The sequence below is a fragment of the Triticum urartu genome, chromosome 6, assembly GCF_003073215.2.
Source record: "Triticum urartu cultivar G1812 chromosome 6, Tu2.1, whole genome shotgun sequence".
NCBI lineage: Eukaryota > Viridiplantae > Streptophyta > Magnoliopsida > Poales > Poaceae > Triticum > Triticum urartu.
In genome coordinates, this window is record NC_053027.1 from 8,200,970 (window position 1) to 8,273,058 (window position 72,089).

The following is a 72,089-nucleotide window of genomic DNA, read 5'->3' on the forward strand; positions in this document are numbered from 1 at the left end:
GCTCCGGTGTCGTATCCTTCTTGAATGCACCGCCTTGGAGCCCACGGTTCGTCATATGCGGCTTCATCTCTTCGCGGTGGCGTGTTCATGGTCGAGGAACCGGCTGCTCTTGTAGTGCTTGGGGTGGTGTTGCTGCGCTCAGCGCCTAGTATTTTGACTTCGGTGTGTGCGTGTGTTGTGGTGGCGTGCGTTTGTATCGGGTTGTTCTTAGTCGTTGCTTTATATATAAAGCGGGGTGAAAGCCTTTTTCGGTAATTTCGACTTGACGGTTCTTCACATTCTTCCCCTCGCATACCACACAAGTTTGAAAAGGGATAAAAAAATCTTTTTCGAGATCTAAAACGCCATAGCTCCCCTAACAAACCTCACGGGTAGGAAAAAATGGTAAAAAGAAACTTTGTTCAGATCTAAAACGCAGGAGCTCCCCTCACACACCTAAGAGCATCTCTAGTAGACTCCGTAAAAGGACCGAACCCGTATAATTCCGGAGAGTATATGGGTTCTACCCGTTTTTCTGGCCAGAATAGACATCGTATCACGGGCCTGTCCTGTAAAAAATTTACCGTGGTCCAGAAAAACTCCCTCTCCACCGCTATATATGCGGTTTCACCGCTCGGATACGGGTCAAACCCTCCTACTCCGCCCCAATTTCTCATCGCTGGCGAGCCTTAAAAAGCCGTGGATGGCTACGAGGATGACGCGAAGTGCCGCCGCCGCCGCAGGCATGCAAGCGGGGCGTGCGGAGGTGGCTCAACCACGGGAGCCGGCCGTCGGCGGCGTTTGAATGCCACGAGCTCGTGGTCCGCCGCCACGCCTCCCCCGGCTCCTTTGCCGCGGGGAGCTCGTCCGCAGGCGCCTCGAGCTCGCGGCTCACTCCAGTCAAGAGAGAGCCGGAGGAGCTCGGGCTGCTCGCCATCAAGCTCGAGGCCGCCGCACCGCCGCGTCAAGGAGTTATCGGCCCCGAGGACTACCTCCCCCCGGGGCAGGAGGAGCACCTAGAGCGCATCATCATGGAGCGCTCAGCGAGGGAGGAGGAGGAGGTGGCTGACACACTCCGCCGCTATGAGCTCGACTACGAGCGGATCTTCCTCGAGCAGGGCATCGCGGCGTCGCTGGCGCACGCATTCAAGGAGGCGGACCTGCGCATCATGAAGGCCGAGCAAGCCAAGGTCTTCATCGACTTCGACTCCGACAAGGACTGGGCTCCTCTGGCTCCTCCACCGCGTCGCCGCCGCCATGAGCCCGTTGATTTTTGTAGTGTAGGCTCGGGTACGCTACACGGCCCGCAGATTCCCACCCCCTAGTAGTACAATGTAGATGAACTATGTATGATCAGTGTAGTATGATGACGAACTATGTATGATCAATGTCGCTGCAAGTTTCTCCCGCGAATGCTTTTTTAAAATTTTATAGTTTCATATACGGGGTCTGATCTGTAGCGCACGAATTTGCCCCGCAAATCCGATTTGCAGCGAACTGTAAACAAGTTTTGCGGGTCGGCATTATACAGAGTCCGCTAGAGATGCTCTAACCAGTTGGAGACGGTCTTATTCGTAGCTCACCTTTCATATTTAAGTCGAGGGTTCTTCACATACATTGGTCTCCTCACTAAATGGAATGGGTAAAAAACAAACAAAAAAAGATTTCCGAGATCTAAACCACCCACATATCAAATAAAACAAATCAAGTCATATATGATCAGCTTTTAAGAGATTTATCTCAACACCTTGTATCGTTCAGCCGTATGACTTTATTTATAAAGTTTAGTGAAAGCCTATTTTGAGCGGATGTTCTTCGTAGACTCTGTTCGGCGGCGAATTTCAGAGTGGCAGCTTTCCTATCAAATCAATCTGTTCAATCACTCCCATGCCAATTCTCTTGATCAAGCCAAGCCTATGGTGGGATGAGATGAAGAGATTTTACCACCGATAAATGAAGCAGATGGATTTTGTTGTCAGTGGTCGCGAGAGCTAAATCTAACCAGCCCATTAGCTAGGATTCGCTCACTGTTAGGTTCGCTCAACGCAAGTCTGCTTTTCTTTTAAAAAAAATCTATTTTTTTCTGTTGTTTTTTTCCTTGATTCTTTTTTTCCACCGGTTTTCTTCTTTTATTTGTTTTCTTCTGGTTTTTCTTTTTTCTTCGTTATTAGTTTTGTTGTCTCTGTTTTTCAATAGTTTTCCCTTTCTTTTTTCCTTCATTTTTCCCTTGATTTTCTTTGTTTCTTCTTGGTTTCACTGCTTTTTCTTTTCATTCTTTTTTTTTCTTTGGGTTTCTTTGCCTCTTTCTTCCATTTTCAATGATTCACTTCAGGTTTATTTATTTCTTGTTCTTCTTAATTGGGTTTTTACTATCTTTTTGAAGTGTGTTTGTTTAATTGGTTTTCATCATTTTCTTCGGTTTTGGAACCTTTTTGTCTATCTTTTTTTTCTATGTGTTTTTTGTATCGTTTTTTTCTTGGTTGTCTATGTAAATTTTTATTGTACATGCGAAATATTATTATTGTACATCTTACACATTTTGAAAAAAATAATTAATAATTTTTTTAATAATTGTTCTTATGTCTACAGTTTTCATATACATAAAGAACATGTTTAACATTTTGTAATGCAAGATTAGAATTATTAAATACACTGCTTACCATCTCTTTCAAATACATGTTTGATGTCTACTTTTTTCATAAACATTGTGCATTTTTCACATAGGCCTGAAACTTTTATTTAATATACGTTTCACTTTTTCGAAATAGATTGTGTACATTTTTTATAACGTCTCATAAATTTTTATGAAATGTGTGAAAATATTAAGATGTCAAAAATATTTATTTTTCATCGTATCAACATTTTTAAAATACATGTTAAACATTTATTTATATATGTTTAGCCAGTACTCTGTTGACGGTATAGCAAAGAAATCTCTGAGTTCCAGAATCTTTGAGCATTGGGATAATAAAATCCAGACTTTATTTCCCACTATATTTTAAACGGTGTTATTTTCCCTTTCCTTTTTTAGAGCTTTTAGTTCTTTTCATATTCTGATTGTTAGTTTTTTATTAATTTTAGTTATCCTTTTTTATTACCCTTTTCTTCATTCTGGTGAACATGTTTTCTATTTCGTGATCATTTTCCTAAATGTTTAAAATTTAATAAAGTTGTGAACATGTTTATGAAATCATTAACATTTTTCAAATTCAGAAACATTTTTCACTAATTTTCAACATTTATTTAATTCTATTTTTTGGAATTCAAAAACATTTTTTACAAATTAACATTTTTTTCGAAATTGTGAAATTCTCCTTGCTTTTCTACAAATTACCCAGCAATTATTTTGACATGGTGAACAATGTTTTTAAAATCGTGAAAATTTCTTGAATCCACAAACATTTTTTGAATCGTTGAACAGTTTATGAATTTTTTTAATAATATTTTAAATTTAAAAACATTTTTTAAGTAAACGGAAAATTTATATCGATGAGATTTTTTTCATCACGAACATATGGTCAAATTTAGGGTCATTTCGTGAATATGCGAACATTTTCTTCATACTCCTGAACATTATTTGGTATCCACTAGATTTTTATTTAATCGTGAGCATATTTAAAAATTGGAAATATTTGTTGTTAAATGATGAACATTTTTTAAATCCATGAACATCTGAGGATTTCTTCAACATTTCTTTCAAAATGCACATAGGTTCTAAATTTGTAACTTCTTTTGAAGTACTCAGTTATTTATAGAAGAAGTATGCAGACATAAAAAGCGGAGCAAAAAAATGAAGCATAAAAAGGGGAAAATGATATGAAAAAACAGGGGCCTTCCCATCACACCCCGCACATGTGCAGGCCCAATTGGGCGCGGGGGAGCAGGGGTCGCGTGCTGCTCCTCTTTCAAGTATGTAGAGCATCAAATAGGGAGAGCAACCTACTCAATGGTACCCTTTCTGGGAGCCCCGCCAGGTTCACTTTTGTTGCCTGAGAGCAAGCCAAAGTGATGCGTACAGTCATCGCCACTTGTCGCGTGCTAGACGCTCCCTCTGGATTTCGTTTTTCATTTTCCGGTACGCGTTTTCAGGTTTTCGATGGGTTCTCGGGCTTTTGGTTTAATCTTGGTTTTTCCTCGGTTTTGGAGAAAAAAATTACGCTTTTTTTCAGGCACATATTTGCTTCCACAAGAAGCACAATTGTGCATCCTGAAAAGTGAAAAACAATCATGATTTTTTTTTGGGTGAATCTTTTTTTTGGGTCTCCTGGAGGCACATACTTGCTTACTAGAGAAGCATAGCGCTTCCCCTGGAGGCACATATATGTTTCCACGAGTCATGCTTCTCTAGAAAGGGGCAAAATTAAATTCAAGAAAAAATATGTGCGAATATTTTGTGTGCTTCCACGAGAAGCACAAATTTGCTTCTCGTCAAGACACATATTTGCTTCCGTGAGAATAATTGCGCTTCTTGAGAAAGGAAAAAATTACAAGTTTATCTTGCATGAAGTTTTGTGTGCTTTCACGAGAAACACGAATTTCCTATTCATGGAAGAACATATTTGCTTCCGTGTGCTTGTCAGGAAAGAAAATAATAACAATTTTTTCTTTCGTGATTTGAAGCTGTGCTTCTCGGAAAGGGAAAAAATTTGCGAACTTTTTTTGTGCGAAATGTTTTCTTCCACGGTAAGCACAAATTTACTCTCGTGCGAAGTACAACTTTGCATCACGGAAAAGGAAAAAAATCATGATTTTTTAACGAGAAGTACATATTTTCTCCTCCTAGAGGTACAAATTTATTTTCATGAGCTATGCTTCTGGTGAAAGGGAAAAATTCACGAAAAAATTGCATGAAGTTTTTTGTGCTTCCATGAGAAGCACAAATTTTGCTTCCGCCAGAAGCAGAACTGTGCTACCCGAGAAAGGGAAAATAATATGATTTTTGGCCTGATTTTTATGTGCTTTCAAGCACATATTTGTTAATCGTGGGGGCACATATTTGCTTCCGCGAGCACTGCAGTTGTGCTTCTCGAAAAAGAGGAAAAATAATACTATATATTTTTGCTTCATTGAGAAGCATTGATTTGCTTCTCGTGGAGGCAAAAATTTGGTTCTGCGTATTGTGCTTCTTGGGAAGAGAAAAAATTGATGATTATTTTTTTCCTCAAGAAGCACGGGTTTTTTTTCGTGAGCTGTGATTCTCAGAAAGGGAAATAAACCGTTAATTATTTTGTGCTTCTACATGAAGCACACCTGGAGGCACATAGTTGTGTCCTCGAGAAGTATAGTTGTGATTATCGGAAAGTGAAAAGAAAACCACGAATCATTTCTTTTTGCGTGAATATTGTGCTCTTTCACGAGAATCACAGATTTGCATCTTGTGGAGCCACAAATCTTTGCTTCTCGAAAAGGGGAAAACCATCGTTACGGCTCTGGGTGTTTTCCTGAAACAAAACTTCGTCGAAACCTCTTATTAAGGGATCTAATTGTCAAGATCTTGACGCGAGAAATCAATTGTGAAAATGGTTCGTGATTTGGACGTACAGTTCAAGTGATAAAACGTTTTGAGAAAATAAATCTACGACGCACCACTTGTTAGCCTTTAAGGATGTAGGAGTGATCTTTACAAACGATACCCATAAGCTAGTGAGTTTCGCCAAATAGAAGTTCTTATACACCAACCTCAATCCGCACGAATCGCGTGCCACCACTGGGATGTCGGCCGTGGTACAGTCCTAGCTCCCACATATGAACGGAAGCAACCAGAAGCATGTTTTTGCAGCAACACGTACGGAGCAAGAACTGATTGCCGGTGGTCACAGCCTCGCATCAAAGTGCAAAAGGGTTTAAGGAGCTAGACAGATTTAGGGCCACACTAAAGAAGATTGATGTGGACCACACCAAAATCGATTGATTCCCCTAAAAAGTAAAGTAAAGAAGATCGATGCCATACTCGAAAGAAAAGCAAAGGGAGGATACATATTTTTTCTTGAAATATACAGAAAACTGCATGTAATCAACTTAAAAAAAACTGCATGTGATCAATTAAACAAGAACAAAACAACAGGGTAATGTCTCGTTTCTAATAAAAATGGGGCTGGGGAAAACCCCTTTCTTCAGTTAAGACATAGGCACCACTAATGAGGGCCAACAGCCTACACCCTTTGGCATACACCCCAAAACAGAAGTTACACAAAGCTACAAAACGTATACAAGGGCAGCCAGAGAAACGTCAGTGGAGGCACCTAAACCAGAAACTAATCTCGTCCTTAATCTTGTTGATGAAAGCATCAACCGCAGTGAAAATCATTTCTTTGGAAAAAGCAAACAATTTTATGTTTACCCTCCATCGTGGCAACTGATGATGGGTTCTTGAGCTCGGGAGTGAAATCACACGGATCTACCATTCGTTAGCTGGATTTGGCAACGTCATCAGTCGTGTCCCTAAAGACATGTAAGTTCACATGCACGGTTGCCCTCCATGGACGCAAAGCATATATATTGGCACTCAAACCTTGTGATTTACACGACCATCACATGCATATTTATATATGGGTTCAGCACAGCAAGACTGCATATGTTCCATGTGTCGCTGTTTTTTATCCACCTTCCTGAAATGAGGGATCTGAGAAATTTTGAAGATGCTGCAAGGGAAAATCAGATGGAAACACTAAGGTAACATGACACAATTTCTTATATCCATTTTGTTTTCATGTACACTCTGGTCTATGTAGAGTTGATGATGTGCATCATTTCTACTTATTGCACATGAGTTATGTGATGTACTTGTGTGTTAATTGTGACTTCTTAGCCGAGCACAAACATATTAGGGCCCTCGACATTAAATATAGACAGTCCACCCGTGTTTCGCGAGAATAAATATTGTTCACAACGGGTCACTAAGTTACAGAAGTGTCTTACATATATAAACTCAAACCTTGTGTAATCACCCGATTTCAGTATATTTTCAATAGGTGTAGTTGGTTATTATTTTTTGAATTTATGGTTCCATGAGACCTAATTCATCTATTTGTTCTATACTTTTAGCACCCTTTATACTTGTAAGGTAATATCGAATTTTATTGTCAAATTGCCCCAGCCAACTCGAAAATTGTACGTCTTCTTCAGGATGCGTGTAATAATGCACTCCCTTGGTCCCAAAATAAGTGTCACTGATTTAGTACAAAATTAATACAACTTTGTAGTAGTACATACGGAGCAAAATGAGTGAATCTACTCTCTAAAATATGTCTTGCTATATGCATCCGTATGTAGTCCATATAGAAATCTCTAAAAAAAAGACTTATATTTAAAAACGGAGAGAGTACTAATTAAGCGACACTTATGGGGGGTGGAGGGAGTATTATATTACTGTAATGATGTTAATAGAAGCCTCCATTTCCCTGCTAAAAAAGAAGAAGCTTCCATTATCTTCGGTATAAGACGCTAGAAATGTCCATGTTAATCAAAGGAGAACGAGGACGAGAACGACAACGTATTTGGTGGGTGGGTGGGGGTACGTAGCAACTACACGATATTTGCGCGGCAAGTGACGATAGCGACTAATTATTCTTCCCTCTGCGTTTGCATGTGACGTGGTCAATTCTCCACAGCCTGGCGTCTGTGGGATATCTTTGGAATGAATGGGAAATCCACTGCCTGATACTCGCGAGCTTGGCCTTGCAAGTCCTCCTCTTCTTCACAGCAGGCTTGCGGAAGCGCAGCATGTCGGGGGTCCTCAGCACCGTCCTTTGGCTAGCCTACCTGTCGTCCGACTACGTGGCCATCTTCGTCCTCGGCCATCTCGCCGTCCACGCGAGCGGGTTGCAGCATGAGCTCCTCCTCTTCTGGGCGCCGTTCCTGCTCGTCCACCTGGGTGGGCAGGACACCATCACCGCCCTCTCCGTGCAGGACAACGAGCTGTGGACGCGCCACCTCCTGGGCTTCGTCTCCCAGGTGGCAGTGGCCGGCTACGTCGTTTCCAAGTCATCTTGGCCGGACAAGCAGCTGCTGGCTGCCACCGTGCTCGTCTTCCTCAATGGAAGCTTCAAGTACGCTGGCCGCACCTACTGCCTTTACTCAGCCAGGCCAGCAAATCTCAGGGTTGATAACCTGCGTATTTTGTCAAATACGCTACTAAAGCTGAAGTTAGCAGCCGAACAACTAGAAGGTCCATCGAACCCTGATAGCTATAGGGGAACGTCAAGAAATGATGCCCTAGAGTTGTTGGGTGCCAAATTTGATTTGATGCTTGGTAAGAGGAACGAGATGAGTTCATTTCTGACCGACGAAGATGCCACGGAAATCATGTCAGCGGATGCTCCCCTCAATGAGACAGAGAGTGTTTTAGTTGCGGATGATCTCCCAACCTTGCTAGGGAAGTTTGAGTCAACTCCGGGCCCCCGCGGGCCCTATGAGTATGTGGGCGGGAAGCTGACAAAATGTTATGAGAGGTTCTACACAAAAAGACCACTTTTAGATTTCTGCGAGGCAGGTGTCCTTATTATTTTTATGGACCATAGAGGCTTTATTTTTCCAAATTGGTATTATTGGATGAGCATTCTCTGGCTGATAGCTACCCTGTTCCAGTATCTTTCCACCCCGATTGCCTTGGTGCTATTCATCCTGTCTGAGAAGGGGCATCAAGTCCATAGTAGAACCGATGTCATTGTGTCCTACATACTGCTCGTAGGAGCCATAATCCTAGACGTGTCCTCTGCCTCCATATCCATTCTTTCCTCTGCGAGGTCCAATTTTTATCGAGGTAGGAATAGGATTAACAATGCCATCCTGCCTGTAGCCAACTACATTCAGCCAGCATGGAGCAGAAAACAGTGGGCCGAAAAGCTAGCGCAATACAGCATGGTAAAGCGGTATACCTTGGAAGATACTGTGTGGCAACGGATCCACAAGTGTTTGGCAGCTTGGGGTGTGGAACTATGGGATCCAAGTCTGACACACACACAGGTCACTGAAGATCTCAAGGGGTTTGTCCTTAACAATTTGATACTATTTGGAATCAGCAGACAATACAATTTTGCCAATTTCCGTGGCCAGTTAGCGCTTCAAAAGTGGAGGCACAACGGTCCAGGCACAGCAGGTCTGTATTATAGCATCAATGGTGTGAAGGATTTCCCCACGAGTGTCCTCATCTGGCACGTTGCAACAGACATTTGCTACTACTCTGGAAACAGCAGCACCACCAGCATCGATTCGGACAAATCCAAGAAGAAGCAAATGAGCAGAGAGCTGTCAAATTATATATTGTACCTTGTATTCAAGTGTGGCGTGATGCTTACTAGCAACTCCCAGCTTGTTTATACCAAAGTTCATGATGAAATGGAGAAAATTCTTGCAGATCAGCAGCCACAGATGGTTAATCTGGGGGAAAAGGAAGCTGCCATGAAGGTGTTTGAAGGCACAAAAGATGAACATCCAACCTCAACGGTGAATGAGAAGCAGAAACAGTCAGTCGACGCAGATAATGCTAGCTCCAGTCATCTAAAGAAACTCCTGAACAGCACTGCAGAAGCTATTTATTCTCCAGTCCTGCCTCATGCATCTAAGGTGGCCCAGGAGCTCATGGGTATTGATGAAGAAGCTAACCGCTGGGATCTCATCGCCGCAGTGTGGTCGGAGATGCTTTACTACACCGCGCCTCGCTGCGGAGGTGCTTTCCATTACCAGCATCTCAACACAGGTGGGGAGTTCATCACACATGTCCTCCTCCTCATGCGTTCTCTAGGCCCTTTTCTACCAGGACATGACAGTTCAACTCCTTGAGCCATCCCATTGTCTACAATTGGTGTGTCAGGTTATCGAATGATTGTTGATCTGGTCATCACTAGGTATCAATAACTGCTGCAAGAAAAAAGAAGTTTGTACTAATAAGTTCCGAAATTCCATTTGCTCTAGTAGAATGGAAATGACAAGGAACAATTGTCTGATGTGATTGTGTGATGTCAAAGTTATGATTATTTGTCTACTATGCACTACTGGAAATTTCGTATACGCCGGGTGTCAGGGTCTTTGCCGAGAGCCAAAACACGGGCACTCGGCAAAGTAAGAGACACCAGCGTGACACTCGGCAAAAGGAGAATCCCGGCAAACACATGATACTGTCGAGAGTAGCCCTAGGCAAAAAGGCAACACTCGGCAAAGGCACTATTTGCCGAGAGCCAAGCAGTGCTGCACGGCAACGTACTGCCACGTGGCACATCCGGCGCCAGTTAACGGCACGGCCACGGTTTGACTTCTTTACCGAGAGCAGCTCCTGGAAACGTAACGGTTGCCTATTTGGTTCCACCTTGCCTACCTCTTTACATTGTCCAATAGTCCAACAATTTAATTAAACTTCAGTGTTCATAATTAAGAATATCTATTAATTTTATGATCCAACCATACCTGTACCGAGAGTGCCTCTCGGTAACGCCACATTTGCTGAGAGTAGCTCTCAGTAAAGATAAGGTTACCATCAAACTTTAGTCCCACCTCGCCTAGAGACAAGCAACATAACCTGTTTATATAGTGGGATAGTCCAAATGCAGTAAGCTGCGGTATTCATAACACTCTTGTTAAGGAGATGGACCATCACTTTGAATGTTCACCTGTTTCGGACAGAAAAGATTCAAAGTGATAGGCCATCTTCTTAATGGTGGATGCCGGTGTTTTTTTATTAAATCAACTATTATTATTTTTTAGAAATTTATTGCAGGTTTGTGCAGGAAGTGTGGGTCTTGTTGCTCCGTTGGCCTCAAAATTTATTGCAGATCTACAAGGTGGCACATGAAATGCAGACCATAAGCGGCATGGCAAATCTTTGTGATGTCTTTGCGCCATGCCTAGGCCACGTGCTGACGAGGGAGGAGCATGCCCTTCCACCGGGTTACCGGAAGTACCTCGCAAAAAAAATTGTACTAAGCTCAAGACACTTATTTTGGAACGGAGGGAGTATTTTTTTAGCAGAAAGGAAGCCAACAAACATCATCAGCCCAGAAAAATTGTTGCGGTGTGGTAGGCAGGCACATTGCGGGTGTTACAAGAGCAGCTTATTGCATTTCACCCGTACTACTTGGCGACAGAAAAATTATTATTTGTTTGTTGTACGTTTGTTTCTCGCCCGGTCTCTCAAAGGCCTAATTAAACTCACAACCAACCAGGTTCAGCAAATCAAAAAAAGCTGAATGCATGCTGGGGTTGATGTACCAGAAGTTGTTGCCAAAGAAATGGCTGAGAAAACCGGGATTTGTCAAAAAAAAAAACTGTACAAGTGGATTGTTCAGTTTCGAGATCGGTTGAGAACCGGAAGTATCAGCCGACATGCCATTAAAAAATACAAGTGAGAAACGAAGGGTAAAACTGATTCGAAGTTATAAAGCATGAATTCTTTCACAACATTTAATCTCTTCAAACAAGGACCGCAATAACTGGCGAACGTTCGCTGGGACGGATGACATTTGCGAACGTTTTTGCTGGCAGCTTCTGTAGATTTGCATGGCATTTCTTCAGAACAACATGACATTTTCTCCAGTGAAGACAATTTTATTCTAAAAACTGCCACCATCTGATCTCGCCTCACAGCTAAAACTGTCAGCTCGTTTGCCACCCTCTCCCAGGGAACGTATAACATTTCCATCGAACAAAGATACTGCAGAAAGGAGGATTTTCAGCTCACATAAACCAGAGCAAGCAACAAACAAGCTAGATCAAAACCGGAACTCAGATCAATCAACGTATTGTGCCCATCAACAAGTGCAAAATTGTTTCCAAAAAGAGGGTCCAGAATTGACATTGAGAGGAAACTTTATGTGCTAGGAGATAAGAAATGTAAGCATGCTCCAACCCCAACATGGAGATGAGAAACTCGAACCTGCGCTGGAGCGATCCCTTCGACTTCCTCAGCGAAATCCCTTCGACACAACAACACTCATCTTCGGCATCAGTCAACCTGAGTCTTCTTCAGGTATTCCATTTTGGAAGCAATATTTTTCTCACCAAGGAATGTGAGAATCTGCGCAAACAAACACCCTCCCAAGATGCATTTTAATGCAATCCAGAATGGCCTATTCTCACTCACTTCATTCCAAGTGTTCATTACAATTTACAAACTCATGGTTTCTTCTCTACTAAATGATAATTGATCATTAACATATCAGCTGCATTCATGAATCAAACTAAGTTTCATCAAGCACTAGCAAGGAGCATACATGAGAAAAATGTAGCAAAAGGAAGGAAAATCCATGGACCGGCCCCATTGTCTCCACATCGTACGTACTACGAGATCACCCCGCATCTAACAGAGTGGACAACTAACATCCAGTTAGGCCAAGAACCCCGAAATAAGAATTACCATTCAAAGGAAACTTTGTGATGACATGGACATGTCAGTGCCCATGATTCTAATTACTCGTTTCATCAAGAGTTAGTAACGACCGTACCAGCATCTAACAGATCGGATAATCAACATCCAGTTCGATAAAATACACCGAAATGAGAATTACCAGCTTCTTAGAGAATGAAAACTTTGTCGCACCATACACAGTTTACTCGATTTTCATAGCACACTCTTGGTTCATGTAAATCTGAAATTAGTTGACACTTCAAATTTTGGCAGCCCTCAAAATTTTGCTCCATCAGTAGACATTGTCGCCACTTGAGCATGCAGGTTGTCCAGCAGGAAATTAAGGTGATTCATATATACTTAATTTGTGGGCAGATTCAATAGAGAAGATGCCATTTGGGGGTCAAGGAAAATCTTCAATATTGAATCTGCACAATCAGTTGGGCTTCCTCCACTCAATTAGGCCACTCGCAGAACTCGGGGAATGTTTTATTACCTTATTTGCACAATGCAAAATTGTAGCGGTTAGTTTTGACTGTCACTAAAGCGCAGTAAAACCAAAAAAATATGTAGCTCTGTGACATAAGGATCTATGACAACAATTATAATCACCTACAGCAGATGTCCCTAGATGGTATCTGGCTGTCACAAACATGCACAAAAGGGCAATTATTTATATTCTCGCCTATATAAATGCAGTCTGTAATAATCTTCAGCTATGGGATCCCTACTGTGATGCGCATTCTGTTTTGAAACTAGGGTTTCCTCTGGTTTTTAGGGGCAGGCAGCCCAACCTTGATCCCTACTGTAATACAAAACCAGAGTTTGCAACCAATGGCAGAAGAATGCATTATGGCACTTGAGCAGGGACATATGGATAGTTTCACGGGACATTATGGCACTTGAGCAGGGACATATGGATAGTTTCCATCAGGTCTCTCTTGTAAGAAATGAGATAGTAACAAACATTGTAGGTGCTTCACGGTACTTAAACTGCCAATGGATGGCTGACTGAATGTACATCTGAAACAAAAATAAATAAACTGATACAAAGAGAAATGGCACTATCGTACACACATATTTCCCAAAATATGAGAGCAATGTGGTCTCTACATTCTATTTTATTTGGAGACAAATCGATCAGCATAGAAGGCAAGCTGCTTATAAATCTAAGAGTGGCTAACGGAAGCTATAAAAGAAAGACCGTCCCTATTCTGCACCTTCCCTTGACAAATGTGATACCACAGCTACACATATGGTTAGACCAAATGGTATTTTTATGTTAGATTTGCCTAATTAAAAAACAGATAGCACAATCTTGTTAATGCATTTTCAAAGATCAATACCCTGTTCTTGGTTCATGCAAATATGAATCTCGCGGGCAATTCTCCTCTGCAAGCGGTCGCGTAGTCTTCAGCAAGGTGTGGTGCAGCTTTCTTGTGAGGACATATGCACTTCTCCAGGAATTCCATCTCGGTCCATTTAAAAACTGTACAGTAGCTTGAGTCGCGCTTGAGCAATCCATTTTCCTTGAGGAACTTCATAACATAGTACCGGGGTCTGAGCCGGCCCTCCAGGCTGTAGGTGAGCAATGACGGCTGACGAGCAATGTAGGACGGTTTCAACCCCACCTCAGAGATGAGGAACACGGACCGGCGCTGCAGCATGTCCTTTGACCTCCTCAGCACAAACGGACCCTTGGACACAGCAATGCGCACCTCGGCATCCGACCATCCAAACGTCTTGTTCAAGTATTCCATTTTGGCGGCGATCTTCTCCTCGCTGACGAACGCAACATCCCGCATAGCTTCCCCGAACATTCCAGAGCCGCGAGGCACACCTAAAGCTTCAGCGCTGGCCACCATCGCCCGGATTCACTCCACGTTGGCGGTGAGCATCCTTGGCATAGAGACGGCTAGCTTGCCAATATCGCAAGCACCTCGCGTGCACTCCTGCAGTAACCCGACATTCCGCTTGACCACCACTGCCGTCGAGGTTACACGAGAGGAGTTGTTGGTTACCTTTGAACGCCCGGAGGAATCCCTCGAAGGAGCCCAAGAGGCGGATGTAGTAGTGCACCTTGGAGACGACGGATTTGCTGCGGAAGTGGTTGCTGGCAGCGAGCGGGACGAGTCGCGCGATCTCAGACGACGAGAGTCCGAGGCCGGTGAGCCCGCCGACGATCGGGGACAGGGTTCTCTCCACGCCGGCGCAGAGGAACTTGGGGTCCCTGGCCACTAGGGCCGCGACGTCGGAGATGGGGATGCCGAGGTCGGCGAGGAAGGCGAGGACGGCGTCGGGCTTGGATGGGGACCTCAGGTGGGAGAGCTTGGCGGAGGCCTTGAGGGCCTGGGCTCGGGTGAGACCGCAGGTGTCGACCAGGTACGCCTCGACGGCGAATCCGGTGTGTGGGGAAACGGCGGGCGCGGCGGTGGTGGCGGAGAGGAGACGGCGGAAGGTGGAGCCGTGAGAGGTGGTGGAAGAGGAGAACAGGTGCGCGAGGACGCAGCTCCGGAGGCGGAGCATGGCGGAGGGGACGGTGTGGCGGCGCCGGCGGCGAGGGGATTGGGGAACGAGCGCCGGCGGGGGAGGGGATTGGAGAATGGAACGAGTGCCGGCGGCGGGTCAAGTGGGCTTTAGCCCAATATGTGAGTGAAGCCCAGCTTTCGGCGCCACGCCCGTCCATTCTCACTAAAAAATATAGCTTTCTCTCTCTCTAAAAAAAACTAAAAAATATAGTAGCTTCTGTTAACGACATTTATTTTCTATCTAAATTTGATTTCTTTTTTTTTTGTGGGTGATTCTAAATTTGATTTCAACTTGAATTTCTTACATGACAAATCTACTACAGTGCGTTTGTAAAACAAAATTCTCATGGTGAACCGAACAATTATCCGGTTATAGAAGCATGAGAGCAGATAATTTAAAGCCAATTCAGACCATTGAAAGAGATCTCTCCTTACAAGTATGAGCCACATACTTACACACAACCGGCATATTTTAGCGTAAGTACTAACTTTAACTTCTATCTTGTGGATGGCCGTCAAGTGTAAGCTCAGTTTGTACTTATGTACTATACTCCCGCAGTCCTTTTCCCATTCAAATTATGGAGCACGTGCTAATTGATATATCACTGACCTCACTTTACTCACTCGGTCTTTGTATTCATGTATAATAAACTATACGACTTGGTTGGATCAGTACTATTATTTATTTTCATTTTTATATCTTAGCTAAAAATATCACTCGAGCGGCAAAGTCTGCAACCTTCAGTACTGACAGTTTTTGGGCGAAGTCTAGCAAAAATCCTATATTGTCCATGTTGATTAGTTTTTTTTCCTTCCCTTATGCATGTTGAAAATATCACTCGAGCTGCAAAGTCTGCAACCTCCACTATATTGTCCATGTTGATTTTTTTTCTTTACCTTATGCATGTTGAAAATATCACTCAAGCGGCAAAGTCTGCAACCTTCGGTATTGACAGTTTTTCGGCGAAGTCTAGCAAAAATCCTATATTGTCCATGTTGATTAGTTTTTTTCCCTTCCCTTATGCATGTTGCTTGAAAGCTTCATTATTTTTTTTTGCAAGGAGCTTGAAAGCTTCATCACGTGTCTTTTTTAAACACACATACATACACGTCTTCTGTCCTATCTTTGTAAAACGCTGCATCCTTTTCATATGTCTGAGCCGTACAACTCTAGGTAATCAGAAGTGTCTCGATCACGTACAACACATCTTCTGTCCTTAGTACACGGTCAACCAAAGGCAACTTTTTAATATAGACCTTTTAGTAGAATCACACGTGAGTTAAACCAAAGACGTGTTGGTTCCAAAAAAAAACAGACGTGTTGTACGTCACATGTCAAACTATTTGTTCATGGTAATATTTGTACGTAGCGCTGCATCTTTCAAATCTGAGCCATTAATCTTTAAAATTTACGGTCAAGATAATTTAATCTGTGTGGACTAACGTGATGGCTTGTTTGACTTCTATCTTAAGTATATAATAGATAGATTTTCTTTTTTAAATGTATCAACGAACAATTTTTTGTTGGTCATGAATACAAATTCATGACGTGTGCACTATGACTTATTCTCAGTTACTGCCACTCCAAGAGGATGACACTAGTCCCAACAACACAATTGGCAACTAGAATATAGTTTCGACGGTTGGACTACTGTTCAAGAGTCGTAAAAACTCAACGATATGTTTTGGCGACTATAATGAAGGTAGTACTTATGGAAAGCTTAGGCATGGAGTGTTTACTTTTAGTCCAAATCCTTCTTTTGCCTATCTAATTGGAAATGTTTCTGGCGATTTGAGATAGAAGTTCATTTCCTTTCTTAGTTTGTGGGAATATAAGAGGCATAGGCTAAATTATGATAGCAGAAATTGTGAAGGATGAAGATGTTCTGTGTAAAACAGTCCCCTCATAACTATGGTCCTTCCATCTTATTAAAATGTTACGGTTTGGACTTCCAAATTTCATGCCTATCGCTCTTAGATTATCTTTTCTTGCAAATGAGTGAGTTTGTATCTCAGAACGTTCCATTCTCTTTAATTACACCTCCAACCAAGCATGCTATAGAAGAAAGTACCAAGTCTTCATAACTTGTTTTAGAAGTTGCTACTTGGCATGCATTAATGGAACACAAGCATAACTGCAGCTCTATAAATTGCTACACCCCTTCCAGTTTAGAGGGCTATCTCAAAAAATAGAAATTTCCTATTTGTAAGGTTCATTATCTTAGGAATACGCAGCTATAGCTAGAATCAACCAATGCATGAAAGATTGAGAGGGTCATGTATGTTGCATTAATATGTTGTATAGAAATTAAGTAGGTCCTGCTTGATTGATGTGTTTTGCAAGATGAGTCTAAAACACGGGAATTCCGGAATGCTAGCAGAGAGCAACAATTGAAGTTATTTTTCTTCTGAGTGATGCATCATGCATGTCAAGCATGGAAGCAAACTGAACCTAGTGAGCATATCTAGCTCATTGATATCATGCTACGTATGGCCTTTTGACCTCTCAATGCATGTTGGGCAAGCTAGCTAGGATTGAGAGGCAACCGAAAGAGAAGGCACACTATTGTTATGGAAATAACCTCATTGGTTTGCTAGTAAATTAGTAGGACGATAAAAAAATGGTTTTGTCAACAAGCCCAATGCCATATTTAGTTTGTCCACTTTCATCTTCATTATTTGCAAGGACAACCGCTTCCCACACTAACGTTGCCAACCTCATCTAGGTGATCAACAACTAAAGGATTTTAGTGTCTTCAAAGAAAATGAAAGCAAAATGCTGGCAGGTTTTCTTTTATTTACGACTTATAGAGTGAACAACCAACCAGTTTTATAACTAATTGCATTGTTTTCAGTGTGGTCCTTCAACCCTGAAGCAATCACATTTACTTCCCTAGATTTTTACATAGATAACCCTCCAAACAAAATTTAATATGCAATCGAGCCCATGGTTATAAGAGATCGTTGGAGGGGAGTGGGGGTGCATACGCCAGTGGTAGGTCTTGCTGGATCTGGGACATCGAGGGTCTCCACGACAAGATGGGCACGACGCAATTTGCAAGCTCCAGCCATATATAGCACGAAGGATGTGCCTCCCTGGCATCCTATCTGTTGAATGCAAACCCTATGTTTTTATCCCTCGAATGAACACACTTTGGATGGTTGGACTATTGTTCAAGCGTCATAAAAACTCAACAAATATGTTTAGCAACTATAAGGAAGTGGAATATGCGTTATAGAAAGATTATAAATTGAATGTGTCATTTTAGTCCAAATCCTCTATTTCATATGTAATTGCAATTGTATCTGGGGATCCCAGAGAGAAATTTCTTCCCATGTTCGGTTGTGTGAATAAATGAGGGATTGGCTAAGAGCATCTCTAAGGCTAATTTCAGACCCCATTTCTTCGTTGACGTGTCCGGACATGTACGTGGATAGCAAAGGGTTGAGCCACATTTGTCCTACACTCCCATGTATCCTCCAACTATCACAAATTGTTGGAACACGTGCATATAATTGGGTGAGAGAGAGAGAGAGAGAGGTTCAGAGCTAAGAAGGCTAACCCCATTTTTTCCCACATATGAGGGCTGGCTGGGGGAAGCCCGAACAAATTGGGCATGTTTGGGGAGAGGCTTGTTGGACAAAAAATTTTGTGTGAGACACTTTTCGGGCAGACATATGGAGTATTATCTATTTTGTATTTTTCCACATGTGTTGCCATTATATATGATCATTGGCTTATAGAGGATATATACAATCTGAATATGTCTAAAGGCCATGTCTAAATACATGTGGACAAATACAAAATAGATCCTACTGCCTCCCTTCCGGTTAATAGGGCTCAATTTACAAATCTCACCAACCAAGGTAGATGATGAGTGGTGGAATATTTTTTGTAGTTTGGAAAAGTACACAATTAACGCACTTGTTTTTCCTCAAAAAAGTATGTTTAACAATGTGTTGATTGCAATGCATGCATGCATGCATGGACAATAAATGACCAAGAAGCTTTACATGCATTGGTGAGTTTTATCATATTACTTGCATGTAAAGATTTGATACACATTGAAATGTGAACATGTGATGGGAAGTAGTACAAATGAGACTTATAAAACGGAAAAACTGAAATTTTGAGATGGGCCCTATAAACTGAAAGAGAGGGAGTATTTGTATAACTAACCATGTAAATACACAAACTTACGTTGAAACAAAAGGTGTTTGATTGTCTCGTTGTGAACAAAAAATTACACTTATTGCTTCCATACCAGTTGTGGTGGGAAAGTTTGTGCTTTGTCAGTACAATGCCTCTCCGAAGATATCACACGAAACTATTTACTTTCGGTGGTATCTTCAATTTCCAAATCATATTGTTAATGCCTTGTGGAATCTTTGAGTGTGGAAACGATGGGTACATATGTCAAAGGTGAAGAACCCATTAGTATTAGACTCCAACAAAACATAGCATGTCCTTGTGTCAGGCTAACCGAATACAAACCGGATAGGAGATGTTGCCAAGACACAAAAGGGAACAACCAAATCCCGCACGTCTAAAGGTGATATCCGGTGGGGCAAAGCCGAGAACTTGCGCAAGCGTATCATTCTTATGCATATAGTACGTTACAAGGCAGGAAATTGTTCTCGAAGAGTGGTGCTGTCCAATCACTTGTCCATCCAGAACGGATCTCAGAGTCGTCCTTTATTTAAAAAATATTTGAAGTGGACATGACGTGTTATTCGCCGCCATGAGGCCTGCCGAGAAATGTGAATCACCAAGAGTTTTTTAGTGATGCAACATGCATGGCAACAATGGAGCGGAAGGGAACCCGGTGATCATGCTCTGGCATAGCCATTTTACCTCTCCATGCATGTTGGAGGTGACTCGCTAGGACTGAGAGGCAAACGAAAGTCAAGGCGCACGTCAATTACCTCCAAGTTAGTGACTCTGTATCTCGAAACGCAAAAACTTAAATTCTTTTGCTTTAATCACCTCCAACCAAACTAGCTATAGACATTGGGAAATTATTGGTACATGTGCATTAACGAAGCATGAGAAACAGTACATCTCAATAAATTACAAACGACGAAGTTGCTTTGAGAAAGCTACCAAAGAGCAACTATAGATTTATTTGAGTGATGCATCAGGAATCACAAATCTTGGACTGAACATGCTGAACTTGAACATAGCTAGCTCATTGCTCACTGTCATGGCCTTTTGGTTTGTTCATGCTTGTTGTAGCTAACTAGCTAGGATTAGGATTGAGAGGCAACTGGAAGCGAATGCGCACTTTGATAACATAGGTGACATCATAGACCGGCTGGTCAATCGGTAACATGACAAGAAGAGGTTCTTTCAGCTAGCGGATTTGTCCACATCCCTATCTTTCCTTTGCAGGGCCCACCGCTTCTCACGCTGACCAACACACCACATGTTTCCATCAGCCAAGTGATCAACAACCAGCTCATGGCCAGCCAACTTAACATGAACTCTAGATCCCTGTAATCCGCAATGAGCTGAGACCTATTGTAGAAACATGTGGCACGGGCTAATCAGCAAGGACCATCTCCTCCTTCACTAGGTTCCCAAGAGAAAACTGTTTGATACATGTACACAACACTTCTGCTTATGCCTTTGTGGAGCAGGTTCCCCGTGTGTCAGACCATTGCGAACGTGCCAAATAAACCGAAGAGTCTTCAGCAGCGTCACATGCTCCATCTTTGGCGAATTCATAACATTGTGACACCATTGTTCATTTTAATGAAAAATGTATGAGACCACGAGCATTTTTTATCTGGAAAAGCATTGTCACTCAGATGATGCAGAGACCATATGATACCCTGCTCCTAGTGCTTGATGTTGCTCTGTAGAGAAAACATCTATATGGACTGGAATTTAGAATTTTAATGGGTTCTTCTTATCATGACTTTCTTACATGTTAGTATGTGGATGATACCAGTTGCTTATAGTACGCCCTCCGGTCATTTTCATTCTGCGTATTAGGTTTGTATCAAGTCAAAATTTCCAAAGTTTGACCAAATTTATATTGAAATATCATCATATATAATATCAAATATATGTACTATGAAACTACATTTCATAACGAATCTAACAATATAGATTTGGCATTTTGAATGTTGATACTTTTTTCTATAAGTATAGTCAAAGTAGAGGTACTTTGACTTTAAACGAAACTTATATGCAGAATAAAATGAACCGGAGAGAGTTCATACTTTCTCGGAATTCCAGATCAAATATACCCAAAACATTGTATGTAAAGAGATGCATGCAACAATTACACATAGACATGTGGAGCTCTGCACGCATGTGGCGCTAATATACTAGCTGCATTGTATGTAGTTGCAGCCGACTCAAGAAACCAGGCCCATGTGTTGTACTCCCTCTGTTCCCAAATATTTGTCTTTCTAGACATTTCAAATGGACTACAACATATGGATGTATGTAGACATATTTTAGAGTGTAGATTCACTCATTTTGCTTCTACATTTTGCTTCGTATGTAGTCCATTTGAAATGTCCAGAAAGACAAATGTTTGGGAATGGAGGGAGTAGTAGTAAAGAAGTTTGATTGGTCCCAACTACCGCTACTACAGCTTACTAGTTAGTTGATGCTCATATATATGCACAAAATCAAATCGAGCAGGAGGCAGATAACTTCCGGTGGGAGTGGGATTCAAGTTGCAAGACCATGCGTATATGCCTGTTATCTCTAGTTCTTAATTAAATCCATCAATCGAGTTGACTGTTAATAATTGCTTATACTAACGTCAAAGAGGCCATCCTTTGCAATGAAGTGGGTGGTTCTATCACATTATGTTTATTGAATTATTAGGGCTTGGGAGGCATGAAGGATTTAGGGCAGATCAACATATGATAAGATCAGACACATATGGGTTTGCTAGTACTATGCATTGTCAAACATATATAAGTCGTTTGTCTCCTCGATGGTTACAATGTCGGTCGGCCCACGTCGAAGTCATCTGTGACGTGGATGGTTACACTATCAGACATCCTACACAACACCCGTCTCCATGTACACAAGATGCAAAAGTGGCGTGCAGACACGAGCTCAAAGGTGGTGTGCAGACAAGCTCAACAGCTGTGTACTTATGAGCTTGACAGTTTTTAGGGTGCTCTTGTACCTTCCTTGTGATTAGTAGGAGTAACATCTCTATTTGGCACTTTTTGTGGAAGGGTAGTTTAGAAAATTACAGTTGTAATGTACGGGTGGAATTTTACTCGATCTACTTCCCTGAGTCACCCTAGATTGCTGGCACACTGCTGCCGATCATGCACACGCCGCTATAGCCTTCTCGACTACGCATATCCGGAGCACCACAGCTCAGTTGAGAAACTCCTAATCTGCAACAGCTCCACTGGGTCCGCCTCACCTCTAGGGCTAGCCAATTCCCATCGAACAACAAGTACTCAACTCTCACGAGATCACAAGCTTGGTTTTTTTTAACTAGCTTCTTAAGATGCATACATAATAAAATCAAGTATTCATGTAATATTGGTTTGCAACTTCACACATGCAATAAGTTCGATTATGTACATATGACTTTGTAGAGCTCAACTGTCACGTCCTAATGCAATTGTCAGAAGAAAGCATTCCACATTCATTTCCCAGAGCTTAAACTACCAGCTTCTCGTAGTGTAATCCAGCTGCACAACGATTTTTTCAATGTTGTTCTTATTTACCCACTGCATGAGTAACCATATAACTTCATATGCTAATAGGGATCAAGTAAGAACTAGTTAGAGCATCTCTAACCAATCCATTATAATTTAGAGGAGCAAACAGCCGCGTATTATTTAGAGGAGTATATTTTCTCCCCTAAAAAAGTGTTCTTTCTAACTTAAATCCTTAAAAAAATTGAACATAAACTTGGTGCAATGTTTGTTCAAACAACTTCATCAAACTTGATTCAACCAGTTGCATAAAGTATTTTACATAGCTTAAATGAAATTTAAATTAGATTGCATAAAAACTTAAGAAAAAACTACTTGCTAGCACTCTCGTTCATCAACCTCTCCCGGTCCGATTCGGTCATGTGCTCCCACAATGCCACCACTGCCTTGCCCTATGATACATCTCCAAGGTATCTATAATTTTTTTTATTGTTTCATGCTACTATATTATCAATCTTGGGTATTTTATGTGCATTTTATGCTATTTTATATCATTTTTGGGACTAAACTATTAACCCAGTGCGCAGTGTCAGTTGTTGTTTTTTGCTTGCTTTTGGTTTTTAAGAAAATCAACATCAAACAAAGTCGAAACACGATTAAACTTTAGGGTGGTTTTTTCTAGACCAAAAGGGACCCTAGAAGCTTCGGGAGGAGACTAGAAGATATAAGAGAGAGCGACAAGCTCACAGGGCGCGGCCTAGGGGGTAGGCGTGCCCCTGAGCACATGGGCCCCTCGGAGTTCCATTTGATCTAACTTCGACTCTACAAATTCCCAAAAATTCCAAAAACACCAGAGGGGAGCCCGAAACACTTTTTCTACCACTGGAAGTCTCTGTTCTTCCATGATCCCATCTGGAGGACTTTTCCGGTACTCTACCGGGGGAAGAATCAATCACGGAGGGCTCCTTCATCAACCTTGCTACCTTCTGACAATGCGTGAGTAGTTCACCACAGACCTACGGGTCCATCGGTAGTAGTTAGATTGTTTAATCTCTCTCTTTGATCTTTAATATCATGTGTTCCTCGATCTTCTTTGAGTCCTATCTGATGTAATCTTCTTTCACGGTCTGTTTGTTGGGATCCGATGAATCGTGGATTCATGATCAGATTATTTATTGAAAGTAATTGAGTCTTTTCTAAACTTTATTATGCATGATTATTATAGCTTTCTATTTCTCTCCGATCTATCCGTTTAGTTTGGCCAACTAGACTGATTTTTCTTCGGTGGGAGAGGTGCTTTATAGTGGGTTCAATCTTGCAGTGCTCTATATCTCGGTGACAGAAAGGGACAAGACACATATTTGTATTGTTGTCATTAAGGATAAAATGATGGGGTCTATTCATATTAATTGAGTTTACTTTGTTTACATCATGTCATTTCACTTAAGGCGTTACTCTGTTTTTTATGAACTTAATACCATATATGCATGCTGGATAGCGGTCGATTGATGGAGTAATTGTAGTAGATGCAGGCAGGAGTCGGTCTATTTGTCACAGGCGTGATGCCTATATGTGTGATCAATGTCAACGAATCTGTCATAACTATGCGTTTTTCTATCAATCGTCGGTAATTTGTTTACCCACCATATGCTTTGCATTCAAGAGAGAAACCTCTAGTGAAAACTATGGCCCCTGGGTTTACCTTTATCATATATTAAAATCCAAAAATACCTTGCTGCAATTCATTATTTTTATTTTTTTTGCAATTTATTCTTCTACCTATATGAGATTTGATCCTTACATTAATGAGTACAAGGGGATTGTCGAACCACTTGCAACAGTGTTGGTGTAGGTATTTGGTTTTGTGTGCGCAGGTACTACTCACTAGTATTTGTGTGGTTCTTCTAATGGATTGATAATCTTGGTTCTTAACAGAGGTAAATACCTATCTCTACCGTACAACATCTCCTCTCATCTTCGGAGGTAAATCCAACGCAACTCACAAGTAGCATCCTGCTCCATCGCCACCATCGTCGCCATCTCCATTGCTAGCGGAGCCGGAGTCATCGCTGGAGCAAAGATAGATGCCCTTTGTCTCCTCGGACTTGTAGATCTCGTACAGACGGCACTCCTCGATGTGCTCCGGGTATAGGCCGCAGAGATCCGCTACGCCTTGCCGGCTTGCTCCGCCTCGAGGCGCTTGCGGGCCTCCTGGTCTTCCCCCATCTCCCATAAGGTGGCCACCTCGGGGTCGACGGGCGCTAACTGCAGTAGGCCATTGGGGAAGTTGCACTATGCGTTAGTGCCATGGAGGCACACTAACATTGTGTCATATTACTACACGGTCTGCACCGTCGAGATGAAATATCCAGTCCAAATCTTCTCATGTGTTTCGCGGTCGGTGATCTAACCGACCCACGTCCCCCACCGACACTGTCGCACGGCGAGGTATTTTTGTGCGGTGGCAACAGCGCTGGGAGGCCGGGCAAGCGGGAATCTCCACCGTGCGAGGAAGAAGATGTGTCGCGGCCATGGGTCGAGATTGCGCATGGCGGTACGGATCCACGCTTCTAATCGGCGGTGTGTAGCAGCGGCAGTTGGATCCGGCCATTTTTGGCGGTGGAGCGGCGCCTTAGTGGATGGGAGTGGGACCGAGGCACACCGGCGGGGCTTTCACAGAGGCGGAATGGAACAGGAGGAGAGTTGGGGTGTCGGGAATTTTACTCTATGAGTGGGCAGCCGAGTATATTTTAAGGGTCACGGCCGCCGTGGAAAAAATATTCTCCACTAACCGTTATTATAATTCGGTTAGGTGCACTTTAGAGGAGAAAATGTGAATTTATCCTCCTCTAACGCCTTTTATTGGGGATGAGTTAGAGAGGCCGATCAAAGACATGACAGGTATGACCGTATGTAAAGCAAAATAAAATTCAAGTCAGAACTGGAAGAATGCAGTATTGATACCTATAGGCCCTGGAATTTTAATTCCCTCAAACCAAACAAGCTATAGTGGGATGTGCCAAATCTTCATTATTGGTCAGCGTGCATTAACAAAACACTAGCAATAGTGTAGCTCTTTAAGTCACAAATGATGGATTTTCTATGAGAACCTAGCGAATAGCAACTATGGGAGTTGTTTTAGTGATGCATCATGCATGGCAGGCATAGTGCGAAATAGAACATTGTCAACATGGCCATGCGCTGGCAATGCCTTTTTAATTATCTCCCCATCCATGTTGGCGCTAGCTGAGTAAGAATGAGAGGCAACCAACATCTAAGGCGCACCCTAATGACTTCTGAATTAGTGAATTTATATCTTGAAATGTCTAAATTTTCAATCCCTTGCTCTAATCACCTCCAAGCAAACAAGTTAATGAAACATGGGAAAGCATCAAATCCTCGTGACTTCTTTGATAAATTATTGGTAGGTGTGTGTGACTTAATGAAACACAGGAAATAGTGCAGCTCTATAAATTACAAAATGATGGGGTTGCTCTGAGAAGCTACCAGAGAACAACTATATATTTCTTTGAGTGTTGCATCAGGCATCACAAGCATGAGTGAACCTGAACATAGCTACCTCACTGATCCTTCGCATGGCCTTTCGATCTCTTCATGCATACTGGAGCCAACTAGCTTGGATTTGGATCTGAAAACGAATGCGCACTGTGATTACATAGCTGACTTCATTGGCCCACCGGTCAATTAGTACGATGACCATCGAAGGTTCTGTGGGCTAGCGAATTACATGTTCTTTTTGTCCAGACCCCTCTCATTAAACCCATTAACCGCAAGATGTTAGTCATTTGCTGGGGGTATCAACGTCGGATTGAGCGGCCATCTCGACTTTGGCAGGAGGGCCTCATCTTGGCAGTTATCATGCGTTGATTTGTAGGTGAAGAAGACAAATAGTTTGGACGCACCTAGGGCCGAGCTGGCAAAATCCGGGGCCCTGCGCGAAACAAAAAAAATGGGGCCCTATCTGGCTAGAAAAAATGAACTATTGAGAAATTATAATGTATGTATATAAATAATCATACCTATTCAACTTCCGGTTGCATGATATTTATTTGAGAAACCTCATTCTATTAGTATTCTGTGAAATGAAATCTTCAATGATTCCTCATAATCAATCTTCTCCTTGTAATCAATCACTCTAATGATCTCTGCGAAAAGTTAATAAGGAAATAGGAATTAGGAGAATATGAGTAGATTTGGAGTACAAGCCAGCGGTATTCCTCTCTGACTCTCTATGAACCCGAGATCTCGAGAGGAATAATCGATGAATGCAAAGTTGTGAACCAATGGGACGTGGAGTATTTGAGCTCAGGCTCAAATGAGCCCGCACGAACAGTAAAATGAAACAAAAAATCAAAAAATTCTGAATTTTTTTTATGATGAACTTTGACAAAATTTCTAAGTGCTAGCAAATTTTCATCATGAGATCACATTCGAGGAATGCGTGACAAAAAAACAAAAACGATGTTCTGAAAATGCTACTTTCAAAGCATTTTGGAACACTGATTTTTTTTACCACGCCTTCCACGAATGTGATCTCATGATGAAAATTTACAGACACTTGGAACATTTGTCAAAGTATACCACAAAAAAATTCAGATTTTTTCTGATTTTTTTCACGAATTTACTGTTCATCCAGGCTCAAATGTGCTCCAGCTTATTGCAAAAAAAAAAAGAGCTCGAGCTCAAAAGGATACTTTCCGAACCAATGAGGATTTTACAAAATTTGCAATGCCAAAACTGTCATACTATACGTCTCCTCATTCTTCCTCTGCATGTGATGGCAGGAGCCAGGAGGATGCGCCGTGTCGCCCGCCTATGGAGTCTGGATGCGATCTATCAAGCAAACTGAACCGCCGTTCGGTTTCCGATCGAGCAGATCAGTTTTTTTAGGGAGATCGAGCAGGTCAGCTGAGCCTGGGGCTGGCGGCTGGCATCGAGAGCCATCGAGGAATCAAGCAGTGGCCTGGGGCGCTCGAGGGAGTCACGCGCCTGCGGGCAGCGGCCCAGCTCCATGCGCTCCCAACGCCTACCCCAGGAAAAATATATAAATAGGAATATATAAAATTTGGGGCCTCCAAATTTGTGGGCCCTGTGCGGGCTGCACACAGTTGGCACAACTATGGGCCCGGCCCGGGCCGCACCTACTAAAATATTGTTCGTCCAGACTCTCAAAGGATGGCTGAGGAGGGATGAATGTCAGGTTTTCTTTAGTAGCTCGAATGGGAATGGCTTCCATTAATGGCAGGTTTTTTAGTAGCCCATACCGAATTTTAAGATTTCACTCGACCCCGCGTCGCTCCCGCTTGGGAGACTCAGGCGGTTCCCCAGCCCTAGCCGCTGTCGAGGCTGAATCCACCTTCCCTTACCCCGTCGCCGTCAGAGGACGCCATCGGGATGCGCCTGGGGGCCGACGGTGGTGGCGGGGATCTTCCTGTCTCCCGTGTCTCACGGGTAGTGCGGAGCCCTTGCGCATGTGGAGGCACGGCAGATCCGGCTGCGGCGGTGGCTAGCCCTGTCACTACGGTGGGCGGCGGCTTGCCTGGTTCAGGCGGCCGCGACTTATGCTACGTAGGCGTGTCATCCGGCTTCGGGTTGGCGGCGGCGTGGAGGGCCTGCTGGGCTGCTTGGCGGCACCTCCGGTCAGATCTAATCTGGCCGGTGTAGCCGACGGTGGTGGCCATGTCCTCCGTCGAAGGTGGTCGGCCTGAGGCTGGATGATCAGATCTCAAGATCCGTCATTTAGTTCCGGCTGTGAGTCGAAAAGGCAGTTGCCGATGAAAACTGAGCCGATGGCAGGCAATGGCGGTATTATGTGTCGTTACCTCGATGAAGGCATCGTCGTGCAACGACTGTCAACCCACTCATGCTACTTCTGGGAAACCCTAGGATCTGGTCTTCTAGATCGGATGATGGCGGTACTGAGGTGTCGTTTCTCTCTTCGGAGTATCATTTGTGGAGCAGCACTGGAAGACATAGGCAGAAGGTGGAGCGGCTTCGTCATGCACGGAGCTTCGGTAGAGATGTCAAGTCATGCCTAGCCGACAGGTGCACGCTGTGTCATGCCTGGTCGGCAGGTGCTACGCACGACAGATCTTCCAGAAACTTCGCATCGGGATGGACGAGCGTAGGGTGGTGGCGTCGTTGGGCGTCGTGGTGGCGTCGACGGATGGACGGACTGCCAAGGATGATGCGGATATCTTTCCTAAAGATGGGTCAGCGGTCGGATGATGATGGCGGCGTCTAATATGTGTGCATATGGTGTACGCTTTAGGTCTGCTGCACCGGCTGCTCGTTCTGATACGTTATATGGATGGATCAGCGACGATACCGGTTTAGATATGGGGAATGAGAGCACTCCATTTATCGAGTTTTATAGGTGTGAGTGATGGCTTCTGATGGCTTGATGTATGTGTTTGTTACACCTTGATGGAATAATAAATAAAGATGGCCGCATGCATCGATTGATGCAGAGGCTGAGGGGTTTTAACCTCCTTGTCAATCAAGCATCGATTGATCATATGTGCTTGTTAGACCTCAATGGAATAATAAATAAAGATGGCCGCATGCATCGATTGATGCAGAGGCCGAGAGGTTTTAACCTCCTTGTCAATCAAGCATCGATTGACCAGCACCGGTGGATCCGATCACCGGTTGCACCGACGCAATGGATTCACGCCGGACCGACTCCGTCTTCGGCCAGGCATATGGATTCATGCCGGATAGACTCGGTTCAGGAGGAGCGTTACAATAATTGGGGCTTCGCGAGCTCGGGTGTTGATGCTCTAACCTTTGCAGGGAAAACAATGAGCAGTATTGTGTTGATCTTCGCTCTATCCATCAGGAGGAGCGTTACAATAATTGGGGCTTCGCGAGCTCGGGTGTTGATGCTCTAACCTTTGCAGGAAAAACAATGAGCAGTATTGTGCTGATCTTCGCTCTATCCATCAGGAGGAGCGTTACAAACATAGGGGGGTTTATTATGAGTCAATTACACCATCGATGCTTAAACTTAGTGAAAAAAATTACTTTAGTATCAAAACTTGCGGCATACATTAAACTGGTGCCATAACTTGGCTCGTTGTACAAATACGGTGCAAAACTCATTTATATATGCATGCGACGCTGATGAAGCATGATAGCATGGCGTGGGGGCTCATTGTCAGTGACCGGCAGTAGACCAGGCGTGTGGCGTGTAAATTTTGCTAGAACAGCCTTGAATTTTATTTTATTTTCGCATAAAAAACCCTATATGTGCAGGACCCATTGTCAGCCAAAACCACAAATTATGTTAGATTGAAAATATTGCAAACTTGAGGTATTGAGCCGCGAACGCCTGCTAATCTAACCACGCAGCTAACCAACACACAAGGATACACTTCATGTCCTACAAGGATACTCCATCATTATATCGTTGCTTTTAACAACATAATTTAATTAAGAATTTTAATTCCAACAAAAAGACGTGAACATGAGGGTTAGAACACGGGACCTGCGGGACACAATTTGACGGGCATGCCACCCCAACAAAGGCAGGCATTTTTTCTTTGCATACGATTGTTACATTTTATTTCTACAACTGACCGCGGTCATGGGCGAAAAATGGACTGCAGTTAGTACGGCCTATTTTTAACATGTGTTTTGTTTTATTTTCATTTTTAAAATTGTAAAAATATATGTGAATCCTAGTTATGAATAATATATATAATTGTACATGCATATTCCTTTGAGGATATGCAAGTGACACATTTAGCTCATATATTTTTCCCATACATATATTTGTATTTATTGAAATTATTTTTTAACACACATAAAATTTATCAAAACACATAAAAACTTGTAAAGCAACATTAAAACAATTCAAGCATGAACCCTTTTATAGCCTACATGAATATTCTATTTACAAACTTGTAAGTAGAGACCAAATGAATGTGGATGCAGTGATCGGCTTGTCTTAAATTTTGCCCCAATCGAAGGTTCGAACCCCACGCCAACATTTTTCAGAATTACTAAAATTATTAATTTATGTTGTTTAAGCAAAAGATATAAGATATGTGTATCCACCAAGCCGTCAAATGGTGTAGCGATTGGGTGGCTAGCCGAGCGACTGGATGGTCCAAATGGCCAGTTTGTGTCTTCGTCTTAATTTATGTTATTTTTTCATTCCAATATAAAATTTGTGCTACAGCTGGGTTTCGCACCTGTCAGGGGCTTTCTCGTGCAAATAAATAAAATTCCAAGGTTGTTTTTGTGAGAAACAACACCCACACACCTACTCTACAGGGGGAGGTCACTGACAATGGGCCCCACGACATGCTGTCACGCCTCATCGGCGCCGCATGCGTATTCAAACGAGTTTTGCACCGTATTTGCACGCCCTAGCCAAGTTGTGGCACCGGTTCAATGTATGCCACAAGTCATGGCACTAAAGTGACTTTTCTTGCCAAGTGTAAGTACCGGTGGTGTAATTGACTCTTTTATTATGTGTTTGCAAAGTACGTTCTACCGGTACCCTATATTTGATTCAGTCAAGAGATGTTGAACAAGGTAGTAGCTAGTGGCCTGAGTTCGAAAAGAGTACGTGGCTGCCTCTCAAACAAATCCGGTCGTGTGTCTAACCTAACTCTAGTCCGGTCATGACCTCGAGTTCTACTTCTACTCGCGTACCGTCCGACGTCCGTATCTATATATAGCGATTCCGACGGGGCAGCCAAGGCGCCGACTACAATAACAAACGATCACGACGAACCCATCGATGGCAGCCGGCAAGGGCGTCGAGCGGCCGTGGTCGGAGCTTCCCGGCGACCTCCTGGCGGCCGTCTACCGCTGCTGCTCCTCGGCGCACGACCGCTCGCGCTTCGCGGCTGTCTGCACGTCATGGTGCACCGTCGCTTCATGGCACCCGCCGCTGCCTGCTCTGCCTCTGCTGCTGATGCTACCCTCACCGTCCGCCGGCGACCATGATGCAGCGTGGGCGCACAGCCCCGAGGACGGCAGGGCCGTGCGCGTCCCGCTCCCGTGGGCCGTGACACCCGGCACGCGCCTTGTTGGGTCCCATGATGGTGGCTGGATCGCTGCCATGTGTGCGTCCGACGACCATGGGCAGCAGCTCCTGATCGTGAACTCCTTCTGGCATCGAGGTGACGCTCACCGCGAACCAGAGTGCCGTCGAGTACGCGTGGCCGCACACAATCGACGCCGGTTTCAAACCCACAATCACCCGGCCCGCCATCAAGAAGGTCGTCTTCTCCGACGACCCTTCCTCTGGCGGATGCATGCTCGCCGCGATCACCACATGGGGCAATCTCGCACTCTGCAGGGTTGGCAGCCCGGAGGCCGGCTGGACCACACAAGGATGTGGCACAGAAGCATATGGGGATCTTGTGGACATCGCGTTCTGTGATGGCGAACTCCATGGCCTCTCTCGCAACCACAAACTGTTCCTGTATGGCATCTCGTGCACCAAGCTGTTCATGTACGAGGTCGGCGTGAATGAAGACAGCGACCCTCCAACGATCGCCATGGTGCACATCATATCTGACCTCGAGGAGAGCATCCCGAACATGCACAAGCTAGGGCCCAAACACATATTCGAGCTGCATGGCAAGGTGGCAATCGGAGTGGAGTTCTGTGAGTGGCCCGACCTCCGCTCATACTTCAAGGTGTACGAGCTTGGCGAATGCGACGAGAGGACGCGGAACCAATACAAGCGGGCGCAGGTTCCTGTTTCTTAGCCCCGCGTGCTCTAAGGCGGTTCACGTTGGCGTCCAACGTGGTGGGGTGGACAGAAACTACATCTACTACCCCAAGCAATACTCCCCACCCTTCGAAGGTGAGTGCTACATGAAGCGTTTGGATATCGGTAGTTGCGCCGTGTACTTCTCGGGCAACGGGTACATGCATAAAATGGGGAGGATCGTGTCACGGGTGTACCATTACCGTGATGAGGACAACAATAATGGTTGCATGTGGTTTCTGCCTCCAGACTTTTAGTTTCGCATGGCCGATGCACAGGGACAAGGTCTCTTCACGTATTCTTACTTTTGCTAGATGATTCGTGTTGATACTAAAAATTGTCAAAGAAACAGCGATAACACTAATTTGCTACAAATGTGATGGCGGTTCCCCATGTCGACATGGACACGAAGGAGGAAGCAGAGGGACGACAAGCTTGGGATAGCGGGATCTGCAAGCTCCCGCCATAGCCGCGGATTAGGTGCCTCCTTAGCATCATGAAAACTAATTCATCCGTCCAATGCCAACCCTATGCTTTTATCCGTCGAATGAATGCACTCTGGATGGTTGGACTATTGTTCAAGCATCATAGAAAGTCAACTAACATGTTTGGCAACTATAAGGAAGTAGAATATGAGTTATAGAAAAATTAGGCATTGAATGTGTCATTTTAGTCCAAATCCTCTATTTCGTATCTAATGGCAATTGTATTTGGGGATTTGAGAGAGAAGTTTCTTCCCATGTTTGGTTGTGAGAATATACAAGGGATTAGCTAAGAGCATCTTCAAGGGTAAGTGCCTAATTTGAGCCCTTATTTGCTGAGCCACATTTGTCCTCCCCTCCAATGGGGTCTCCCGGTTATCTCCCATTTCTTCCCCACATACCGGGCAGGTTTGGGGACACCCGGACTGTCTGGACAAATGGGGCAGGTTGGGGGAGAGGGTCATTAGGCATACTTTTTTCTCCAGACTATCCGGGCAGACATATTGGATGAGTTTGGGGATTGCGCGAGATTTTGTAGGTGATGAGAATATAAGTTATGACAAAGTATCAAGATGTTCTATGTAAAACAGTTCTCTCCTAATCACGATGCTCCCTGTTATTAAAAATGTTACGAGCTATACTCCCAATTGCATGTCATGCATAATCCTTCATATATTATCATATTCCGCAAAGAAGTGACTTTGTGTCGCAGAACGTCTAAATCTCTATTTCTCTGTCTTCAATTATCTCCAACCAAACAAGTTGTACAAGAAAGTAGTACCAATCTTTGTAACTTTTGAGAAATTATTGGTCGGCATGCATTAATAAAACATGGGCAATAATGCACCTCTATAAATTACAAACGATGGGGTTGCTTTGGGAAGCTAGCCGAGAGAAAGTGTTTAAGTTCTTTTCATTTGGGTGATGCATCATGTAGGGCAAACACGGAAGTGAATGAACATAGTGAACATGGCTAGCTCATCGATACTGCTCTGGCATAGCCTTTTGGTCTCTCTGCATGCATGTTGGATCTGGATTGAGAGGCAACAGAACGCGAAGTGGCACTTTGGCCATGGAGGTTACTTGGTTGGATTTGGATGGCTGGTTAATTAGTGGGATGATCTCGAGAAGTTATTTCAGCTAGTCAATTACATCTTTTGCTATCCACTTTTATGTCCTTTCTCTCCTTAATCTCGGTGAGGAACTTCTCTTCCATGGATCTGAGACCTGTTGCGATGAACTGTGATTGCGCACTTGGTTTGAACGGCGGAGCCGTGGCTGCTCCCCCGAAGAGACCTAACAGATCACATGATTTTGTTATGACCTAACGTCCTAACCTATGATTGGGACAACAAATCTATAATTTCATGGGTAGGAGAGAAGAACAGGGAGACTTGGGGAAGAAGAAGAACAGGGAGAGGGGGGGGGGGGGGGGGGGGGAGAGTTTAGAATTTCCTCTCTAAATCGATTGTACATCACTTCGGCTTATTGCTAAGTGTACACATTACTGTCACGTTTACATGACTTAGTCTCCCCACCATTAGTCCCACGATGCACGATATGTGTGCACGTTCTCTGTAAACTGCCTGTATTCAGTGCCTATATGTACTCCTGACTCTGAATCAATGAGACAAGTTCAGACTCTGTTCAGTTTTACAGTTCAACATGGTATCAGGCTAGTCCTCGTCCACGATGAACCAAACCGGCGCGGCAACCTCGCCTGCCGCCGGCAACACCCACCTCGGACCTCTGGGTCATCTTCCTTCCCCGACCTACCAACCTACCTTACCTACTCACCCCCCATCTGCTACTCTGCTTGCCCCAACCTCAATCATCGACACCATCACAGATGTATCCCCGTTCATCCCCATCGTCCTCGACCTGGCGGCACACAACTACTACCACTGGCGTCATTTGTTCCTTGTCCACCTCGGGCGCTGCGGCCTCCGCAGCCACATCGACGGCGACAACCTGGCGGCCTCCTCCGATCCCGTTTGGATCAAGGACGACTTCGCCATTCTGCAGTGGATTTACATGCGGATCTCGACGGAGCTGTTCGGCCTCCTCCCCAAGGACGGCGCCACCGCCTTCGTCATCTGGCGCAAGCTCCAGCGCTTGTTCCAGGACAACCGCGATGCCCGCATCAACCACCTGGAGACAGCGATGCGCACCCTCAAGCAGAGGGACGAGCCCGTCGGCACCTACTGCCAGCGCCTCAAGGCCATGGCGGATGAACTGCATGAGCTCGGCGCTCCGGTGGATGACCGCCGGCTCATCTCCGCCACCCTCGCCGGCATCAGCGAGCGATTCGACAAGGTCACATCCGTCATCCCTCTGCTTCGCCCCGCGCTGCCGTACTCTGAGGTGCTCTCCATGCTTCAACTCGAGGAGACCAAACTGCGCACCAGGATGGAGCAACCGCAGGCCTTCTACTCCAACAACGGGCCTCGCAACAGCGGCAACGCCACCCAAGCTCCGTCCCCGCAACAGCCGGCCGCGCGCCCCACCGGCGTCAGCCCGAACTACAAGGGCAAGAACCCGATTCCCGGTTTTCAGCACCGGAACGCATCCAACAACGGGTCGACCTCCACGACGCCATCGGCTCACGCCTCACCAGCACCGCCTCGTCAACCGGCAGCGACACCGACGGCACCCATGACTCCGCCATGGCGTGCCCACACTGATCCCTGGACCGGCTTGGTTCAGGCCTGGCCTGTCCCATGGACCCAGGCAACTGCCGTCGCCGCGCCTGGCCCCGTGCCCTGGCAGCTGCCGTCGCCACGACTCGTCGGCGGCCCCGGCCTGCTTGGCCGGCCTCCTGCTCAGGCATACTACTCCTTCGCGCAGAACCATCAACCGGCGCCTGCGACATACCCGGCCTCGCCATTTGTGCCTCCTGCCTATGCGGCTGCGCCGATGCAAGCGCCGATGTACGCACCTCCCACGACTCCTGCGTCTCCTGCCTGGGACCAAGCGGCCTTGGTCCACGCCTTGAACGCCTATACCAACCACAATGATGGAGGCTGGATCGTCGACTCTGGAGCAACTGCGCACATGTCTGGTACGCCTGGTATGCTGTCTTCTGCCCACCCATCTCCTTCTACACCACCCATCATTGTTGGCAATGGATCACATCTCTCTGTCTCTCACATCGGTCGTTCTGTTATTCCTAATGTTCATCGTCCCTTATATCTTAACAATGTTCTTGTTGCTCCTTCCCTAGTCAAAAATCTTATTTCTGTTCGCCGCTTTACAACTGACAACCAAGTTTCCATGGAATTTGATCCCCTTGGTCTTTCTGTGAAGGATCTCAAAATCCAGGCCCTGATCGCACGACATGATAGCACTGGCGATCTCTATCCATTCCATGAAGCCATGACAACCAACTCTGCATCGGCGTTCCTCGCTAGTGTCAACCTTTGGCACCGTCGCTTAGGCCATCCCAATTCACAGACTGTATCTAGTTTACTTCAGCATTTTCAAATTCCCTGTAGAAAAGGCTCTCATGACCCAGCGCTCTGTGAAGCCTGTCAGAGAGGAAAGCATGTACGTTTGCCATTTCATCTATCAAAGACATCTACCTTTACACCATTTGAGCTTTTACATTGTGATGTTTGGACGTCCCCTGTTCTCAGTGTGTCTGGATACAAATATTATCTGATTGTGGTTGATGATTTCACTCACTACATGTGGTCTTTTCCTCTTAAGGCCAAATCTGATGTTCATGGCATTTTTGTGAAGTTTCAACAGTTTGTCTCTACCCATTTCTCCACACCCATTCGATTTCTTCAGTGTGACAATGGCACTGAATTTGACAACCAACGCAATCGCGACTTGTTTCTCCAGCATGGCATTGTCCTTCGATTTTCCTGCCCATACACCTCGCCTCAGAATGGCAAGGCTGAGCGCGCCCTTCGCACCACGAATGATATACTCCGCACCTTGCTCATTCAGGCATCCATGCCCATTGCCTACTGGGTCGAAGCTCTTCGGACGGCCACCTTTCTCCTCAACCTTCGCCCCTACAAATCCAACCCCTCCTCTACGCCATACATCAGCCTTCACAACTCACCTCCACCATATGACACGCTGCGCGTTTTTGGTTGCCTGTGCTATCCCAACCTCACTGCCACAACACCTCACAAGCTTGCTCCACGTTCCACTCCGTGCGTATTCTTGGGCTACCCTGACGAGCACCGCGGATATCACTGCTTGGATCTATCTTCTGGTCGGATTATCATCTCCCGCCATGTGACCTTCGACGAACAATCTTTTCCCTTTGCCACATTGCACGCCACCTCCACGCTTCCGCATCCCAACTCATCCTCCCCTTCCTCACGGCCTCTGTTTGCCGTTACCGACAACCCAGCTCCCACGCAGGCCACAACTACGCATGAACCTCCTACACCTCCGGCACCACCGTCCCCTCCACCCCCTCCCTATACTGCCTCCACCACACCTCCCCATACTCCACCTCTACCGGCCAAGGCAATTCCGGTCCCTATTCCCCAAAACCCACACAAGATGACCACTCGAGCGAAACGGGGCTTTGGCATCCCTGCTCACCGTCTTAACCTGTTAGCCTCCACCTCTACCATATCCCCTGTTCCTAAAACATACCGCTCTGCACTTCATGATCCCCATTGGCTTGAGGCTATGCGCTCCGAGTTTGATGCTTTTAAGCAGAATGACACTTGGGAGCTTGTTCCTCGTCCTCCCTCCTGCAACGTTGTCTTAGGCAAATGGCTATTCCGCCACAAATTTCACGCTGATGGCAGCTTGGCTCGCTATAAAGCTCGTTGGGTATGCCGCGGCTTCTCTCAACAACCGGGAATCGATTACGATGAGACGTTCTCCCCCGTTGTCAAACCAAGCACGATTCGTGCCGTCCTATCCATTGCGACCTCCTCTCACTGGCCTATACACCAACTAGATGTAAAAAATGCCTTCCTTCACGGCACCTTGACTGAAACTGTGTACTGTCAACAGCCACAGGGCTTCGAAGATCCATCCTTTCCTGATCACGTCTGCTTGCTCAAAAAGTCTCTTTACGGCCTTAAACAAGCACCCCGAGCTTGGTTTTCTCGCTTTGCCACATACATTCAGACCCTTGGCTTCCTCCCTTCAAAGTCTGATTCTTCTCTGTTTACTTATCACTCCGACAATGCCACCGCCTACCTCCTCTTATATGTTGATGACATCATCCTAACCTGCTCCTCCACTACCTTCCTCAACTCTCTTATAGCATCTCTTCGGTCAGAATTCTCCATGACCGATCTTGGAGCTCTCCATCACTTCTTAGGCATTACTGTCACACGCTCCTCTGCTGGCCTGTTTCTCTCCCAACGCCAGTACCTCTCTGACCTCATTGACCGCGCTAGCATGACTGACTGTCACATTGCTCGCACCCCCGTTGACACTGGCAACAAGCTTGACTCCTCCGGCAACCCTGTTTCTGACCCGGCATTCTACCGCAGCCTTGCAGGTGCTCTGCAATATGCCACCCTAACCCGCCCGGACATTGCTTATGCTGTCCAACAGGCCTGCCTATTCATGCATGATCCTCGTGATCCTCACCTCGCTCTTGTCAAGCGTATCATTCGCTACCTCAAGGGCACTCTTCATCTTGGCTTACACATAAACACCTCCTCCCCAACTTCCCTGACAGCATACTCGGATGCCGATTGGGCCGGCTGCCCCAAGACCCGTCGCTCTACTTCTGGATTTTGTGTGTATTTAGGTGATAATCTAATCTCTTGGTCTTCCAAAAGGCAACACACTGTTTCCAGGTCGTCAGCAGAAGCGGAGTATAGAGCTGTGGCACACGCTGTTGCTGAGTCTGTGTGGCTCCGCCAATTATTGTTGGAACTCCAACGTCCAATATCCAAGGCCACCATTGTTTTCTGCGACAATATCTCTGCAGTGTACATGTCAGCAAATCCAGTTCAGCATCGCCGCACCAAGCACATTGAGATCGATCTCCACTTTGTCCGTGAGAAGGTGCAGCTGGGCGAAGTCAAAGTACTGCATGTTCCTACTCAATCTCAATATGCTGACATTTTCACCAAAGGACTACCAACAGCGATTTTCAGTGAATTTTGCTCCAGTCTTACCATCGTCGACATCGATGCTGCGACTGCGGGGGGATGCTAAGTGCACACATTACTGTCACGTTTACATGACTTAGTCTCCCCACCATTAGTCCCACGATGCACGATATGTGTGCACGTTCTCTGTAAACTGCCTGTATTCAGTGCCTATATGTACTCCTGACTCTGAATCAATGAGACAAGTTCAGACTCTGTTCAGTTTTACAGTTCAACACTTATAACTGGGCCGGCTACCCTCACTGACCGCCTTGATCCCACACTCACTTGTCCCTCGCTGCTACGATTGCCTCTGCTGGCGCCAGACCATTTCCCGCCAAGTACTAAGCTGTAACAGCTTCAGTTTCATCTGTCCTGATGTGCTTTGTTTCCTCTGCTTCCAGTCTTGTGTCCACAACTGCGATCACGCTGCTAGACTCATCTAGGAGTGTGACATTCACCCGACACACCCCTTGTTTGGTCCCATGATGGTGGCCGGATCACTGCCACATGCATGTTCCGGTGTTCGACGACCACCAGCACCAGCTCCTGATCGTGAATCCCTTCCCTGCCATCCAGGCGGCGCTCTCCGCGAAGCATGGGGATGTTGAGTGTGCCCCACTGAGAACCGACGACACCATAATTGTGCCATCAAGAAGGTCGTCTTCTACGACGGACCTTCCTCAGGCACTCTGCAGGGTTGGCTACCCGGAGGTCTACTGGACCACGGGAGCATACGAGGAGCTTGTGGACATCGCCTTCTGCAACGGCGAACTCCATGGCCCCTCTCGCAACCGCAAACTGTTCCTATACGACATCTCGCGCACCAAGCTGTTCATGTGCGAGGTCGCCGTGAATGAAGGCCGCGGCGCTCCAATGATCACCATGGTCCACATCATGTCCGACATCAAGGCGAGCATCCCGAACACGCACGAGCAACAGGTGACGTGCCAGGCCAAACACATTTTCGAGCTGCGCGGCAAGGGTGTACCATTACCGCGATGAGGACAACAATAATGGTTGCATGTGGTTTCTGCCTCCAACTTTTAGTTTCTCATGGCCGATGCACAGGGACAAATTCTCTTCATGTTTCCTTAATTTTGCTAGATGGTTCCTGTTGATACCACAAATTGTCAAAGAAAATTGTTAGACATCAATCTGCTATACCACACTGGATTCTTGTGTGTTCGTCATCAAACCTGGGGGTCTTTATTTCTGAACATAACAAAATATAAATACATGCAAAAAATACGAGAGCTGTCCTGTGTGGATTTCGTCATTGAAATCAAAACTACAAGAGTCGAAATCTAATGCAAAAAATAAATAAATAAAATCAGGGTTCAGGCAAAACAAAAAAAAAGAAACTATACCTCTCCTGTTACAGCATCAGCGATATAGGCACTGACTGAACCACTTCCAAAAAAGCTCAGAGATACATTATAGTATAGCAGAAAGAAAGCTAAACACCATTCTTAATGCATTCTGCAAGCGCCACATCATGACTCATCAACCATGCCGCGACATCAGTTACAAGGGGGATCTCCTCGCCGACCCCATCAGCAGTAACCACATTTTCCCTTTTTACCGTTTTTTGAGTTACCTAATCGCGCATGAGTGCTAGTGACACAAAAGAAAAAGCTAAGCTAGCAAGAGGTCAAAACAAGGGTTAACTGTAAATCACTATTACAACATACTCCCTCTGATTTAGTATAACTTGGAAGTACATCAGAACATAAAGAAAAATGTAACTCAGCTAACAAAAAAAAATGCAGCATTGTCATCTTTAGGTGCTGAATTTCGACAAGCTGGAACGGTTGGAGCAGGAGGTCTTATTAAACTATAAGGTGCGAATGTAAACGGCAAACATATGCGCAGCAGCAGAAGTGGGAAGTTACTACTGAACAAACTTATATAGCACACGGTTCCAACAAAATTTAAGTTGGGCAGAAATACCGAAGATTTGCAGCTCACACGAACTAGAGCACAGCAACCAACAGACTGGATCACGTCTGCATCCTCCTCTCGGACTGAATGACATCCCAACAAGCTCACTGATAGATAGCAGACAGAGCGCCAAACCACTCTTCTTCAGCCATTCTCCAAGCGCAGGACGCCAATGTTCATTCCAGACTTGAACAACACCCTCACTTGCCACCACCCACCGATAGCCAATGAAAAACAGTAACATTCCTCATTTTCCAAATGATCCAGAAACGAAGCTAATTAACATCTGAGATCAGTCTAGGCAGATTGGAAACCACACTAAACAGAAGTAACCATTTGCTATCATAGATCTGATATTCCAAACATAGCTTCAGACACATGTAAGTCCTTTATCGATGAAAATAAAGTTCAGTTTTGAGCTCGGTTGTCCCTAGGACTGAAAGTATCAGCCAATAGGCCATCAAGAAACAGTACTGGAGAAAAATCAAGGAAAAATCTGATACAGGCTAGTAAAGCATGAATTGCTTTCACAGCATTTAATCACTTCCAAAAAAAGGTACTGCAGAAAGAACAAAGATTTTCAGCTCACAAGAATTAGAACAAGCAACAAACAAACTGGACCAAAACCGAATCCTCAGATTGATCAATGTATTGTGACCATCGACTAGTCCAAAATTGTTCCCAAAAAGAGGGTCCAGAATTGACATTCAGAGACAAATCATGGATCCAATTACTAGCTTCATCAAGTGTTAGCAATGACCAACCTAGCATGCCACAGACATACCAGACCTGACAACCAACTCTTGTCAGGCAAGAACACTGAAACAATTTGTGGTGCAGTAAGCATTTAAATTTGTTAATTGTCTTAAGAAACTTTACCCTCCAAGCCTGTTCCAACCCCAACTCAGAGATGAGGAACTCAAACTTTTGCTAAACTGATTCCTTGACATCCTCAACAAAATCAGAACCATAGACACAGGAATACTTACCCTTGGCATCAGTCAACCTGAATGTCTTCTTCAGGTATTCCAATTTGGCAGCTATATTTTTCCCGCCAAGGAATGCGACAATGCGCAGGGCGTGCCTGAATATCCCAGAGTCACGGGGCACACCTATGCCCATCGGTGCAAGCCAACATCACCCGGAATGCATTAAAGTTTTAAAATAGAGATTTTAATGCATGCAGAATGGCCTGTTCTCGTTTACTTAGTTCCAAGTGTTAAATAACATGGCATGAGGATGAACAAGTTGATAAGCAAGTCATGGTTTCTTCTCTACTAAATGATAGCATTAACATATCAGGATTCAAATTATCAGTTTCATCAAGCGTTAGCAAAGACCATACCAGCATCTAACAGACGGACAACCAACATCAAGTTAGGCAAAGTACAGTGAAACAGGAATTACCAGCTTTCAACAAATTGAAAACTTTGTTGCACCTTACAAAGTTTACCAATTCTCATAGCCCATTCTTGATTCATGTAAATCTGAATCTAGCCGGCACTTCCCCTTTGCAAGCAGACGCGTAGTCTTCAGCAAGGTATGGTGCGGCTTCCTTGTGAGGGCATATGAACTTTTCCATGAAAACCTTCTCAGTCTTAACCAGTGTTGTATAGTAGCTCCGCCCGTGCTCTAGCAATCCATTTTCCTTGAGAAATCTCACAACATAGTAGCGGGGCCTGAGCCGGCCCTCCAGGCTGTAAGCGAGCATAACGGGGCGATGAGCAATGTAGGCTGGGTCCAACCCCACCTCAGAGATAAGGAACTCTGACACACGCTCCAGCACATCATGTGACCTTGTCAGCAGCACCGGAGCCTTGGACAAAGCAATGCCAACGTCGGCATCAGACCACCCAAGTGTCCTCTTCAAGTAGTCCACTTTGGCAGTGATCTTGTCTTCGCTGAAGTATGAGACAGCGTGCAGCGCTTGCCTGAACATCCCAGATTCACGGGGCACACCTATACGTTCGGCGCAGGCGACCATCCACAAGACACGCTCTGCGCTGGCACAAAGTATCCTCGGCGCACGGATGAAGAGCTTGGCAATATCACAAGCACCTAGACCGCACTCTGCTAGGATACTGACTTTGGGCTTGACCGCACTCTCGAGGTGGGAGCCGAGGAAGCCGGAGCCGTACTTGAGCGACCGGAGCAAGTTGTCGATGGAGCCGAAGAGTGGCAGGTAGTACTCTAGCTTGGAGACGACGGATCTGTGGCGCAAGTAGCCGGGGGCGAGCGAGACGAGGCGCGCAATCTCGGCATCTGACAGGCCGAGGCCGGTGAGCCCCGCGACGACAGGGGCCAGAGTTCTCTCCACGCCGGCGCAGAGGAACCGCGGGTCCTTGGCGACGACGGCCGCGACATCGGCGCCGGAGAGGCCGAGGCCGGCGAGGAAGGCGATGACGGCGTCGGGGTTGGAGGGGGACTTGAGGTGGGAGAGCTTGGCGGAGGCCTTGAGGGCCTGTGGTCGGGTGAGGCCGCAGGTGGCGACGAGGTACTCCTCCACGGCGAAGCTAGGGTTGGTGGAAGCGGCGGAGAGGAGGCGGTGGAGGGAGAGGAGTTGGGAGGTGGAAGGAGAGAGGACGCGCTTCCAGAGGTGGAGCATGGCGCCGCGACGGCGGCGGGGCAACCGTTGAGTGCTGCCGCTGCGGCGGCGGCGGCGGCGGCGGCGTGTGTGTCTACGGTGGTGTGGTGGACGGACAGAGGGATTGGCCAGTGAAGAACTTGGCTGAGTTGATCCGTGCCATCCAAATGGCATCCAACAGCGTATTTTCATCCACACGTTGCCAAGAGCAAGCAGCGTCCATTAGAACCCAAATATAACTAGCACACGAAATAAGTACACCCCTAAAAATAAGGCCACCACTCTGCGCCGGCCAAAAGTTTCGGCCGGTCGGTTAGCAGCCGTCCGATGTGAGTGAGGTGGGCCGCATGATCTGTTCCTTCTCTTTCCTCTCGCACGGGTCAAAATCCCCCCGCGTCTCTCTCTCCCCTGCAGCGAGCACGCCCGCGCCCTCTCGGCACCCTGCGCAACCATCACCGCTCGCCGCCGGTCGCCTCCGTCGTCTCCTTCTGTGTTTTCCGTTGGTTCCGTGCATGTAGCAGTGTGTCCCGTAGTTGCAGCTCCCTATGACGACGGCCGCAGCTCTGGCGTGCGCCGGTTGCAGGTCGCAGCACCTCCGTCGCCCAGCTCATCGCCCCATGGTATCAATTTCGATGCCGTTCCTAGAAAAAAACGAAGACATTCCAGCAAAAAACAAGGTTCCAACAAAAACATTATATGGTTTTAGCAAAAAAAGTGTGTGGTTCCAGCAAAAAATGAGATGGTTTTCGGCAAAACATTGATATTGTTGAGGCATATCTCTCTCGATGTGGTTTTGATGATTGATGACAACGTGTTTGCGGACTAATCGTGTGCTTTGAGTATTTCAGAGATTCATCCTTGGCACGAGACGATTTCTTCCCCTCGGAGTGTCATTCAAGACGGTGTAGCTCTTTTGTTTCTCTTTCGATGGACTAGTTGCGTAGAGGGCACCGTACTATCAAGAGGGGGTCCGCTGGGGTATTGCTTGGGTGGAATCAACACGTACACATCCGCTTCTCACCCTCAGAGCTCTTCCGCTTCGATGGAGAGATCTTTTCTCTCTTGTGTGTCTTGTCTGGGTCCCAGCAGTAGTACTGTTGAGGGGTCACAAGCGGCAGTACCGCTCCGCAGCGGTAGTACCGCCGATGACTCCGCAGTTGTACTACCGCTGGCCTGCCTGGCCCTACCGCCTCGACTTCAGCTTCGTTGGAGAGATCTTCTCTCTCTTATCTGGGTCCCAGCGGTAGTACCGTGCTACCCAGCGGTAGTACCGCTGAGGGGTCACAAGCGGCAGTACCGCTCCGCAGCGGTAGTACCGCCGGTGACTCCGCAGCTGTACTACCGCTGGCCTGTCTGGCTCCTACCGCCTCGACTCGAGGGCTCTTTTCTCGTGTCGGGTTTTGCAGCACTAGTTGCGGCAGTAGAGGCGGTAGTACCGCTTCGCAGCGGTAGTACCGCCCTTTCCACCGCGGTAGTACCGCTGGCTCAGCGGTAGTACCGCCCCCAAGCGGTACTACCACCCTCTGGGGGGCTGTTTAGTGGGGCAACGGTTGGATTGTTGCCCCCACTATAAAAGGGGGTCCCCTTCTTCCTTGTTGACTTACCTCTTCCCCCTCAAGCTCCATTAATGCTCTAAGCTCCATTTTCACCCGATCTATCTCTCTAGCCAATCAAACTTGTTGATTTGCTCGGGAGTGGTTGAGAAGGCCCCGATCTACACTTCCACCAAGAGATTTTCGATTCCCCCACCTATCCCTAGCGGATCTTGTTACTCTTGGGTGTTTGAGCACCCTAGACGGCTGAGGTCACCACGGAGCCATAGTCCATTGTGGTGAAGCTTCGTGGTATTGTTGGGAGCCTCTGGTTAAGTTATGGAGATTGCCCCAACCTTGTTTGTAAAGGTTCGGTCGCCGCCTTCAAGGGAACCAATAGTGGAATCATGACATCTCGCATTGTGTGAGGGCGTGAGGAGAATACGGTGGCCCTAGTGGCTTCTTGGGGAGCATTGTGCCTCCACACCGCTCTAACGGAGACGTACTTCCCCTCAAAAGGAAGGAACTTCGGTAACACATCCTCGTCTTCATCGGATCTGTTGGAAATATGCCCTAGAGGCAATAATAAAATGGTTATTATTATATTTCCTTGTTCATGATAATTGTCTATTGTTCATGCTATAATTGTATTATACAGAAATCATAATACATGTGTGAATACATAGACCACAACATGTCCCTAGTGAGCCTCTAGTTGACTAGCTCGTTGATCAATAGATGGTTACGGTTTCCTGACCATGGACATTGGATGTCATTGATAACGGGATCACATCATTAGGAGAATGATGTGATGGACAAGACCCAATCCTAAGCATAGCGCAAGATCGTGTAGTTCGTCTGCTAAAGCTTTTCTAATGTCAAGTGTCTTTTCCTTAGACCATGAGATTGTGCAATCCCGGATACTGTAGGAATACTTTGGGTGTGCCAAACGTCACAACGTAACTGGGTGACTATAAAGGTGCACTACGGGTATCTCTGAAAGTGTCTATTGGGTTGGCACGAATCGAGACTGGGATTTGTCACTCCGTATGACGGAGAGGTATCTCTGTTGGGGAACGTAGCATAAATTCAAAATTTTCCTACGTGTCACCAAGATCAATCTATGGAGTCATCTAGCAACGAGGGAGGAGTAGATCTACATACCCTTGTAGATCGCGCGCGGAAGCGTTCAAGAGAACGGGGTTGATGGAGTCGTACTCGTCGTGATCCAAATCACCGATGATCCTAGCGCCGAACGGACGGCACCTCCGCGTTCAACACACGTACGGAGCAGCGACGTCTCCTCCTTCTTGATCCAGCAAGGAGGAAGGAGAGGTTGATGGAGATCCAGCAACACGACGGCGTGGTGGTGGAAGTAGCGGGATTCCAACAGGGCTTCGCCAAGCGCTGCAGGAGGAGGGAGATGTGTCATGGGAGGGAGAGGGAGGCGCCAGGGCTTAGGTTTGGTTGCCCTCCCTTCCCCCCACTATATATAGGGCCAAGGGAGAGGGGGGAGGCGCAGCCTTGGCCCTTCCTCCAAGGAAGGGTGCGGCCAGGGAGGAGTCCCACCTCCCCAAGGCACCTCGGAGGTGCCTTCCCCCTTTAGGACTCTTCCTTTCCCTCTTCTCTTGGCGCATGGGCCTCTTGGGGCTGGTGCCCTTGGCCCATATAGGCCAAGGCGCACCCCCTACAGCCCATGTGGCCCCCCGGGGAAGGTGGCCCCACCCGGTGGACCCCTGGGACCCTTCCGGTGGTCCCGGTACAATACCGGTGACCCCGAAACTTGTCCCGATGGCCGAAATAGCACTTCCTATATATAAATCTTTACCTCCGGACCATTCCGGAACTCCTCGTGACGTCCGGGATCTCATCCGGGACTCCGAACAACTTTCGGGTTACCGCATACTAATATCTCTATAACCCTAGCGTCACCGAACCTTAAGTGTGTAGACCCTACGGGTTCGGGAGACATGCAGACATGACCGAGATGACTCTCCGGTCAATAACCAACAGCGGGATCTGGATACCCATGTTGGCTCCCACATGTTCCACGATGATCTCATCGGATGAACCACGATGTCAAGGACTTAATCAATCCCGTATACAATTCCCTTTGTCTAGCGGTACGATACTTGCCCGAGATTCGATCGTCGGTATCCCGATACCTTGTTCAATCTCGTTACCGGCAAGTCTCTTTACTCGTTTCGTAACACATCATCCCGTGACCAACTCCTTGATCACATTGTGCACATTATGATGATGTCCTACCGAGTGGGCCCAGAGATACCTCTCCGTTTACACGGAGTGACAAATCCCAGTCTCGATTCGTGCCAACCCAACAGACACTTTCGGAGATACCTGTAATGTACCTTTATAGCCACCCAGTTACGTTGTGACGTTTGGCACACCCAAAGCACTCCTACGGTATCCGGGAGTTGCACAATCTCATGGTCTAAGGAAATGATACTTGACATTAGAAAAGCTTTAGCATACGAACTACATGATCTTGTGCTAGGCTTAGGATTGGGTCTTGTCCATCACATCATTCTCCCAATGATGTGATTCCGTTATCAATGACATCCAATGTCCATGGTCAGGAAACCGTAACCATCTATTGATCAACGAGCTAGTCAACTAGAGGCTTACTAGGGACATGGTGTTGTCTATGTACCTACACATGTATCTGAGTTTCCTATCAATACAATTCTAGCATGGATAATAAACGATTATCATGAACAAGGAAATATAATAATAACTAATTTATTATTGCCTCTAGGGCATATTTCCAACAGCATGCCGCCCACACGACTATGGTCACCAGGCAGCACCAAGGAACGGGCTTTGCCCAATAGCACCGCGACACCACCACCAGGGCCGCCGCCCCGGCATCCAAGACCTCACCCGCCACCCAGCGCCACCACACCCAAAGAGACGAGTGGAAAGGCCCCGCCTTAGCACCCCTGAGCTGCCCCCAACGTCGAGACCGATTAGGCCAGCCAAAGCTGGCCTCCATCGGCTCGTCCTGTCGCTGGGCGCGCGGCGAGCGATGGACCGCGACTGGGAAAAGTCTAGCACTTCGACGGAAGTGGTGTGCGGACGACGAGGAGAGGAATCGAAGGCCGGCGCACGCTGCCTACGGACAACCGACGCCGAAACATGTCAGCCGCCGCCGCATCCGACCTGCCAAGATATCGTGGATCCATCCACGGCTGGAGCAGCAGCCACACCAGGCCATTGCCCATCCCGCGCTGCCCGCCGAACTCCAGGCGTTGAATCCGCCAGGCACGCTGCCACCTAATCGGCCAGTGCACCGGCGGCAATGAACACGGCCGGAAACAACCATCCACCCCAAGCCAGGGGCCGGCGCAGGCGTGCGCTCGCACAACCCCCGCCACTGGAGCCTTCCGCCCCCTGCACCCTGCTGCGACACGACAACCGCCGCCGCCACGAACCTCCATACTAGCCGCTCGCAACCCCCCACCGCCCAACACCTAGCCGATCCACGCAGCCTCCACAGCAACCACGGCTGCCCGCGCCGCCGCCGGGCCCTGCGCAAGCGCCGCGCCCTCGGGTGGCCACTGCATCCCACGCTAAAGGGGGCCAACGAGGAGGAAGAGAACCCCGCCGCCGCCTACGTTGACCAGGATTTGACCGGCAGCGCGCTTTGGCGACGGCGAGGGGGAGGGAGGCGGGCAGTGGCTCGATCTAGGGTTCCCCCCCTCCCCCCGCGTGCTTGCGGGAGTGGGCAGGATGAAGCATTTGCGATTTTTTAGGCGGAAACTTTTAGTTTGCTCCTTCTCACCCTCACGTCAAATTTGAAAGGCGGGCTGCTAAAAAGTCTGTCTTCTAAAGCAAGCCAGAAAGCATCACTGACAATCTTGAACTGCAAAGACGACGTGATCTATTTGTTTAATGTGTGTATGGTGGACATGTGGTTTATTTATCGCACCGTTAACTCTTAAGTGATTCAATATGTTACAATTGAGTGTCTATGTTTATGCTATATCTTTTGCACACCTTACTCAATTCTCCGGAGCACCCCCCCCCCCCCCCCCCCAAACATCTGTTTGTAGCTTTTCGTCAAAATTACTAGCTACAGGGACATATATACCTAAAGATCATTGCATCTATCGATTGATATATAAACAATAACCATTTCATACTACAAGTCGGACTACCACCAGGTGATACTAGCTACTCCCTCCGTTCGGAATTACTTGTCGTAGAAATGGATGTATCTAGACATATTTTAATTCTAGATACATCCGTTTCCGAGACAAATAATTCCAAACGAAGGGAGTACAACCAAAATACTAATGTCAAAACTAGGGTTCCACAATTTGGACCCTCAAACTAAGGCCGGTCCTCGTCGTCGTTGTCATCCTCGTCCTCCTTTGACTCGAGATACTCGAACTCTGAGTCGGTGGGCTCATTCTGCTCCTCCATGCATTCGATGAAGTCAGGGTCGTCGTAGGAAGTCCCAGGCTCACTAGTACAGGAAACTGTGTGACGCTGCTGGTAAGGTAAGCTTAGCAGCGTGTACCCCACACGCGGCTAGTGCGGTCCGACGAGCTGCATGTATATCGCATGCGGCTACTGTTCTACTCACGACCAGCGTGTGGTCTCGCTGCATGTGGCCAGACTGTATAACACTGGCGGAGTCCGAATTGCTTAAACGTCGCTGATCTCAGACCTGACCTAATATACAACGTGCCCCTTTTGCGAGCGCTTCTAGTTTTGGGGAAGTTAGCAGCTTCCTGCTAAATACAAACGTGGCTAGCTAGTTTTACAATGATAATAGTAATACTTCCACGACAGTGTTTTTGGCTACAACATTTGCAGAATTCATACATACATAAGTAATAAGTATTATGCAGTGAAATAGTGAATGTTATTATGTAATACATTTCACATGAATCCAACATATATTGGAAGATTTCATAGAAAATGATGGCAGCATTTATGAAGCAAATGTCTAATTTTTCGGCCACAACGACATCTATGAGCCAAAGGGCTCACCTTGCTGCCATGCTTGAGTCATCATGTCTCGATACGTGCAACAAGTACTAATGTTACAGGAACCACCAAAGGGCTTAAGTTCTGATTGACACAAAAGGTACGGTAAGGGCTACCAAGTCGAGGTGTTGAAGTTGCTATGTTGTCGCTTCTGCCTATCCAGCTTGTTCTCGAGGGGTTCTTGTGAGTCAACGTGTACGTAGTACATCCCCTTCTTATTGGTGACATTGTTGTTGATGACAGTTGCAAGGGTGCTCTACATCCATCTAAACTCAACTCGACTATCATCCGGCGTGATAATGGCAAGCCCCCCCCCCCCCCCCCCTCCCCCCCCAATTGGTGACATCATCCTTTCTTGTGAAGGTTATATGCTTCCACATGCAATCAACCATGTGGTTCATTAGGTAGTAGGCAGACACATGATTTCTCTCAGTTTGTTGTTGCATGCAATAGAAGGTTGTGTTGTGGGTGAGGCGTGCCAAACCCAAGTTGTTTTTCTTTCTGAATGCTGACTTTGTCGGTCCTACGCTGTTCTCAAACTCTATGAGTGCATAATCCAGAATTGACATCAGTTTGTTGTAGTATTTCTTGATCTTTTGATGTGAATCCAATACATAAGAATTGCATGTCTTTGGGGATAGAACGAAGAGGACCTAGTGCTCGTCGCTGCGCAAACAGTCAAATAATGCAGTAACTACCATCAATCTTTGTACGATGAGAGGATATATACTATATATCCGAGAAATCATATGTGCATTGATGCTAGCTAGTGAGCACTTACCACATACGGTGGGGCACAAAATGGTAGTCTGCGTGTCTATGTTGAACCATGAATTTGAAGGTAGATCTTCGTCACTTTCCTACCTTATCGATTCTTAAGGTTATGGTGGTGCATGTGATAAGGGTCCGCCGCGGTGACGTCCTCACGTTGTCATACTTGAGCTTGTTGCCTAGATGAAGCGCCCATAGCCTTATTAAGGAGGATCCATCAAACTGCAGGTGGTCGATCAGGCTGAAGATTTGGTCGACATGTATATAGAACTTGTCCGCGAAGAAATCATCTACAAAGCCGAGACCCGACGCTGTGACGGATGCGACATCCGTCCACGCAGCCGTTCCCCTGGTCGGCCCCATATGGCGACGGCGGCGAGATGGATATGTAGTAGCGTGAAGGAGAGGAGGCGGTGGTGCATATCGGAGGAGGACGAGTTGGAGGATTAAACTCTCTGTATTGATTATGACTTCACAAGTTACACATATATATACATGGAGTGCAACGGCAGGATAAGGTTACAACTGATCTAGCTAGTCCTAAGGAGACGTGAGCTACGTGCGGGACGAGCCAGTCGTGGGCGCAGGACTCGGGCGTGCGGGTGGCGAGGAGGACGTGGAGGAAGTAGTGTTCCAACACCCCCCCCCCCCCCCGCAGTCGAAACGGGGTCGCTGAGAACGTTGAGGCTGTCCCGGAACTCGTTGAAGATGGCCGTTGGCAGTCCTTTAGTGAAGATGTCCGCGAACTGAGATGAAGTAGGAACATGCAGAACCTTGACGTCGCCTATGCTGACCCGTTCGCGGACGAAATGCAGGTCGATTTCCATGTGCTTTGTTCGCTGGTGCTGCACCGGGTTGCTCGAGAGGTACACAGCACTCACGTTGTCACAGAAGACAACGGTGGCGCGGCGTGGTGGTCGACGGAGCTCGGTGAGGAGTTGGCGAAGCCAGCACGATTCGGCGACGACGTTAGCGACCGCGCGGTACTCGGCCTCCGCACTAGACCGGGACACCGTGTTCTGACGCTTCGAGGACCAAGAGACGAGGTTGGGTCCGATAAAGACGCAGAACCCGGATGTCGAGCGGCGGGTGTCCGGGCACCCGGCCCAGTCGGCGTCGGAGTAGGCGACGAGGTCGTGTGTCGGGGCAGAGCTGTGGATGCGCAGACCGAGGTGGGAGGTGCCATGCACGTACCGCAGGATCCGCTTGACGAGCTGGAGGTGCCGCTCACGGGGATCGTGCATGAAGAGACAGGCCTGCTGGACCGCATGAGTGATGTCCGGCCTCGTCAGGGTCAGGTACTGGAGCGCGCCGGCAAGGCTCCGGTAGAGGGTAGGGTCGGCAACGGGCGCACCCTCTGAGGCAGACAGCTTGGCGCGAGCGTCGAGGGGCGTGCTGATCGGCTTGCAGGTGAGCATGCCCGCCCGATCGATGACCTCGAGCGCGTACTGCTGCTGCGAGACGAAGAGGCCGGAGGCAGAGCGTTGCACGTTGACGATGAGGAAGTGATGCAGCTCGCTGAGGTCGGTCATGGCAAAGGCTTGGTGCAGAGAGTCGATGACGGAGCGAAGGAGAGCGGTGCTGCTGGCAGTGAGGATGATGTCGTCCACGTATAAGAGCAGATACGCCATGGAGTCGCCGCGGTGGAGGATGAACAGCGAGCTATCGCTGTGGGAGGCGACGAAGCCGAGGGCGACGAGGTGCGCCATGAACCGCGAGAACCAGGCGCGGGGGGCCTGCTTCAGGCCGTACAAGGAGCACTGGAGACGGCAGACATGATCCGGGCGGTCGGCGTCGAGGAAGCCGGAAGGCTGCTCGCTGTAGACGACCTCGTCGAGCCGACCGTGAAGAAAGGCGTTCTTCACGTCCAGCTGGTGGATCGGCCACGAGCTGCTGACGGCGAGGCTGAGGATGACCCGGATAGTTGATGGCTTGACGACGGGGCTGAAGGTCTCGGTGTAGTCAACGTTTTCACGCTGGGTGAACCCACGCAGGACCCAGCGAGCCTTCTGGCGTGCCAGAGAGCCGTCGGCATTGAATTTGTGCCTGTAGATCCATTTGCCGCAGACGACGTTCACACCTGCAGGACGCGGCACTAAACACCAGGTTTTATTATGAATCAGTGCATCATATTCCTCACGCATAGCGGCATACCAGCGGGGGTCTTTGAGGGCAGTGCGGTAGGTTGGAGGGATGGGGGAGAGGAGATCGACGGTGAGATTAGTTTGAGTTTTAGGAAGGGCAAAGCCAGATTTGCCGCGCGTGCGCATAGGATGAGGGTTTTGTGGGGTTGCGATGGCAACGGCGCGCGGTGGGAGCGAGGTGCTTCATGGCGAGGTGCTGCATGGCGCGGTGCTGGACGTGGGAAAAAGGCAGCGAGGGGAGGGTTGCATGCGGTCGTGGGGCACGGCGCGTGGGGTGGAGCCGCGTGGCGGAAGGGAAGGGGGCGAGGTGGGAGCAGCATGCGAGGGTGGGGTCTGCGGAGCTGGCGCAGGGGGCGGGCCGGTGGGAGGATGGGACGCGGCGGGTGCGGGGGAGACAGGTGGGCTGTTGTGGATAGGCGCGTGATCCGAGGAGGATCTGGAGTTGGTGGGAAACGAGGTAGGAGGGGACGATCCCGAGGCGTGGAAGGGCGGCGGACGAGGTGGTCGGGCGCTGGGATTTTCTGCTGTGGGATCGGGTGCGGAAAGTGTGGATTGGAAGGGAAAAATTGTCTCATCAAATGTAACGTGCCGAGAGGTGTAAACGCGCCGAGTGCGTAGGTCGAGGCAGCGGTAGCCTTTATGCTCGGGGGGGCTACCAAGAAGCACGCACGGGGTGGATCGGGGTGAGAGTTTGTGGGCGGCGTATGGTGCAAGGTTAGGGTAGCAGAGGCACCCAAAAGTGCGTAGGTCGGTGTAGCTAGGGTGAACGCCATGTAGGAGAAAGAAGGGTGTGAGGTTGTGAACTACGTGAGATGGTCGTCGGTTGAGGAGATGGGTAGCCATGTGGAGAGCTTCGACCCAATATGGTGGTGGCATGTGAGCTTGAGCGAGGAGAGTGCGAAGAATGTCGTTAGTGGAGCGAATGGCACGTTCGGCCTTCCTATTTTGCGGAGAAGTGTGCGGACACGAGAGACGGAGTACAATGCCTCGATCGGAGAGAAAGGTGAGAAGGGCGGTGTTGACGAACTCACCCCCATTGTCGCTTTGAATGCAATGGATAAGGGAGTGGTACTGCGTGAGAATGTAGCGACAAAAGCGTACAAGAACAGAGGCCGTTTCAGACTTGTTATGTAAAGGGAAAGACCAGGAGAAATGAGTGTAGTCATCCATTATTATAAGATAATATTTAAAACCAGAAAAGCTGGATACAGGCGACGTCCAGAGGTCGCAGTGAATTAACTGAAACGGGAAACTAGTAAAGGAAAGCGATGCTGAAAAAGGTAATCTAGTGTGGCGCCCTCGTTGGCATGCATCACATGTAGGAGATGGTGCGGGCACATTATTACATGAAGGGGAAATAAAAGACTGTAGCGAGGCCTGAGTAGCCCGGCTTGGATGACCGAGGCGGCGGTGCCAAATATCGCCGGCGGTGGTGCTGGTGAGGACGGTGGCGCCGGAGCCTAGGAACGGGTAGAGCGGGCCGGAGCTACTGGACCTCATGATTAGCCTCCGAGTGAGCAGGTCCTTCACAGAAAAGCCATAGGGGTCAAATTCGATTGAGCATGAGTTATCAGTAGTGAATTTACGAACAGAGATTAGGTTTTTGACTACGTTTGCAGAGACTAGGACGTGGTTGAGATGAAAGGGTTTGGGAGGGAGAGAGGTATAGCCGAGGGAAGAGGGAGTCATGATGGTGCCGTTGCCTACTATAATGGGAGGAAGATGATGAGCTGAAACATCATAAAGCCGAGTGAGTATACCTGCGTTCCCAGAGATATGTGAGGAGGCACCAGAGTCCATGTACCAGTCGGTGGCGCCGGGCTGCTGCAGCGACATGTTGCTCATGGCGGAGTTGAGCATGCTGAAGTTGTCCCACGAGCCAGGAGTGGGCGATGGTGGAGGTGGCGCATGCGAGGAGGACGACGCGCCAGGGTAGAAGACGGGGTGCGCCTGCGCCGGGGCAGCGGGGCGGGGCCCGAGGATGCCGGCGGCGTGCGGGGGCACCCACGGAGCACGCCCAGGAGGAGGAAAAGGCGCGCCCCAGGGCGCGAAGTACCCCATCCACGGCGTCTGCCCGCCGGGGAACTGCTGCTGCTGGGGGTGGCGGCCGCCGTTGCCGCGACCACGACCGCGGCCACGACCACGGCCATTGCCACGGGCGCGATCAGAGGAGCCGCCGCGACCTGGGGTGCCCTCGCCGGTGGGCCGAGCGCGATCGCCAGAGCCGGGTGGGCCGCGATCGCCAGAGGAGGTGTCGGGGAGGCCGCCGGCGTTGGTGCTGACGGTGAGGGCGGTGGCCCCCTCGGTGCGATCACGGGCGTCGAGGGAGATCTCTTCAAGAAGGAGGCGCGAGCGCGCCTGGATGAAGGTGGGGAAGGGTACCTGGAGGGGGAGCACCGAGGCGAGGACGTGGAAGCGGCGCGAGAGCCCGCGGATGAGCTGCAGAGTGAGGGACCGGTCGGTGACCGGTTCGTCCACGTCGGCGAGGGCGTCAGCAAGGGCCTTCAGGCGGCGGCAGTATTCGCCGACGTGGAGGTCGCCCTGGGTGGTGGAGCGGAACTCGGCCCCGATGTGGATCGCGCGGGCCGGCTGATTGTCGTGGAAGAAGTGAGTCAGCTGGCTCCAAGCGCGGTGCGCCGTGTTGTCCGGCGACTTGATGACGTCGTAGAGGTCGTCGGAGATGGACCCGTAGATCCAAAGCAGGATGGTGACGTCGGCGTGGCGCCACGCCACGGTCTGCTGTTGAGGCTCGGAGAAGTGGTCGACGCGCCCCCCGGCATCGTACATGGAGAGCACGCACCTGAAGATCTGCCGCCATTTGGAGAAGTTGCCGGCGGCGAAGTCCAGCTTGAAGTTGAGGAAGTGGCCGATGTTGAGCTGGTGCATGTTGGGGATGCCGGAGGAAGACGAGGCGCCGGCGGACGGAGGGCCCGGGAACGGGAGAGCGACCGCGAGCGGCACCGTCGCAGGGGGCGCCGTGGCCACGGGCAGAGACGCCATGGCAGCTGGAGTCTTGGCAGGAGGTGCCGGGGCAGGAGGCGCCGTGGTGACGGGCAGAGGCGCCGTGGCGACGGGGAGGGGCGCCGAGGAGGACATGGTGAAGTCTCAGAGAGAACTCGCGTCTGATACCAAGTTGGAGGATTAAACTATCTGTATTGATTATGACTTCACAAGTTACGCATATATATACATGGAGTGCAACGGCAGGATAAGGTTACAACTGATCTAGCTAGTCCTAAGGAGACATGAGCTACGTGCGGGACGAGCCAGTCGTGGGCGCAGGACTCGGGCGTGCGGGTGGCGAGGAGGACGTGGAGGAAGTAGTGTTCCAACAGGACGAGCGAGGTTGATGGCCGGGGAGGGCGAGGATTTTTGCGTTTGGCGCGTGACCTCGCCTATTCCCCATTTAAAATGAAGGTTCAGCCCTTTGCAGAGTATTGGTGAGTTTTGGAACTCAGCATAGCAAGACCAACAGTCAGTTAGTCAACGGCAGGTGCCACAAGTGCATGCCTGTCATATTTTTGCGGACTTTATCTCTGTGGGTGCTTGACATACACGTGACTCCTTGAATTCCGTATAAATAAGAAAAAAAGTTTACCATGCTTTTTATATTGCGTACTCAGCATAGATGGGACCCATCAAATTCGGTGATAAAAAAATAAGGCATAAAATTATTGCGTTCCTAGGAAAAAGGTGAAGTTTGTGAAGTTTCTTGTCACTGCCAAGTCCTAATTTGTATCAAAGTCGGCAGATACCTCAATTTGGCGAGTTCCCAATAAATTGAACTTGGCGAAAGGTCAGAACTCGATGAAATCCCAGATTCCAGTAGAGGACGCATTGGTGTTACAGTTTTAGGTGCCTTTTTAGTTGATCCAATGGATGTTATTTAAAAAAAATGATGTAGCTTACTGTAGTTGATGCCTTAGGAGTCAATTTTCGAATAAAAAGAGATAAGCTATGATTTCTTATGTTCCTTAATCTACACCGAACATTTCGCTCTTCCATGGATGGACTTAATTTGAGGTTCTCATAAGATTTATATTCTCCACCGATCGGTTCGTTCTGCCACTGAACCTACACAATTAGATGTCCATGTCTGTGGAATCTTATTCATTGTGGTGTCTCTGACAATGCCATGGTCAGGTACATTTCCTACGAAGAGATGGGAGTTGCTAGAAATCTACGTCCCTGCTGATTTTCCATTTGTCTTTCTCAAAGTTGACGATTCCCAAGCACTTTCTGGGCTACCTCTTGCAGCCCAGAGAATTCTGCCAACGTGCAAATTCAGGCGGTCATCTGAACTCTTGGTTTATTTCTCAGTCTCCGGATCACAGTTCGGCACCATGTGTCACTCCAATGTAGGGGCGTATAGCCAGGCCCAGCACTAGTAGAAAAAGGGATTTTTGTCCCGGTTGGTAAGGCCCTTTAGTCCTGGTTCGAAAACCGGGACTAAAGGGTCGTTACTAATGCCTCTCCCCTTTAGTCCCGGTTCGAAGGAACCGGGACTAAAGGGCGCGGCCACGTGGAGCTCCACCTTTAGTCCCGGTTGATAACACCAAACGGGACTAAAGGAAATTTTATGATTTTTTTTGAATTTTTTTTTTTGATTTTCAAATTTCTGAATTATTTTAATCTCTAGGCTGTAATCACCACCCCTCATCACTGCTCAATTTATCCTCTAACCACCCCTCATCATTCCAAATCATTTAACTTCCCGAACGGTTAACTTACCGAACGGTCACCCATCCTCCCACTCCCCCAACCTGAGCACGCATAACTTTCGGGTTCTATTCTCACTCGTTTCCAAGTCTGCACTTGTTGTTTTCCTGACAATAGTAAGATGTCAATCCTATTAACCTTCACGGATTTTTCTTGAGCATGAAGTGACACATTTCACTGTTTGAGTTTGAAACTATTATTTTAAAAAACAAAAATTATTTAGTAACACTAATATTTCTTGAATAATTAGTTTGACCATTGTTTGACCATATTTGACCAAAATTCGAAATAACTGAAATAATTATTTAGTAACACTAATATTCTAGAATAATTAGTTTGACCATTGTTTGACCACAGTTTGACCAGATTTGACCACATTTTTTCCAAAAAAAATTGAAACTATATTTTTTTCTGTTACTAGTGGCGCACCTAGCAAATGGTGCGCCACTAGTAAGTTTGAAATTTTTTCGATTTTTTCCACTCTAGATCTTATAAGCCCCGTAACTTTTTTTCTGTTAGGTTTTTGAGGATTTTGAAAATGTTTAACGGGGTTTCCCCGGTTAAATTTGGATGTAACTTTCCGAGTAGATGATTTTTCATATAAAATACTTTTTAATCCGAGTTCGTATGCAAAAGTTATGCCCATTTTACAAATTCCAGTGAGATTTTGCAAATAAAGTCCAAATTCGTATTTGTAAATTTTCCCAACAACCAGACCACATATCACATGGGAAACTTATTTTATTTTATTTTATTGACATTTCCATCATTTTCTTTTGTTTTTTCTAAAACTGAAAAGGTGGTCGGGGGGGGGGGGGGGGGGGGGGGGGGAGTTTGAAAATGGGACCTTTAGTACCGGTTCGTGCCATGAACCGGTACTAATGCCTCAAAGCCCATTAGTCCCGGTTCGTGGCACGAACCGGGACTAAAGGGCCCAGGTGAACCGGGACTAATGCCTTAGCCGCACGAACCGGGATAAATGCTCACATTAGTCCCGGTTCGTGATTGAACCGGGACTAATGTGAAAAATTCCCTGTGACCAAAGCCCTGTTTTCTACTAATGCAGGCAACACATGCCATGCAACAAGGTCTTTCATTGACTGTATCTACTGTTCAATACTATAGCTATGAGATTGGCCTGGGGAGCGGCAAGCTCCTGGCTACGCAACTGCTCTATGCTGTGTGGCTATACAGACCAACCAGGCCGTGCCTAGCGGGGTGGCTATACCATAGCCACTGAAAACTGTACGCTGTGTTTGGTTGCATCCATACAGACCAACCAGGCCGGCGCGGTGTAAAAATGGCCCGTTTGATAGATTGTATCCACTGTTTGTTTTGTATAGCACGAACCTTAAAGCACCGCCAGTCAAGCCCGCTAGAAACGGTGGAATGGGCCATTTCGCCTCAGCCAAGTAGCGTTTTTTATTCTAGCATGGTGCAGCAGTCAGTGGCGGGCATTGATAAGCGCCCGCCGCACGTACTTTACACAGCAGTGGCGAGCGTTGCACCTTGCCTACCATTAGTAGGGTCGCCCACCACTGCTACCAGATTGAATCCGCCCACCACAGTTAGGGTCCTACCAGTGGCGGCCGGGCCCCACCACTGATGACACTTTAGCAGTGGCAGGAGGTCAGTGGTGGGCAGCCCCACCTCCTCCGACTCCAGAATCACCGGCTTCACAGACTACCAGTCTAAGTAGAGCTCCATTCTAAGAGTAGTCTTAGTTAGATAGTTTGTAGTTGTTGATGTCGACTCAGAGTAGAACTTGAGTAAAACTTGTGATGATGCTTTTAGGTACACGAATCATTAATGCTTATGTTGGTTATGTTACTTGTGTTCTTCTCCTGGTTTGCTTTTTTAAATTATGTTCTTCTCTTGGTAGATGAGGTGGTATGCGGTGTGTAGAAGGAGGTCTCCAGGAATGTATGATTCGTGGGAGGCATGTAGTGAACAGGTGAATGGTTACAACAATAGCTCAGATAAAGGGTTTCCAACTAGGCAGGAGGTAGGAGATGCTTACGCCAAGTTTGTGCTCAGAGCGAAGCGCGACGATAGAGTGGGCAAAGGTGAAGGTCAGATCGGGTTTAGTCGGCTGAAGAAGCTGATAATCTTCGACCAGTTCGTCGCCATTTTGATGTTGATGCTATATTGTCCATGGATAGTATACATTCGGTTAAATGTTACTTCTTTTCTATGGTTGTTATCTTTTCTATACATCGCCATGGTTAAAATGCTTTTTGCCGAGGATGTTACTCAGCTTCATTTACTTTTACTGTAGTGATGTAAGCAAAAGATCAGAGCTAATGGAACAACCCTGCATAAGCAAAGGATTAGTAACTTGGGAAGAGTCGTTCTGCCCAGCTGGGGGCTGCTCTTCGTTTGGCTGCTTTGTAGGAGTTTGACAAGCATCTTGTTTTCCCTTGTACAAGGGTCAAGGGTATAGATATCATAGTAGATGATCAAGTGAGTCAATCGGCGACCGATCACCGATCGCCGCGCATTAATCTGCCCGCTGCCACTCGCCAGTCAGTCCGTGTTCCTCAGTCGATCGACTGCCGCCTGCCTATTCTCCCAGAAGAAGTTTTGTTTTATTTCTAGCCCTCCTACTCTCTATTAAATTGATGCCCACACCATCGATCATGTGACGAGACTTGTTCATCTGTGCTTTATCAGACTTGTTCCGTGGATTTCGTTTTCCATGTGACCTTGTGATACGCTATGATTTTTGTTGGCTTTTCAGTAGTAATTCATAAATATAAGATGGTCCAGCTTTTCTATGAGTGAGTGTATAGACATGTTTTACTGTATTTGTTTTGTTTGCGGGGATAGCTCAGTATTTTCTAAGTATTTCAAAAATACTACAGTTTTTAGGATTACCATGATTTTATTTACTTTGAGCTGTTTGACAACCACACAAAACTGTGGTTTCAATACTACAGTTTTTCTAATACGATGGTATTTTCTCTGCGTAAAAAGAAACCCTGGACCTCTTTTTTAAAACAGAGCATGCGAAAGAACGAGCCGATCGTTCTCTTCGGTAGCTTCAAGCCGCCACAAGCTCGTCTTGATCGGGCACCCATGGACAAATCAAGGATAGGCAGTTCAGTGTGGCGCGTATAGGGAGAGTACCGTAGTTGATGGGAAGGAGCAGGCTCACTAGTAGAAAAGGGGGCTTTGGTCCAAGCCGGGTAACCCCATTAGTCCCGGTTCAGTCCAAAACCGGGACCAATGGGGGCATTGGTCCCGGTTCGTGAGCTCAGGGGGCCGGCCGGGCCACGTGGGCCATTGGTCCCGGTTCATCTAGACCTTTTGGTCCCGGTTGGTGGGATGAACCGGGACCAATGGGCCTCGCTCCTGGCCCACAACCATTGGTCCCGGTTCGTGCCTCAAACCGGGACTAAAGATTAGACCTTTAGTCCCGGTTTGAGGCACGAACCGGGACTAATGGGGATGAGACCTTTAGTCTCAGTTCGTGCCACGAACCGGTACTAAAGGTCTCATTTTCAAACTCTACCCTCCCCCCCCCCCCCCCCATCGCCTTTTCAGTTTTAAAAAAAATAAAAGAAAATGATGGAAATGTCAAAAAAATAAAAGAAAATAAGTTTCCCATGTGATATGTGGTTTAGTTGTTGGGAAAATTTGCAAATGTGAATTTTGACTTTATTTGCAAAATCTCTCTGAAATTTGTAAAAATGGGCATAACTTTTGCATACTAACTCGGATGAAAAAGTTTTTTATATGAAAAATCATCTACTCGAAAAGTTACATCCAAATTTAATGGGGGGAACCCCATTAAACATTTTCAAAATCCTCAAAAACCTAATAGAAAAAAAGTAACGGGGCTTTTAAGATCTAGAGTGGAAAAAATCAAAAAATATTCAAACGATGGGCAAACTGTGGTCAAACAATGGTCAAACTAATTATTCTAGAATATTAGTGTTACTAAATAATTATTTTTGTTATTTCAATTTTGGTCAAATCTGGTCAAACTGTGGTCAAACAATGGTCAAACTAATTATTCAAGAAATATTAGTGTTACTAAATAATTATTGTTTTTTAAAACAATAGTTTCAAAATAAAACTATGAAATGTGTCACTTCATGCTCAAGCAAAATTCCTGAAGGTTAATAGGATTGACATCTCAGTATTGTCAGGAAAACAACAAGTGCAGACTTGGAGCGAGGGAGAATAGAACCCGGAAGTTAAGCGTGCTCAGGCTGTGGGAGTGGGAGGATGGGTGACCGTTCGGGAAGTTAGATGATTTGGATTGATGAGGGGTGATTATAGTATAAATTGAGAAGTGATGAGGGGTGGTGATTACAGACTAGAGGTTAAAATAATTCAGAAATTTGAAAATAAAAAAAAATCAAAAAAATTTCAAAAAAAATTTCAAAAAAAATCATAAAATTTCCTTTAGTCCCGGTTGATGTTATGAACCGGGACTAAAGGTGAAGCTCCACATGGGGAGAGGCATTAGTACCGACATTTTAGTCCCGGTTCCAGAACCGGGACTAAAGACCCTTATGAACCGGGACTGAAGGCCCTTTTTCTATTAGTGGCTGCGACAACAACCTTGACGGCGAACGCGGACGAAGGCCGAGCGTTAGCTCCTGGTGCTCCAAGACGCGAAAGAAAACCAAGCCACTCCCGTCAACGCGAAGCTCCGCCGCGAGGTGCGACGCGGTGTGATCGGTGTTATGGTAGTTACACCTATTTGGTGTACTTTGGTAAGTATACACTGAGCTTGTGCATGGTGCGTTTAGCTTGGCCGTTCGGTTCAGTTAGTGCATGGTCCTGCTAGTTTGTGCACGCCGGTGCACTGTGCCCCGTTCATCAGTTTGTAGCTAGCAACGCACCGTTTGCACCTGGTTCAAACGGCTACCTAGTTAATATTACGTCGATGCATGCAAGCTCTTGCCAAACTGGTCCACAGTATTCTAATACTTCAAAAATACTCTGTTATGTTAAAACTGTGGTATTGTGTATTTGTTTGTCCACTTATTTTATTTCATATGTCGTCTGTATTGAAATAGTCAACACGTATTATGTTTGTGGACGGAGGGAGTAATTTATAAATTACAGCATTTCATCATTGTATTTAGATAGAACTACTCATCAACCCGTGCACCTGCACGGGCTAATGACTTTGAGTCAAAAACTTTGTATTTATGTACCCTGGAAAAAGAATAATCGGTCACAATATTGTTGACTGTTTCTATAAGTGCACTTATCAAAATCGCAGTCACTTTTTGTATTTATGTACACTGAGCTTTGAATGAACGTACATAAATACAAAATGATACCTAATTTGACTGTACACAATTTGAACGTACATAAATACAAAATGAGGAAATAATACCTAATTCATGGTAGTAATATGGAAAAAACCAAAAATAGTATAATTTTGGAAATTTATTGTAGAAAATGATACATTATTGAAAAATAGAATGGTAAAAATTTAGTAACATTTTGGTAAATTTGTACATTTCTATTGACTGTAAATTTAGTCCTAGTTAGTTTTATCAATTTGAGATAATAGAAATTTGGTTTTTGCTGTGTGGTAATTAAAAAAATATAGTTCTTCCCTCAAAGCAGTTCAGTCTATTACTCTTTACCCATTGGCATAAAATACTATATACTGTGTCAGTTTGCGTTCTTTAGTGAATATATAAATTCTTATTTATCGTTAAATTATCAGAAGTTTTGTTTCTTTATTAAAAGAATAAATAGCTGGTCACAAAATTTGAAATTATGTGCTATTTTAGTCTTCAACTTCCGCAAATGGATGTTACACATCTTTGTACCTAAAAATGCACACTATGACTTAATCTCTTTTTTATTTTGCAACTCGGTCGGCTCAGAAATAACATTTGCTTAGTGGACTGAGAAATAACAAATTTGAAATATTATACTGAAATGTGGGTGCGGTTTATCTATGCCATTTGAAAGACCCAGTAAAAAGGGGTTTCTATTGGTCATTATGAAAGTTAGAAAATATATATTGCATTATATATAGCTCGTAATCAAAATTAAGATATATGTACTTTTCAAATTGCGTACTTATAATTTTTATTAGGCATATTTTGCATTTATTGTCTCAATTTTTGTTCCGGATGAAAATCTTGAACACTTTTATGGAACGTCAGGGGCATGCAAGTGAGAAGAAGTTGGCGATCAAGGGAGGCAATGGAGAAAACAATCGACAAAACCATGCACTGTATTATTATACTCGTAAAGAGAGTAAAGATTGACATTTTCTGGAGAGTATATCATAAAAAACTTGTTTATTTGTAGTCCAAATTAACGTTATTTGTTGGGCAAAAAATATATATATCATGAATCACTTGTACGCAGTCATTCTGTACTATTACCGTTTCCTATGCACATATACGTGTGGATTACCTCGCTGGTAAATTAACATCAAGCCAGTTTCATTAATCTATATTGAGACGTGTTTTTTATAAGGGGACCTATTAGAGACTTGTTGTATAGGCTTTCTTTTTTTCTTTGTTGTAGGACGTAGCGTGTTTACTTTGGAAACTGCTAGTGCACACGTTTTTTTTACTGTAATCTAATAGGATTGTTATTTATGGACCATACATATTACATTTGATCATAGTCGTATATTTAATAATCCTATGGTAATTATTGATCTTACTCTAGAATTAGCGTGGAGCCTCGTATGGTGCCTCTAATTAGTAAATATAAGATATAAGATATATGATGATAACTAATATATTATTTATGCTCTACAATCGAAGGTTAGACTTCACATGGATGGGAAAAATATTTTTGGACGTAGTTGCTCACACACCAAAGATTTTCAAGATATGTGCTCGTTCAAATTTTTAGGTTCTGTCAACTTTTCTTATCTTGATAAGCTTAGAAATCATGTATTCTTAGTAACATGATTTTTTGGAACAAAATAAAAGGTCCCCGGCACAGGGCCCCTAATTTGTGGAGAGGGACCTGTTACCGACTTGTGTCTGCTTCCTTGTGTTTTCTTGCTCTAGGTGGCCGTTGTGCTTGGATATTTCCCTTTCCTTTTGTTGTAGTGGAACACTGGTTTCTGTTAACAGAAACAGAATAGATATCTTACAAACGCTTGCTGGGGGTGGGGTCCCAGCAAACGCCCACATAACCATAAGATTTGCATTCGACGGTGACACTTTTTTGCAAAAGAAGAAAAATCCACAATTTAAACAAATTGCCATGATAGTTTTGTAAAATGTTAACCGCAGCCTAACCAATACACATAAACTGCCATTGGGGGGTTTGCAAATACCATGTCCCCCGGCGAGCATTCGCTGGGGATTGGCTTTCTAACAGAAATCAGAGAGGAAACTCTCTTTTCAAAAAAAGAAAGAAAAGCTGCTGACTTGTGCCGTTCACATTACAACATGGCGCAAGCCCAACAACATCGATCTCTAGCACTAGCACATAAATGCTAATAGCAACAGCAGGCAAAGATAGAGTTCGTATGATCTTCCATTTCCTTGAAGTTAAAGACAGGAATAATCCGAAATGTCAAAAAGAATGGCACAATTAAAAGGAAGCAAAGAGATAACGAGGAGCTTTAATTATTCGTTTCCTGCGCTGCAGCTTTTGATGGATGAGCTGCCAACAGCGGCGCACATAATATTTTAGACGCTTTAAGCATCACTAAAAGTTGTAAGGGCATCTTCAACGGTGACCCGCAAATTCCCTCGGTTTTGTCCGAAATTCAGTCAAGACCAATGTCCAAACGCTGATGCGGGAGCCGGCCATCCAATCGTGCCTTCCGCCAAACAGCTTCCATTCACATACACACCTTCCGCCAAAAATACTTTTCATTCCATTGTGTGTTAGTAAAATAATCCATTAAGCTCACTAATATACACCTTCCGCCAAACACTTTCTGTTCACATGCACACCTTTCGCCAAAATACCTTCCGTTCAATTGTGGGTTACTAAAATAATCAATTAAGCTCACTAATGTACACCTTCCGCCAAACACTTGCATGATTAATAGTAGTCTCCGCCAAAGCAAAAAAAGATTAGCCGCAGCTATTCGCCATCCGGAGGAAGAGAGGACACGTGGTGACTTTTGGTTCATCATGTGGATTTCCGGACTCCCGCCAAGGTTCCCCACGTTTATCTCCAATTTACTGGAAAAACGTGGTCCAGACCGCTCAATGGACCGATACAGAACCGCGATAGATGACAAACTGCGTCTAGACAGCACGGTCCGGATGCTTGCGGGAGGTTTGAGGGTCCGCCTTGGAGATGCGCTAATCCACGGGCCACGGCAATATAGCATTCTACTTGATCTGTGGTTTGCAGCCGCTATTTATACTCTCCGAAGACCGTCCGGTTCACTTCTCCATGGTATACATAGTCATCTATATACCTTTTTTCTAAGAGGGCCATCTGAATTCGAGTTCAAAGTCCATTTTTTTAGATAGCTTACAACATATGACATGCAGTTGTGTTCAAAGTCAAGGCCACTGACCAACATGTTATGTTTCTTTTGAGAAACTAACATGTACTTGTACCCGAAAAGCTCTGGTAACCACCACTTATTTTATTTTATTTTATTTTTGAAATTAACCGCCACTTATATGTTACTATAATTCCACGCATGATAGATAAACGAATATATGTTTGCGTGTCTTCCTTGCACTACATTTTTTTCTCCTATTGTTTGCTCATGCTGTCATGCGTGAAACGGCAACGCGTACATGCAGGGTATTACGATCGATCTCCCGCGGCTCAACATAGGCCAAAACGGAAGACGGGCTTCCTCAAAGCATGGTAATAAAAAGGAGCCCCGTCATATTTCTTTGCTCTACATTAGTTCTGTACTAATCTAACGTGCTCTGTGTTTGCCCTGCAAACTACAGCCTTGCTGCTTTGTGTTGTTGCTGCCTCGTAGACGAGTGTTGCTGCGGCTCATGTCAGATTTGTCGCAAACACGCCAAGCCAGATGGTGACCGATGAACAGTCCGAGCTGAGATACATATGTAACGTAGTACATACTAGAAGAAAAGGCACGCCTTGGCACGCTGTTTACTGTAATGTAGCATCACGTGTACCTGACGAAACTGAATCCCATGAGGCTGAAGGTGTGTAGGAGTTGAAGACGTCGCAGTCTGGGACCCGCAAGTAAGCGACGATGTTGAGTATTATGATTATAGCGTAGGATCTTACTCTACCCTGTCTTGTACTTCAAGTTGGTCATTGTACCCCTATATATGCGCCCACGAGGCTCAAGCAATAAACAATCAATTCCACCAACATCCTTCTCTATTCCTTCTGACCGTCGTGGAAGATTTTCGGTCAGTTCAATTTATAAGATATTGATCAAAACAAAGATTCAGAGGGAGAATTGGTTAGAGAATGTTCAAGGCCAGTCTGGCACTAGCATTGAGGAACGAAACTGGACGAAGCTTTGAAACATTACAGTGCCATCTAAGATCAAGAATTTCTTGTGGAGGTTGGGGCAGAACTCGATGCCTACCTCAGATGTGTTGCATCACCGTCATATGGCAACATCTTTTGTTTGTGCAATATGTTCATCTGAAGACAATTGGAAGCACGCTCTATTTGAATGCATGTTGGCAAGAAGTGTGTGGTAGCTCGCTACAGAGGAGATGGTTGGACATATGTGTGCAAATCATGCTTTGAATGCAAGGTACTGGCTGTTCTTGCTGAACTCGACACTATCTCATGAGATTTTCACTGAGATGGTAGTGACCATGTGGGCGATCTGGAAAGTAAGGAGAAAAGCAATCCACGAGGATATATTTCAGAGTCCACTCTCAATGTTGGAAGACTAACGGCACTTGTGCAACGTGAGGACCGAGTCCTCCGCAGTTAGGCTCACGATCTCTCCTATCATGTAGCACACGATGTGCATGCCCTCGTATAGCTCGGGCAGTTATTCTCGGTACTCTGTATATGACCCCTTCGTGGGCAATGGAATGTGATCACGCAGTGTTTCCATAATCCAACTTGGCACCAGAGCAACCCTTCCTACGACCTACCCTCCATGGCCACCGACGACTCTTCCGGTGGCCTCACGAGCTCCTCCGCTCCGCCTCCCTCTCCGGCACTCCCCTCTTCCGGACTCCCAGCCCCCATAGCTACTGCTCCACCGGCGACTGCTCCTGCCCCCATAGCTACTGCTCCACCAGCCACTGCTCCTGCTGCCATGTCCGTGTTTCCCTTCGTGCTGCCGGCCGCCCACTCTGACGTCGCATCTTCCTCTTCCCCGCCGTCCCCTCCATCCACAGCCTCAACAACATCGGCAACTTCATCACCTTCAAGCTCAACGTCCAGTCCGGTAACTAAAATACTAATTGGATGCTCCGACCAAGCCTTCACGTTAATCCTTATAAAACATCATAAATTATCCGTTAGATATGCAAATTGCACATCTACAACCATTGAATGAAGTGCCTCGAGGAGTCCTTGCCATCACTACTAGAAAAAAGGCTGTTAGTGGCGCACCTATTTTGGCTATTAATGGCGCACGCCTGGTGTGTCACTGTTAATCTACATAACAGTGCCGCACCACCTGCTACGCCATTACTATCCGAGACACTAATGGCGCAGCTAAAGTGCGCCATTACTAAGCCCAGAAGTGCGCCACTGCTGTTACTCCAAAGGACCATGCGTACCTTATGCTCTGGGTTACTAATGGCGCACTTTTAAATAATGCGCCACTGGTGTTTTTATTTCTGTGCGCCACTAAAGTGCAATATCACTACTAGGGAAAACCCTAGTAGCAGTGCAGGTTTTAGACCTATCAGTAGCGCGGGGTTATGCGCTACTGATAAGGCGCTACAGCTAACGAATAGCAGTAGCGTGCCTCCACCCACGCTACTGCTAAATCGACTTGGTAGTAACGAGTTCCAGGAGGAGTGCTACTGGTAATTAGTAGTAGCCCTTCTCCCTGCCCGCGCTGCTACTATTATTTCGTATTTTATTTCTTTTTTATTTCATGTTGTATTCATACACCTTTACACAAGTTTTCATACAACTGGAATTTAGAAATTGTTTTTACATCATAATGAGTTACTACATCACAGGGTGAAAGAACCGTGTAGACTAGTTTCAAGTGGATGGACATCCACTTGAAACTAATCCCCGGTTCTTTCACCCAATGATATAATAAATATCATCATCATCATATCATTAACAACTTATCATCATAATACATCATTGTCATATAACACCTCCTCAAGATCATCATTTTCATCAATGAGACATCACATAGCAAATTGGTCACTAGTCGTAATCACAAGTACTCCTCACATCATCAACTCTAACACATTGTATCACATAATAAACATATTATACCTCATATGACCTACTACATTCTCTTAGGACCTACTATATTCTCTAAGATAAAATAGCAAAAAACAAGATAGCCCCTGACTCTCGATTATGGAGAATGGAGATTATCCTGTCTCCAATTCTTGCCTTTCGCTTAATGTTACTTCCAAGAACCTCCTTGCAAATGTCCAAACATTTTTTCCATTCTTTGATTAGCATGTGTTCATCGCTTTTAGAAATCCGATATGCACAGGTGAGCTCCTTAGATTCACCTGGCTGTATGTTCATAACTGCAAGGCGACCATTCTGATACATCAGATGAGGCACACAATCCATCGGGATTTTCTGTTGAAAAACATAGTAATAACTTCGTAGTTAGCAATGATGTACTAGTTTTAGAAGTATGCAAAAGATGCATGGATGTCGTAATAGTAAAAAATCTTACCAGGGTATCTCCATTGAAGTTATCGTGGTTCAACGCGTGCACTAGTGGCACGTATTCACCATAATTTGGAGGAGTTCGATAATAGGTATTGTAATTCTCAAAAAAAGTACAATAAGCAATCAGATGACTTTTCTCCTTATAAGTTAATTCGGAGCCATCAGTGTAGTGGGTTTTGTCTACCATCTTCTGCACATGCTTTGAAGATTCAAAATAAGCTGTCAATGGAAATAAGCTGTCAACTATTTTAAATTAAACAATATAAATTAGTTAATAACTATGTTTGAGAAACTCACATTGCGGTAGAATCGGAAGCGTATCAACAAGGACCCAAATGTCCATATTGTCTTGCTCGATGTCAGGATTACCAAGATCCATGGTGACAATCATACCCTCATAAAAACCATACATTTTGCAAAGTGCTTCCCAATTTTGGCAACCAAAATGGATTACGCTCTGAGAATTGTACAGATTTACTTCAAAATCGATATCATGATGGGTTATTAGGTGTATTTTCTTTGTTTCATAATTTTCATGGTCTTCAAAACCCATCCTCTCCAAGACATAGCGTCTTGCATGGCATGGGATAAGCTAGTCGAATTGTAAAAGATAAAAATTAGACGTTGAAATAGTTGAAGTCATGCTTAATTACGAAAAAAACACTTGTCGTTGTTGCGTACCGTTTCAACACCGAAGGTCTCCTCGAGCTTAATGCTGAAGCGCCGATCTTCATCCAGCTCAACGAACCTGTCGCACATACCTCGATCATCGTGGCACCAGCTGCACTCCCCCGGGAGACTGTCGTCGTCCGAGTACGACATTTCCTACGTTCATAATTCAAAGATTAAACTTGTACATATTCTAGCACAAGTCATGCCAGAATTCACGGAAAAATCCGGCATGACCTTTGCTAAAAAAGGACATATCGAGCGCCTGAAATTTGCCAAAACGGAAATTAATCAACACTCCGGCAAAACATAGGCCACTCGGAGGTGTAACCAAAACATGAAATAATTGCTTAAACTAAAAAATAACAACAAATATGGCATGTTCAACTAGTTCTATTAATTCAACTAGTTCTATTAATTCAACTAGTTCTTACTAAATATAAACTTAGTATAAAAAGAAAAAAAACTAGTTCTTTCTAAAAATGAAGTAGTCCAACTAGTTATTAATTTACTTACTATACTAGTTCAACTAAAACTTAACTAGTTCAACTAAAACTAAACTAGTTCTATTAATTCAACTCGTTCTTACTAAATATAAACTTACTATAAATAGAAAGAAACTAGCACATCTACTACTACTAATTAACATCTAACTACTACATCTACTACTAATTAACATCTACTACTGCTAATTATACAACTAGTTTACCATCACTACTAGTAATTAATATCCACTACTTCTAAAAATCATTATCTATGAACCCTAAATTAACATCTACTACTACTAAAATCATCTACTAACTAAGCAAAGAGAGAGGGGGTGGGGGAGGGGTCGGGGGCTTACAGAGGGAGAGACGGTGGCGGGGAGGTGCTTGGCGATGGAGGGGCGGCGAGGGCGGGCTCGGGATCGGGAGGCGGCGGTCCTGGGCGGCGGGCTCGGTCGAGGGCGGCGGGCTCGATCGAGGGCGGTGGCGGTGAGGTCGAGGGCGGCGACAGTGTGGTCGAGAGCGGCGGCGGTGAGGTTGAGGGCGGGCGGCGGCGGCGGCGGTGAGGGCAGGCGCGCTCGGGCTCGGGCGGCGGCGACAGGAGTAGGGGAACAGGCCGGGGGGGAGGAGGACTTAGTGAAATTTTGATTCGGGGGGGGGGGGGTTGGTTAACTCGAACTAGTAGTAGCGCTCATATGGAAAACGCGCTATAGCTAACTTATCTATAGCGCGTTTTAGGGAAAACCGCTACTGCTAATGGAAGCAGTTATTTCTTTTGTTTATCCCAATATCAGTAATGCTTTGTCCTAAAAAAACGCTATAAGTCTAAGCAATGTAAAAACATCAAAAATATACATTGGTCATCATTGATCTTTTTGTGTATAATCTAAATAGTCAACATGAATCCTCACTGTACCTGTATAGGTCAGGCGAGGATTCATATTGCAACCACAAATCATACACATATAGTTCAATGAAGACCAAGTGCTCGAGATAGGTTGAGAAACAACATATTTAAGGTGGTAAACACCTTGTTCGCTTAGCAGTATGGGACTAAACTTAATTAATTGCGGTGATACTTAGCAGTAGCGAGTTTTGAGGAAAACCGCTGCTACTAAGTTCTTTAGCAGTAGCGCGTCCACGGAAAGGGCGCTACTACGATATCTAGCCTGGAGGCAACACCGTGGCAATTATAGTAGTAGCGCTCTTTTCTGAAGCTCGCTATTGCTAATTAGCAGTAGCGCCTGTTTTTAGACCGCGCTGCTGCTAAGATTCTGTGTATAAGGTTTTCCCTAGTAGTGTATGCACTGGTAGAAAAAGGGCCTATAGTCCCGGTTCGTAAGGGCCTTTAGTCCCGGTTCAGGAACCGGGACTAAAGTGTCGGTACTAATACCTCCCCCCTTTAGTCCCGGTTCAATCCAGAACCGGGACTAAAGGCCCTCCACGTGGGCAGTGCGCAGAGCCCAGCCAGGAGACCCTTTGGTCCCGGTTGGTGGCACCAACCGGGACCAATAGGCATCCACGCGTCAGCACTTCTGTGGCTGGGGTTTTTGTTTTTTTTGAAATGGGGGGGGGGGGGTTGGGGTTTTTGGGGGGTTAATGTAGGTGTTTCATATATTGTGTTAGCTAGTTATAATTAATAGAGAGAACTG

General features: G+C 46.2%; 2 protein-coding genes and 1 long non-coding RNA gene across 4 annotated transcripts; 1 reads left to right on the forward strand and 2 right to left on the reverse strand.

Annotated features, from left to right (window-relative positions):
- Positions 1 to 10,675: 10,675 nt before the first annotated feature.
- LOC125515979 lies at positions 10,676 to 14,969 on the reverse strand. Of its 2 annotated transcripts, XM_048681460.1 has the most exons (3): positions 14,338 to 14,969; positions 11,846 to 14,268; positions 10,676 to 11,623 (listed from the first exon to the last, which is right to left on the reverse strand). In XM_048681460.1, exons 1-2 carry the CDS (start codon positions 14,840 to 14,842, stop codon positions 14,165 to 14,167), a joined length of 609 nt encoding a protein of 202 aa, XP_048537417.1. In that variant the 5' UTR covers positions 14,843 to 14,969; the 3' UTR covers positions 10,676 to 11,623; positions 11,846 to 14,164. The 2 variants fall into 2 exon arrangements, with proteins under 2 accessions (XP_048537417.1, XP_048537416.1); XM_048681459.1 differs by having other exon boundaries at positions 10,679 to 11,623; positions 11,846 to 14,969.
- A 27,180-nt stretch (positions 14,970 to 42,149) lies between these two features.
- On the reverse strand, positions 42,150 to 43,525 carry LOC125515958 (transcription termination factor MTERF8, chloroplastic-like). The gene has a single exon (XM_048681433.1). It carries the CDS (start codon positions 43,513 to 43,515, stop codon positions 42,235 to 42,237), a length of 1,281 nt encoding a protein of 426 aa, XP_048537390.1. The 5' UTR covers positions 43,516 to 43,525; the 3' UTR covers positions 42,150 to 42,234.
- Positions 43,526 to 65,831: 22,306 nt separating this feature from the next.
- On the forward strand, positions 65,832 to 66,799 carry LOC125514456. Its single transcript, XR_007286451.1, has 3 exons — positions 65,832 to 66,070; positions 66,250 to 66,316; positions 66,406 to 66,799. It is a non-coding gene; the product is annotated as an uncharacterized LOC125514456 (long non-coding RNA).
- The last annotated feature ends 5,290 nt before the right edge of the window (positions 66,800 to 72,089 follow it).

Bases quoted from the DNA above. Each gene is read 5' to 3' on its own strand.
- LOC125515979 (XM_048681459.1), bottom strand. From the start codon at position 14,842: ATGCTCCGCCTCCGGAGCTGCGTCCTCGCGCACCTGTTCTCCTCTTCC.
- LOC125515958 (XM_048681433.1), bottom strand. From the start codon at position 43,515: ATGCCATTTGGATGGCACGGATCAACTCAGCCAAGTTCTTCACTGGCC.